Below are 71623 nucleotides of genomic sequence, written 5' to 3' on the forward strand. Positions count from 1 at the left end.
CGGAGCTCCAAGATCCTTGGCTTTATAAACACAGGCATAGAGTACAAAAGCAAGGAAGTTATGCTAAACCTTTATAAATCACTGGTTAGGCCTCAGCTGGAGTATTGTGTCCAATTCTGGGCACCACACTTTAGGAAGGATGTCAAGGCCTTGGAGAGGGTGCAGAGGAGATTTACTAGAATGGTTCCAGGGATGCGGGACTTCAGTTATAAACAATTTTACAACACCAAGTTATAGTCCAGCAATTTTATTTTAAATTCACAAGCTTTCGGAGATTTTCTCCTTCCTCAGGCAAATGTTTCAAGATCTCCTTGAAAATCTCCGAAAGCTTGTGAATTTAAAATAAAATTGCTGGACTATAACTTGGTGTTGTAAAATTGTTTACAATTGTCAACCCCAGTCCATCACCGGCATCTCCACATCAGGACTTCAGTTAGTGGAGAGGCTGGGATTGTTACCCTTAGAACAGAGAAGGTTAAGGGGAGCTTTGATTGAGGTGTTCAAAATCATGAAGCGTTTTGATGGAGTAAATAATGAGAAACTGTTTCCAGTGGCAGAAGGGTCGGTAACCAGAGGATACAGATTTAAGGCAATTGGCAAAAGAATACTTGAAGGGGAAACGTTTGCAGGATTATGAGGAAAGAGCAGGGGGAGTGGGACTAATTGGATAGCTCTTTCAAAGAGCCAGCACAGGCACAATGGGCTGAATGGCCTCCTGCTGTGCTATATGATTCTTTGCAGTGTTGTGGAGTGTGAGGTCGCCGATTTATGACCACAATTCCTTCTAGTCTCTGCAAGGCACTGAGTGCAAGTTGGGAGGCCGATAGTCCATGTGTTGGGATGGTGGGTGAGGGCAGGTTAAGCTTGGCTATGATGCTCCTGGAAATCTTAACCCGCTCACAATCATTGCCCAGGCTCTCGCACGAATAATGGTGACTTGGGCAAAGTACCGGAGGATGATTGGCACCCAGGATACTGTCTGTCAAAGCCTTGGAGAGAGTGCAGAGGAGGTCAAGGAGAAAAAAATATATAATTAAAAAGATTTCACTTTTAACATCTTGGGAAAAGCTATTGTTTTACCTCCAGGATATCTATTCTTTTATTTTGTGAATGGGCCTATTGTCTGATTGAGTGAACATATTACGTCACTGATGAAATCCAGTCAGAAACACAAGCCTGTTCCTATTTATGAGACCATTTTATTCTAGTTTCTTATCTTAATCTTGTTCAAGGTATTTTACGTGTATTTATCTGTCCAACACACCCAGACTAGGAATGACTGTTTTCCCTCGTGTAATGTGAGGCTTTATTACTCAATTGTGTTGCAGTTCCAGGGACTTTCTGGTCTGACCTGAACGTCAACCTTAAAATGGCACCCCCTGCTGCACAAACGTGAGATTTCCATTTCCCAAAAGCCTGAGAAACAAGCTTGCTTAATGGACATCAATTTAGTGTTTAACTGAGCTTCAGACCCCATGTCCTCTCCATCACGAAGACTGCTTACTTTCACTTATGTAGCATTGCCTGCCTCTACCCCTACCTCTGCAGCTGAAACCTTCAAAGATGTCCTTCACCTCCAGGGCTCATCTACTTCAGTGCTTTCCTTGCTGGACTCCCATCCTCCACCATCCATAAACTCCACCTTGTCCAAAAGTGCTGCACGTATACTGACTTGTTCGCCCATCACCACAGTCCTTGCTACTTTGGTTCCCCAATGCTCTATTGAAATTCTTGTCCTCATCTTTAAATCTCTCTATAGCCTTGCCTCACCCTATCTCTGAACGCTCCTCCAGCCTTATATCTTCCCCCAAGTTCTCAGCTCCTCTGATTCCAGCCCCTTATGTACCCCACCCCTTCCCTTGCCTCACCATTGAATGTAAGGAATCTTACACCACCAGGTTATAGTCCAACAGTTTTGGACTATAACCACAACCTGGTGTTGGACTATAACCACAACCTGGTGTTGGACTATAACCACAACCTGGTGTTGGACTATAACCACAACCTGGTGTTGGACTATAACCACAACCTGGTGTTGGACTATAACCACAACCTGGTGTTGTAAGATTCCTTACATTTGTCCACCCCAGTCCATCACCGGCATCTCCACATCCTCACCATTGAAGGCATAGCCTTCTACTGTATGGGTCCTGCTCTCTTCAATTCCCTCTCTAAACCTCTTCCCCCTCTATTTCCTTTTGAAAACTCCTCAAAACCAATCTCTTTGACCAAGCTTCAGGTCACCCCTCCTAATCTCTCCTTTCTTGGCTGAGTTTCCACTTTCTATACACCTTCTGTGAAGAGCCTTGGGAAATTTTTTTCACATTAAACGTACTATATAAATGGATGATATTACTGTTGTTTCAGAATAGTTTTAGACTCGTCTTGCAGGTTCATTGGCATTTATCTTGGCCAAACATATCTGACTGGGATTTCAAGGCATCCAAGAAGAGAGTCTCATCTCTTCCTGGCTTGGCTTTGGACATTGGGTCCATAAGTGTTAAAGACCTATCTTTGTAACTCATTTATTTCCCATATAATTCATTAGGTTTTTGGCTATCAGGACACAACAATGGAATTTGATTTTGATAGAAAGGATACTAGTTTACGGAACACATCAATTCCAATATTGGGCAGAATCTAAAACCGGGCAGCTAATATGGATGAGAGGTTGGGAGGCAATATGATTAAATCAGTTATTAGACGAGCTTTACTTGTGCATTTGGAGTCCTTGGTGATTCTTTATCGAGTTACATCGAAACTACAGCACAGAAACGGGCCATTCGGCCCAACTGGTCTATGCCGGTGTTTATACTCCTCACGAGCCTCCTTCCTCCCTACTTCATCTTACCCTATCAGGATATCCTTCTATTCCTTTCTCCCTCATGTGTTTATCCAGCTTCCCATTAAATGCATCTATGCTATTTGTCTCAACTACTCCTTGTGGTAGGGAGTTCCACATTCTCACCACTCTTTGAGTAAAGAAGTTTCTCCTGAATTCCCTACTTTTTATGTATATGGCCTCTAAATTTTGGACTCCCCCATGAATGGAGACATTTTCTCTCTGTCTACCCTATCAAACCCTGACATTATATTAAAGACCTCTATCAGGTCTCCCCTCAGCCTTTTCTTTTCTAGAGAAGAGGCCCGGCTCGTTTAGTCTTTCCTGACCAGGATGTCCTCTCAGTCCTGGTGTCTTCCTTGTGAATCTTTTTTTGCACCCTCTCCAATGCCTCTATATCCTTTCTATAATCTGGAGACCAGAACTGTGCACAATACTCCGTGTGTGGTCTAACCAAGGTTATATTGGGCAGATTGAACCGAGATGAGGAGACATTTCTTCACTCAGAGGGTGGTGAACCTGTGGAATTCTCTACGACAGAAGGCAGTGGAGGCCAAGTCATTAAATATATTCAAGAAGGAGATAGATATATTTCTTAATGCTCAAGGGATATGGGGAAAAAGCGGGAACAGGATACTGAGTTAGACAATCAGCCATGATCATTTTGAATGGCGGAGCAGGCCCGAATGGCCCACTCTTGCTCCTATTTTCTATGAAAATGTGGGGTCAGTTGAGACCGATTGCATTTGTCGATATTGAAAATGGTGCAGCTCAGACGCACTGTGACGGAGAATGCTCTGAGGCAGGTTCCTGCCCCAACCTTCTGCTTGCTAATAGCCGTACTGCTGTGGCACATAATGCAGAGAGAAAACAGTGCAGCTGCCCACGGGAAGAGAGGAAAGATCAGAGGAACTTCTGGCTGGGGCTTCTGGAGAAGACCATTGGGGGTGATCTGATGGCATGTTACCAGGAGTATAGAAGGTTAAGGAGTGATTTGATTGAGATTCTTAGGAGTTTTGAAAGGAATTGATGGGGTAGATGGAGAGAAACTTTTTCCGCTGGTGGGGGAGTCTAGGACAAGGGGACATAACCTTAAAATCAGAGCCAGGCCGTTCAGGAGAGAAATTAGGAAACACTTCTTCACGCAAAGGGTGGTAGAAATGTGGAACTCTTCCCCCAGAATAAGCAGTAGATGCTCATTAATAACTTTAAATCTGAGATTGATGGATTTTTGCTAGCCAAGGGTATTAAGGGATATGGAACCAAGACAGGTAAATGGAGTTAGGATACAGATCAGCCCCGATCTCATTGAATGGTAGAATAGGCTCGAGGGACTGAATGGCCTCCTCCTGTTCCTATGTACCCACTACCCTCATGCCTAGAATGGAGCAATAAAGTGGGAAAGTATCCTGTTTTTTTTTTAAAAATCAATCTTTATGTTGAACTTTAATCAATGGCAAAATGAAAATGGCGGCCATGGTGATGTATTTGTCTTGCAAGTCACCAGAGCTCGATCGTATGCAGAGAGGGTTGCAGTGTGTCGGTTGGCAGAGTTGATGATGGTTCTTTACCCGTTGTACCCAGTGTAAGAAACCTGAGAGGCAAAGATCAATAAAGCCCCCTGAAGTATGGACTTCCCCCGGGGAGGGGGTTGGAACAAGTTACTGCTTTGAAAATTCACCCGTGCCCTGAATACAGCCTTGTAATGGGAGTTTTAAACCCAAAATAACCCGATCGTGCTGTATCACTTACCCGTGATGCTGTTCAGGAAAAGATGTCATGGTAACTGAGGCTTAAGTAATGAAGTTGGCATATTCTGATCCGAGAAACCTGAGAATACAGTATTCCAATCGAGAGATGGGATAGGATTCGCCCAGCTAAAGGGGGGATTCTCCCCTGTCCCCACATCGTGTTTCCCTCTAGGGGGGGGGGCTCTTGTTTTTGCTGCCGTAGTCTTTGTATGTCCGCACGGCCGCCCCTTTCACTGACCCAGTTTTGTTCCTTGCAGCTCGCCGTGTCGGAGGATCTCAGTCACCTTCCACCAGAGCAGCGCAGAAAGAAACTTCAGCAGAAAATCGATAATCTCAACAAGGATCTACAGAAACAAGTCGACCAGAGGTAAATTCGATAAACTTATTGTACGTGGGTGGGGTGGGAAACTGGACCAAATGTTTGGTTTGTGGGCTTCAGGAACCTCAAGAGATAGCCCTGTGATCTCTCTGTTTTGTAATCGGATAGGGTATTGCAGTGCACAGTGACCTGTGGCCCCAATCCCAGTAGGGTTGGGGCAGTGTTCGAATTACTTGCTGTCTGGCCTACCTTCTCCCTTGCAGACTCAATAACCAGGTGTTTTATGCTTGCTTTTGTCTTGATGGTGACTGTCCCACTGTATCTAAAAGTGTCTCATTCCCTGATAAATAGCCTAGGGACGGGGAGACCAATTGGAATTGCCTCTGCTGCTGCCCTGGCTGAGATCAGCACAGATTAGTCGTTGAAACTGTGAACTTCATGGTGTTTTTGCCTCTTCTAAAATAACCAATAAGGAGACACTGGATTGCCCCAGTGCAATCAACCATAAACCAAAGCAAAATGCCCCCGCATTTTAGAGACGCACAACTAATAAAGAAATGAACCATAAAAAAAACGACGGAAACTTATAGACCTAAATATTAATGTTGTTACTAGTGTCCACTACAGTCTCCAGTCCCACAGGGCCCACCGGTCGCAGAAACAATGCTTCAGTTCCATTGAATAAGGCGCCTGGCATAAACGCCCCTCTTTCTCACTCTTTAAAAGTTCTTTTCCTTTTTTTATGCCCCCAACCTAAACGGGAAACATTGACCTGACACCCCCTTCCCCCCCCATCTCCAGTTTGGGTGGGGGCGGACTGACCCCCGCCTCCGGTTCGGGTGCAGAGGAGTGAATGTACTGACCGAACCACCAGGAGACCTCATGGGCAAGTTCAACTATTGGCCTTATAAGGAAACCATGTTGGAATGGCGATGGCTAACATTGCAGCTGTGAGATGTTTTAACTCTTCTCTCTCCAACTGATACTGTTACTGTAAGTTATTGTAAATAAGCATTTAGACTGCGGTGATTGGTTGGTGAACCACACGATGATGGTTTTAGTTACTTCTGGTCTGCTCCTGATCGAGGTGGGTGAATGAAGGGAACTGTTCTGATCAGTGTATGTGAAATAACTGGTTTATTTTATTTGTGCCTTTTTTATTTAAAGGGAGGAAATAAAACCAAACTCTGTGCTTGGCCAGTCATGTACGCTAGTGATTCATGTGTTCTTTGTATTTCGAGAACAAGCCGATTATCTCCATTGCCCAACCCCTATTAAATTACGTCCATAAAATTAAGCCTTTATTGTGCTCGTAGTTAGGCTTTTGACAGCGGCAAACTTGTATTTCTCATTTTATTGATTCTTGTATTAAATTCACTGAGCTCTTGTATCTTTGTATTGTGTCTTTGTATTTTATGATGGAATATCGACTGGACTAACCCCACTCGCGATTGTTGCTACGGTGATGCTATAGGCTAGAGGTGTGTGTGTCAAACCAAGGCTTATGGGTCACATGCCGTAATAATCAGGCCCACAAGACCTGGCCAACTCTGTCCTATTTTTGCTTATTTCTTATACGTCCCCCTTCACATTTAGTGGGTCCAGAGGTTTGGAAAGGACTGTTCTTTGCACTCTTGACTCACTGGTGGATAAATGTTAAATCAGAACACTCCGATCTGTTAGTATCACCAACTTAAGATCTATGAGAATTAATGGGGACATGGATTTAGGCTCCATCATATGAACCGACTTGACCCACAGAGATAAAACATTTGGACATTCCCATTATAGGCCGCTGCTTGTAACTAAGTTAATGTTGCAAAATCTTCCCAGTTTGAAATTGATGATGAAGCAGTGCTATTAGCCACAAAGAGCCTTGTACAAACAACCCTTTCTTTTTATTTCTTTCCCACTCTTTAAATGTTTGTTACCTTTTTTGTGCCCCCACCTAAAGAGGAAATATTAACCTGACCTCATCTCCATTAGAGACGCAAGCAGCCTGGGATCCCCTGTCTCCCGTTCAGATGCAGGCAGACTGGGACCCCCCCCCACCCAGCCTCCCGTGCAGATGCAGGCAGCCTGGGTCCCGCCCCCACCTCACGTGCAGAGTTAATTGATCTGAGTTGGAACGGCAGTGGGGGACACTGGATTAGGGAAGGAGATGAAAATCAGCTCGATTTCCCCTTCCTGGTAGCCTTGCACGTGTGGGTAACTGGAGAGGACAGCATTAGGCTTGGCAGTGACGCCCAACATGCTCAACAAGACTGCCCAACATTCACCGTTTAGGCACGTACATGAAGACTAGCATTTTGGGTGAGGTACTAGAGGGTAGCTGGAACCAGTGGATCTGAACCCCAGCACGAGTCAGCACCACCAGGAGAGGAGTGGATAGAATTGGTTTATATATATTTTTTTTAAACTGTAAATGAAGGGTTAATGTCCTGCCTTGTCTCACTCACAGGGAAGCTTTAGATAAAATGAAAGATGTTTATCAACGGAACCCACAAATGGGTGATCCAAACAGCCTTGAGCCCAGAATAACTGAGACTAATCAGCACATCGACAGACTACGTCAAGAGGTTCAGAAGTACGAGGTAAGATAGTAATATTGTTTACTGTTTGGGGGGCGGGGGGGAAGGAGGGGATGGGAGAGAGTTATATGTGAGTCAGTAGTGATTAAGAAACATCAACAGGAGTATGCCCTATGGGAGCTTTGTACGACTTGGCTGGGGTGTAGTGGTATTGACTGTTAAGAGACATGTTATTTGTACTTGGATAAAGGGCACGAAACTAACCCTCAATATAGGACACTGGCCCTCTGAGAATTGGTCTATTGGGCAACGTGTGTGGCAAAATACAGCTTTCTGACCGATCTCAGGGTTCCTATTCTCGGTTACACGTTGAGGAAGAGACTCCTCCCCGCACGGTGGACACCCCAGGGCAGCATTGGCCGAAGCCCTGGAGTCCGATGCCTTACGCAACCCCCCCTCGGTTGGGGAATGGAGCCGGGGGAGGAAGGGAGGGACAACTTTGAAGGATGAGAGAAAAATGTATTCCAAATTGGATGTAAAAGATGCTGCACCATTTGTCTTGTCGACAATGAACCTTTTCTCCCTCCCCTCCCAGTTCTGGCTGACCGATGCAGAAAGGAAAGTGGTTTCGCGAAGTGACAGCTGTGTGCAAAATAGGGTCCACAATGACCGTTCCCCCTCCATGAACAACAATGGGTCGCATGACAAGGAAAGGTAAGTGAAATGATTAGATCACTTCTCCAGATTCTCCCACTTTTCACTGGCAACGCTGACCACTTATTTTGCACCCTGTTCTCGTTAAGGCCAGCAAATGGAACGTGTTTCTGTTTTTTTCGCCCAGTGTTGCTGTAAACCACTGCCAGCTCAGACTCGCGCTAACCAAACTCTTTAACGCTTCTTCCAATCCAGCCCAGCAATGTACCTCAATCCCTCACTCGGTGGAGCGCTACTACTGCGCCAGTTGGTCCAATTTGGATTCAGGAATACTGGGGCTAATTTTGGTTCATTAGGATGATTTATTTACCTGGGACACTGGCTGCACGATAGGCCCAGAAATCTTGTACAGTAAGAAGCAGGAACAGGCATGGGTTTTTACCAGTAAAAAGAAAGCTTTGCATTTATATAGCATCTTTCCGGATGTCCCAAAGCGCTTTACAGCCAATGAAGTAATTTTGATGTGTAGTCACTGTTTTAACTTAGGGAAACGTGGCAGCCAATTTGTGCACAGCAAGGTCCCACAAACAGCAGTACGATACTAACCAGATAATCTGCTTTAGTGATGTTGGTTAAGGGATAAATATTAGCTAGAACACAGGAGAACTCCCCTGTTCTTCAAAATGGTGCCATGGAATCTTTTATGTCCACCTGAGTGGGCAGACGGGGGTCTCTGTTTAACGTCTCGTCTGAAAGACGGCACCTCCGACAGTGAAGCACTCCCTCAGTACTGCACTGGGAGTGTTAGCCTGGATTTTTGTGCTCGTGTCTCTGGAGTGGGACTTGAACCCACGAACTTCTGAGTCAGAGATGAGCGTGCCACAGCTAACACCTAAGTATCTAAATTCAATTCAGAATTGGTTTCAAAAGATTGAGCATTTGCAATAAATTTTTTTTCTTCTTGAACCAGCCCAGACACAACTTACTCTGACGATAGCGGCCAGGAACCATTGCCACAGCCTCCCGCCCTGTCAGAATTTGATGACTTTGATGAGGAAGATATCGTTCAACCAATAGGAAATGCAACTGCTCTGTATCCATTTGACGGTAAGAAGGGCGACCTTACTGAAAGACCCACGACTGCTGAAGCTTTAGAAAGTGGTGCTGCCGAGAATACCAACCTTTCAGTCTTGTCCTAGACCACAAAGTGCAAAATTGCTGGGTCACATCTGCATGTTATCCCTTCTCCCATTTTAAAAAATGGCAGCTCTATCGCAAGTGACCTAAAATATTTGAAACAAAATAAATAATAGGTTGTAAGAAAATCGGGAAGGTGGGAGAGACCAATTGGTTTGTGGATAACAAGTATGGTTTATTGAATTATAGAATACAAAGTATAATCTACTTGAGATTTAAGCAGTAGTTACAGGGAAAGCGATATTATCCTCTCGGAGGCATGCTCTTCTTTCTCCTCACGCCAAATCACTTGCTGTGTTCCTACTTATATACTCATCATCACCCACTGCTTCCCATATAAAGTGGTTTTCCTAACTTGCCATTAATTGCACCCAATTTCTAAGTTACCATGGTTATATTAGTTCCAACAGGATTACCTATATTTACAAGGTCCTACTGAAGATTTTTCATGTGCCAACACTAAGCCAGTACCAATGACAAAGTCACAGGGCACCAATCAATCACAGGTAGAACCTCTTATTTGATGTGCACCAAATGCAACCTTTGTGCATAGTTACTAGAATCCTATTCAGCTCCTGCCTCTTCACTGAGCCTAATCAATGGCTTGGTGGTTTGTGTTTGTTGCCCTATTGAGAACAGTTTTCCAGACTAGTCGAATACCTCTTATTTACCCAACTGTAGCAGCAAGTTCAGAAGCTCTTTGTGTGTTTCCTGTACTTTTTTTCTTCCTTGTATTGAGCTGTGGTTTAGTTGCAGTCAGCCCTCCGGTATCTCACTCAAGTCACTATTCTTTGTGTTTAAGCCTAGACGCTGCGTTTGGGTGGACTATCTAAATGCAGGGGCGCTGTAGCTGACTGCGATCTCGTTCTCGCTTAACGGTCACACGTGCTCTGTCCAGCAGGGGTCGCTGGATAGCAAGCTGGAGCAGAAATCATGACTTATCGCTTCCTTGTATGTGTCCCGCCCCACCCCACCAAATTCACGGACAATGAGGCCAACTGTAGCACTATCTGATTGAGATTTGCTAACTTGGCCGAGATCTGGGAATGAACTTTGAACCATCTTTGCATAGCTCAGTACCACACCACACGGTGCGATTCACCATTAAGCCATCGGGGGAGCCCTCACTTTTTTTAACATCACCCTTTGCACTTTGCCCCCTCCCATCTCCCTTTCTGTTTCAATAATGGTTGACCTGAGGAGAGAACGAGGCCTTGTGCTCGATGTCATCGGCTCTTGAGCACCGTAGAGGCCAGTGATGCGCCAATTGAAAGACAGTGCAGGCAAAACCATGAGTTACAGTCTGGTAACGGTTTGTCCCTTGCAGGCAACAGCGAAGGAACCATTGCGATGGCCGAAGGAGAGATGCTGCATCTGATTGAGGAGGACAAGGGTGATGGGTGGACACGGGTCCGGCGGAGTGATGGGGAGGAAGGCTATGTGCCAACGTCCTACGTGAAGACCATCCTCGGCAGGAAGTGAGCCAGGGTGCCGCCAGCGGCCATAGGACATGTACCCTCTGGTTCAGGGTGTCTTGTCTTCCTTCTTTGAACCAGTGCGGAGGAGACGGAACTTTCTATGGGACGGATAGCTCCGTGGAAAAGTGGGAGAGGGGACAAGGGGTTACCGACCTTTACTGGTGTTCACATTGGAAAACCTGAGAGTCACTTAGTTACATTTGTAATACCTTTGACACATAATTAGGACAGCATCTTTGATCTTTCAGTTCACTGTAGGAAGACTCTTTGCCCAGTTGGACATAATCGACGCAGTTCACGCTGGTACAGTAAATCCTGCTCTAATGTACATATTGTGTAGTAATAATTGTATTTAGGGGTGAGCTCCCAACTTTTAATTGCCGATCACTGATGCCATTTTATATAGATATTTTACATAGAATATACATTTCTTTTATGCACAATTGTGGAATCATTTGGATGGGAAAGAGGACGACACAGAGAGTGCACCTGGAGTCTGATTTAAGGGCATGTACCATCTAGATGATATTGCTCACAGGCAGAGAAAAAACTGGTTTTCCAAAGCATCTCATTGGTGTCATGGCACTGTTTGAAGTGTTTGCAAAGCCTACGAGGATTGGACTGCTGGCTGGATGAGCACCATCTGTTTCGAAAGCACTGGACATTGAGTCACAAAAGCCAGCCTGGTCATGGCACCGCCTGTGGCCTTCGACGAGTGAATGGATTGCTTGAAGTTGACACTGAGATGAGGCCTGCCCTTGAGTTTAGGCAATAGAATACAGGGTTCTTAAATGGATAGGTGCCAGAGGAGCAAAGATTTCCCCCAACACTGCTCAATGATGCTCCAGATGGTGCTGTTTATCAGCCTTGTGGGATTTTTGGGAATCGGAAGAGTAAGTATTGGGCTGCCTCCGGAAATTTAAATAAAAGGGGCGGGCGGCAGTCCCAGTTGAGACTGGCATACCTGTTCACACTTCAATCGTATAGTTTCAATGTGACTAAAATTGAATCTTTGCCGAATTTATTGGCGTTTTAAGTGTAAATTATTATTGTTTTTAAATGAGTTCTGTCCGAAGTCGGATGTGAGTCAAGCATGGCAGGAGGGCAGTTCCAGTCCTGATGCTAATCTGGGGAGTCCTAACTTGGACAATCATGATGATTCTTTGTGGAACCTTGTGAGCAATCCAGAATGTAGCCCATTTGTTGAATCGTGGTGAAAAACGATATGATAATGGACCATGTGATGCCGTAAATATATACAGCACTTCATGTTACAATAGGACAGTAACATGGTTGTTTTCCCACACAGTTTTAATTCTGTAATAAAATACTATTCCAACCAAGGACTCCATGTCTGTCACCTCTTCCTTGTAAATACACATCAGCTTTCGAAGGAATTCTCCAGAGGCCTTGGTTCCCCCCACAGGCTCAGTCCTTAATCAAGTCTATCGTGCAGCAAGCAGGCACAAAGCAGAAGATTGGAGGGAGTCATTCTGGGATCTGTTAGAGGGGCCAAGGAGTAAGGTACAGGGAGAAAATACCTCCTTTGCTCCATCTCTGGTGCCTTTCCCATTTCTCACACTGAAAGCTACTCAACTTTACACAATGCCTTTCAATGGCTATCTTTGGAAGCACGAAAAGCGTAAATAATGTTATTTTCAAACTTTTATTTCTCCCCTCCTCTGCAGAGGGCACTGACTCTCACCTGGGTACAGTTCCAGAGGCGCTGGGCACTCTGATACCTAGCCCAGGTCGCCATTCACCTGCGTGCCGTGATTCGGCTATTTGACTGCAGGAGACCTCACAGCCCAGCTCAATCCTGTCCTCACCTACTGTACACACAGCAGTGGATGGCAACCGAGAGCAGGAGACTTGGAACCTGTGCAGCAGTCTTATGAAGCACTTCTATTTGTAGTGCCCCAGTAAGAGGACAGGCTGTTCCAAGCCAACATACTGGGGTTTAGTTTTAGTGAACATTTAGACTATTTAATCATACTTGTGACCCATCCTGTACTCTGGCTTCAGCTAGCTTCCATGTGCTATGGCGATCAACCACTACTTGTATTTATATCATGTAGAGAAAAGAAACAGAGGAGAAGCAACAGGCAGTGAGCCTTTGAGAGGGAAGTTAGGAGACGTGACCAAATGCTTGGTTGAAGAAACGAGTTTTGAGAAGGACTTGAAAGGTGGGAAGGAGGTAGCAGAGCAGTTTGGGGAGGGGGTTGCCAGAGAGTACGGCCTGAGAGTCAGGCTGCAGCATTACAAGGCACCCGTCCTGTTGAAAAATGCACAATTATGCAGCATATTGAGCAGTAGTGACGTTGGAACGGGGAGCAGTAGTGGGTGGGACTGTGCTCTTGTCCGATGCTCAACGGGGCTCTGACCTGTGAGGAACATAGGAACAGGAGTAGGCCATTCAGCCCCTCTAGCCTGCTCTGCCATTTGATAAGATCATGGCTGATCTGTGATCTAACTCCATATACCTGCCTTTGGCCCATATCCCTTATTACCTTTGGTTGGCAAAATATACCAACAAACAAGGGCTAGGCTCTTTCCCACAGAGTTGGAAGGGAGCCATTCCTTTGGGTAATACCCCTCTCCGCCCTGCCCCCCCCCCCCCCCCCGGTAGCAGGTTTATGTATGGCATCGACTAAGTCTCTCAGGTCAAGTAGCTCAGCTGCTCTCTTGGCTGGTCAGCACAGGGTGACCCAGAGGGAAAGGGGGAATAAATAACCTTTAACAATGGGGAGAATTGCAGTTAGAGAAAAAACACCATTTCTTGAAGGTGTAACAGAACAGCATTGTTGATATGCACTCCAGTGGGGCACAGACAGGGTGCAGTGGGAGCTCATCCTTTGGTCAGTTGGGGTACGTCTTGCTGGTGTAATGCACATGTACACATCTCTCATTTCCTAGTGGGCGAACTCAGCTCCTGGAAGGGAAGAATTGTCTTGGTCCGTCTGTGTAGTGACACCGTGGACATATTCTTTTTGAAGGCACTGATAGTGTGGTTAAACAAAGTGGGGAGAGCAATTCTTTCACTCTTCCCTCCCCTCTTTACGATGTGGTATGTATACAGATGGAGGAGATCCCAGTTTAGAATCCCTGGTCTGTGTTGAGTCAGCAGATCTCAGCCAGGGCGTTGGTCGGGGAACTGTTAATCGCCCTTCGGTCCCCAAACCAAGTAGCGGAAAAATCAACCGGGCTCCTCCTCTTCCTGGTCACTACCAGGTGACCCTTCTGGACAACGAGTGTGTGTGTGTGCATGCGCATCAGGTGAGGGCTTGGCTGTGATGCCCTCCCGTCAGATAGTTACCAGGCGCTCGCCGTTCAGGCTCATTCACGGACGATGACAGCATAAGCAAGGTAGCTTAGGGATAAACCTTACCTTTAAAAAGAAAAGGTTCTTCTGTGGTTGTGATTTTCTTCCAATTGTCTGGTGCTGCGTTGATGCCATTTTGAACACGTGTCCTGTGCATTGATTGTGCCCCTTTCATACATGTCCAAAGACTCCAACATTTCTTTTAATGGTAACCTATTGGCTGTTTAACATTTCCTTATACGGAGTTAAGTTTCTCTCGCTGCTGTAACACCTCGCTTCACGACAACCACAAATGTTTAATATGATTCTGCCTTGGCAAAGTGGAATAAAACGCCTGTGATTCAGCAACTACTCACCGTACTAAATATGTACAGAGGATCATAAAGTGCATTAATCTGCGAGTCATTCCTGTTTAATTGAAAAGCTGGTGTATCACGGTGGTTTTCTCTCGGCCTGGAAAAGGTTGAATTGATTTTGCATCATGACATTTGGTGACCAATTAATGCAGTGACTCTGAAAAGGTTCCTTATTTTCAGTTCAGTGCTATCTGGGTTTGTCATTAAAAAGAGGAGGGGCAAGAAAACGTTATTGCCAAAAGTAGCTTGTGTGTAGCTGGGTTAATGAGTTACCATCCTATTTATATTCAACTTAAGTTTGAAAATTAATTTTTAATATATTTCATTAGTATACCGACCACAGGCTGCTGCTCTATTTTCAGTTTTTAACATTTTATCGGGTGGAAAATTTTACGGAATCTTTTGGTTAACCCTTTGTACAGATCCCCCTTTTCAATCCTTTTTATTCCCCTTACTAGGAACTATACGGTTATGTGGAGAGATGAGAGAAGCTGGAATTGTTCTCCTTTAGAGCAGAGAAGGTTAAGGGGAAATCTAGGATTGGACAATGTTTTTGCTTTCTGATGTAGCAAGGTCATTTTCTCCAACAAGGTTTTGGTGCCTGCCGGTAAAGAAGGCACATCATGGTGTCAGGTTTATTTTCTAGCTGTACTATCTGGTCTGTTTCCTGTGCTTACTCACTGGAACACCTCCTTCTGACACCAGGATGAAGCTTGCATGTTGTCTGAAGATCTGACATGTCAACTTCCCAATGTCTTGTATGTCACGGGATAGATTTTATCTCTTCCTCCTATAATCTCAACCTTACTGTATTCCCACCACAGCACCTAATTATTTCTGACATGAATCCAATGGCCTGGTGTTACATAGGAACAGGAGTAGGCCATTCAGCCCCTCGAGCCTGTTCCGCAATTCAATTAGATCATGGCTGATCTGTATCTTAACTCCAATTACCCGTCTTGGTTCTGTACCCCTTGCCTAACAAAAATCTATCACTCAGTTTTGAAATTTTCAACAGCTTTTAGGGGGAGAGAGTTCCAGATTTCCACTACCCTTTGTGTGAAGAAGTGCTTCCTGACGTCACCCCTGAACGGCCTGGCTCTAATTTTAAGGTTTCAATTTTAATTTTAATAATTTCTGACAGCCCTTTTCCAGGGTTTGTCCCAGCTTCAGACTGGGTGGTGCAGTAGATTCGGGCACTGTCCTTTCACCTCCCAGGTCCTGTGATCAAATCCAGCTCAGACGAATGGGACGGACGGCACCAACCAACATTCTGACACAGAGCAAAACCTGTGTCCACATCTCTCGTGTCAGGATGGACGAGTAGGAAACACAGGGGGGAGCCAGCATGTGGACACTGGTCTCTTGGATTCCAAGCTAAACAAATGGCAGTGTAACAGCACCTTTACTCTGCAGGTGGCTCTGATATACCTGGCACTGAGAGTCCCTGTTAGTGACACTGGGAGCCTGAAATAGGAAATATTGTTCCATTTCACCGCACAAAGGTCCATGGAATTCACCAAAAGGGAGGAGGTATTGAAGTTTTGAGCCCAGTTCGTTACCAAAATACAAGTGCCAATGCAATAGTTTGCTCTGAAGAAATTTAAAGCGTTGTTAGTAAGAAAAATGTGAATGGAGATTTGCCAATTTCCAGACTTTGCCTTCCAGCAGGATTGTTCATTTCATGATTTGAAGCCTAGTTGATGCTCCCAGTCTGCCCTGTGTATGATGCAATGTACGCATGGAGATTAAAAGTTCAAAATATTTTCTCTGTACTCGCTAGGGTAATGGGTTTCAGTCTGATGTGTAATGTTGCCTACTTTTAATATATAACTTCTTGCAAAAATACAAAATAAAACCTGAAACTCCAGGTATTTCCAGCGACTATCTCTTTTTTTCTTACCGTTTCTGTTTCTCTTGTGTGACAGAATATCCCTGGTGAAGGGCAGCCAGTCAGACCTCAGTTAATGTTGGTCTATAACTGACTGCTAGAAGGATTGAGTGTGTGACTGGGCAGTCCCAGATTAGAAGGCACTTTCCCCCATATGCTATGGCTGTGATTGAAACTCATTGTATAGGGATTCCTGGACGCACACTACCTGGCACCATTGATTGATGCACCATTGTTCACTACTGTGTTGTCCCTACGATGTATATCTATCTTTGTTAACGTTATAGAATGATTTGATTTTTCCACCCACAAAATATCTTGGCACTTGTTTAATGGGTGGTCCATTGACTTTGAGAATCAAACACTTTTTTTAACAGTTGCTCTCCGCCTATTTTTCTCTCTCTCTCTCGAAGGTGATGACCCTTTGTTGGGGTTTGGTTCTACAGGCATAGGTCACCCTCTGCTACCTCACCCAAGGAGCCACTGTTGATGTTTGAAAGCTAATGATAAGGGTTTTCACGAGATATTTGACTCTGGTAGCTTCACACCTCAGCTCAAGCCTGCCCTTGCCTCACTCACACTCACACTCGCTGTTCTGGCAGACAATCGAGAGAAGGGACTTAGGCTGATTTTCCTATCCCTTCCCCAACTCAGAGCACGGAGAGCAATTATAGTCATTCAATTCCTTCTCTGGGTAAAATTAGTCACAGATCAGGAGCCAATCCTGAGACCTTTCTATCATATGGCTTATCTAATTATGGCCAAACTTGGGCTATTGGAGGAATCTGATGTCCACTTTTTAAATTGTTTTGAATTAAAAGACGTAATATTGTCCCCGGGGGCCTGTAATGAGTTAACAGGTCTCTAGTTGAGGTAAGGTGAGAGGCATATACTGCAACTCTCTTCCGCAAACTGCAATTGATACTAGCTCAATTGCTAAATTTAAATCTGAGATAGATAGCTTTTTGGCAATCAAAGGTATTAAGGGATATCGGCCAAAAGTAGGTATATGGAGTTAGATCACAGATCAGCCATGACCTTATCAAATGGCGGAGCAGGCACGAGGGGCTGGATGGCTGCCTCCTGTTCCTAACTCCCCTCAACATCCTTGGCTACAGCAGGGAAGGTGATCAGCCAAAGTTCCTACTCTTGATCACCATCGAGTGACCTTTGTTGAAAGTGGATGTCAGATGAGGATCGGATCAGGCTGACTCGGCCCACAGCAGTCCAGGCTCCCGTGTGGGAACTCAGGCATGGTACTGGAGGTCAGTGAGTGCTCTTGGAACCACAGAGAGGTTATAACTAACCATACACGTAGCCAGTGAGTAACTGAGTCATGTACACCAGGAAGGCTCCTTGTACAATCCCCAGTCATTGCCGTTTATTAAAGTGCAAAGAGGAACCTGATTTTTTTTTTCAAAGTTATAACCTTCAATAGTTTATTCCCAAAGTTCCTTATTGAAAAACTCAGCGTGTGACATCGTAACTGTTCCCCACGGGGGTACTGATGTGTTGCCGGTCTGTTTTCCTGCTGACTTCATTGTGGAATGGTTCCCAGTAAAAATGGTCCCTGGTGAGGACATGTTACTGGAAGTGGTTGACTGTAACCTCATACTTGAATTACGGAACCCACCTGGGGCCTTGCTTGCTGGGAACAATGTGTGTCCTTATCTAATACCCTGGCCATGCTGCACTCCGGGACTCTCCTTTGAGATCTGATAGAATTTCTGTTCCAAAATAAAAACAGAAACCTGGTTTACAATTTATAACTTGATTCCAAGGAATATGTGAATCTAGAAATGTCCTTACTTCTTTTCCTCCTTACTCCAATTTCCCCTCCTGCTCATGATAGATTGTGGGGTACAGTTATACGAGCAGTGATGGCCCACCAGTATCAAGCCCGCCAGACCATTCCTGAGATGTGAGCCTGGCCAATAAGTTCATTCTCGGCCAGGAGGATATGGGATGTCCAGTGAGGACACGACTGGGTATAATCCCACGGTAAAATGGCCTTCCGACACTTGCTATTTAGATCCACACATAGAAAATGTCTCTTCAGGAGAGGAAGGGAACAAGAAACTGCGGCACAGGCACAGATTACTTTGTGGAAATTGTTCTGCAGGTTGAAGATTTTCACTTTGGCTGATGGACGTTCACTGTTTCAATTAGACCGTGTTCTATGTTTTGTGTGCGAGTGTATATTAATTTACAAATATTCTTATTGAGTTCTGCCATTACTTCATTCACTTAAATTTGTCTGGGTCCCTTTGAATGATGTTACTTGATTACATTGGTGGGTATAGCATATTCTTAAAAATAATAAGTACCACCCTCTTCAACCTTGTTCATGAACAGTTCAGGGATCCAGACTTCCATTAACCTCTGCTCCTGGGCAAAGCTTTTAAAAAATGTTTTCATAATTTTCAGCTTCCTATCATTGAGCCAGTTTTCAATCCAGCCAGCTATTTTAATTCCACGATCCTTAAAAGCCTCACCTGTGGAACTTTATCAAATGTCTTCTGCAAACGCAAGTAAATTACAGCCCCAGTTTTAACTCGGGGTGTGAGTGCACGTGTGGGGAGTGGGGGGTTGGAAAGTGCCCATGATGGCGCCAGCGCGAGGCCCAGGGCCATTTTGACTCCCGAGCCTCGTTACTAAGTAGGAGGAAGGACTCCCACCCGAACCCGACGGGAATGACAAGGTGGCCAGTGAGTGGGAGCGAGGTCTCACACAGCAGGGGGCCTTCGCCAGGGAACTGAAGGAACAGTCCCCAGCATAAGGTAAGTGGGGAGCTTAGGGGGCGTAGGGAGGTAGGCCAGGGCAGGTAGACCTAAGGTTCCCTTGCGGGGCTTGGAGCAGCAAGAAACCTTAATAAATGTAACGTTCTAACTTACCAGGGCCTCTTCTGCCCCGATGCTGCCTGCCTCCAGGTTTCATTGGTGGGTCTGGTACTGTGTGCAAATTGCATGACCCGAAGTTAAAATCACCACAGGGTCCAAATAACGTCATCGAACCCCAAATGTTAAATATTAACGAGGCCCCTGCTGACCACCATTTTAACCACCCGACCGCCATTTTAACTACCTGCCCGCCCCGCTCCCACCAGAAGGGCAGGGTTAAAATCAACCCGTATATCCTTTAGCGAGTTCTTGTTTGCTAATATAGTTACCTCCTCAAAGAAACCCCAGGTTTTTAAGAAATATCACGTCATTTATGAAACCATACTGAATGCTTTTATGGTATCTGTGCTCTTCAGGCGAGCATCAGTAACACCCCGTAATATGCTGTTGACCATTTTCCCCACCAGGAACAGGAAGAGGCCATTAAGCCCGTCGAGCCTGTTCTGCCATTCAATTAGATTATGGCTGACTTGTATCTTAACTCCATCTACCTGCCTTGGTTCCGTAACCCTCAATACCCTTACCCAACAAATATTAGCTTAACTGGTGTATAATTCCTGAGTTCATGTCTCACTCCTTTTCCTACATTACAACAGCGACGACACTTCAAAAGTACTTCGTTGGTGCTTTGGGACATACTGAGTTGGTGAAAGGCGGGAAAAGGCTGCGAGATCTTTCTTTTCTTTAGAAGGTAAGAATACTCAATACTGTGATGTTCTAATTAAGAAGGAATATTTGAGAGGTAAATACGGACATACAGAAAATCCTCCAGTCTTCAGGTACAGCTTCCTTTGTTTATGAAGCCCCTTAAATATAAACCCGAAGCTTTGACTATTTCCTTGCTCACTTCCCTCACGGTTCTAACACGCCTTCCATCTGGTGCCTTGTAGACATGAATTATTTGAGTTTCTTCATAACACATGCTTTATTCGTGTCCACATATGTTACAGATTCCCAAGACGATTCAAATGGATCTGAAATTTGGAATTAATTTAACACACCTGACATTTCCTGAACCTCTGTAAATATTTCAAAACATCTTATCCCTCAAGTCTTTGCTCCATCTGCATCTTCCATCGCTGAGAAAAAAAACCATGTTGTGTTTGACCACCTTCCCATGGCCCCTTTTTCCATCTTATTGAACCTTGTTTTAATTATTCACGACTGAATCCTTTTATGAGTCGCAGGCCTCACAAGTATTTGTTTCCTGGTGTCCTTACAATAATAATTCTTGGCCTTTTCTTTAACTTTTGGTGTCCAGCACGTCACTGAGGGACATGTGAAACTGCGGTCGTGTCTGCCCATTTTGATGGTTCAGGTGGATAACACTTGAAAGAAGAACGGATGTCCTGATGATAATGTGAAAGGGGGCAAGTGAAATATGATGCAGCCAGTGGTGGGTAAAAGATTCCACTGAGATTCCGTAGTATTTTTGATTTGCACAACATCAAACAGAAGTTTCCAATGAATCTCTTTATTCTGTTGGTGAAACCTTTCATTACAGGGATATTCTTGTCTGGTCACGAAACAAGAGCACAGTGCAATGGTGGCAGCGACATATGCTGTGTGAGGAGGACAGGACATGCCATGTCTGTGATGACTCCTATGGTTGAATAGCCTCCCACACCCAGAGGTGGGTTGGGGGGGGGGGGAAAGGTCAGATTTTGAATAAAAATTATTTCAAATAAAAACTCTGTGCAACTCAATAGTTGAGACCTTAATGTTAAGACCTTGTGCTTACTTTGGATTCAGTCTTGTATTCTGTACAATTGGTTAATCTTCTTGCTGACTTAAATCAACAGCAAGATTCACTGTATAGCCCAGACTACCCATTGTAGGACCCCCTACTGCAGCTAACTCAGCATAATCCTGGGGTCAAACCTGGGATCTTCTCCAGCTACTCCCAGGATAACCCCCCTTGGGGGAGCTGAGGCCTGTGTTTTTGTCATGTTCCCACATCCATGTGAGTACAATAGTTTCTTTAATCGGCCCCGATTCAAATGCCTGGTCAAACTGGTTCAGCTGTAGAAAGGCAGGAAGGGTTTCTAATTTATCAGCTGCTTCCCTTTTATCTGAGATTTCTTTTTATGAATTAAGATCTTTAAGGTCTATTTTGGTGTTAATGAGAACTTTGAGGTTTAAGGCAACGAAAAGTCTATAAAAAGAAACATCCCTTCCCGCTGTCGAATTGTCCTATGGGCTCGGGAAATGACAAACCCTGTGAGAAGCAGTCTGAAAATGGCAGAAACCAAATTTGCCCGGTGATCCAAAAGCTGGTATAGTTTAATTCTAAAGGGTAAGCTCTTGCCAGCCGATGGGACAATCTAACTGGCACTAGTCTCGGTTTCTTAGAATGATCTCATGTTATAATGACTAAAGCCAATTTAACGCACACTGAAACTGTAAATGTGTTTGAGGAGACATCGACGTCAGGTTGAGGCAGAGTCCAACTGTCCACTGGTCTGTTGCTCCAAGGCCTCTGAAATAGGCAGCCTCTCAACGTGATCAATGGTGTCGTATTAATCTTCCAGCGTATTTAGTAACCGTCGCGGTATTTACAAAGCCTGCTGAAGGTCTCGAGCGGGTGACATTCCCGCTATAGAAAATCTTGACGAGAGAGTCGATGAGTGGGAAGAATAGAGGCAATCTTTTCAGTGAATCACCATTAGAATATGAAAGGCTTTAGCGCGGAAAGTGAAGGTGGACTCCCGACAAGATGAGGGGAGGGAGGGAGGGGGAACTTGGCTACATTGCGTTCGATGGTGTGACCTGATGCATCTGGACCATTTTCACCTCATTGGTGAAACATTTTGTTCTCGCCAGAATATCGTAGATTCCCATTCGTTTCATTCCATATATATAGTGCCTTTAACGTAGCAAAACGTCCCAAAGCGATTATCAAACAAAATTTGACACCGAGGTATTAGGACAGGTGACCGAAAGCTTGGTCAAAGAGGTAGGTTTTAAGGAGCGTCTCTGAAAGAGAGGTTTAGGGAGGGAATTCTAGAACTTAGAGCCTCGGAAGCTGAAGGCACGGCCGCCAATGGCGGAGCGATGAAATCGGGGATGCGCAAGTGGCCAGAATTGGAGGAGCGCAGAGATCTCGGAGGGTTGTAGGGCTGGAAGAGGTTACAGAGATAGGAGTGGTTATTCAAAATGTCTACACGCAGGTACAAAGATCTGAATGACCTCCATCTATGCTGAGATTCCTACGATTCTATGCTTACAAAGCTAAATTTCCTGATTTGTACTTAACTTTTTGATAAAAGTATTGAGAGGAATTTTGCCCCCTAGGGACAGACTGTTATAGCACTAACTAGCTTTCCACCAGTAACATTGGGCATTGGAGCCTGAGTGAACTTTTAAACAAGTTAATTCTTGGGATATGGGCGTCACTAGCAAGGCCATTTATTGCCCATCCCATTGCCCCTTGAGAAGGTGGTGGTGAGCCGCCTTCTTGAACCGCTGCAGTCCGTGTGGTGAAGGTTCTCCCACAGTGCTGTTAGGAAGGGAGTTCCAGGATTTTGACCCAGCGACGATGAAGGAACGGCCGATATATGTCCAAGTTGGGATTGTGTGTGACTTGGAGGGGAACGTGCAGGTGATGGTGTTCCCATGCGCCTGCTGCCCTTGTCCTCCTAGGCGGTGGAGGAGGCAGGTATGGGAGGTGCCGTTGAAGAAGCAAGGTTTCCATGGTCTCCAAGTCATTTTTTGCACGTTGAAGAAGGAGATAAATGTACATTTCCTACATGGCACTAGTGAGGTTAAGCATTCACTCACTATTTGCATTTTGTTAAATCACGTGACGACGACTATTAGCAGTTCTTTACTTGCCTTGGTCTTTTCTCCTGGGCCCAAGCCTCTTCATGAGTGTCCGCCATGTCCACCTATGGCTCCGATAGGCCCAGAGGCTCCAGCTTCCGTGACAAGGCAGTCAGAATTTTATCAAATTTCTCGTATCTCTCATTCCGAGTAACTCCAGCTGCGTTGGCGCCCCAGAACAATCTCAAAGCAAATTCGGTCTTGAAGGCTTCTAACAACTCTTCTTTAGCCTGAAAATCTGGAAAAGAAAGATTGACGTTAGCCTTTTCACCCATGTTAGCTGAAATGAGGGAAACTTCACAAATCTTTGAAGGTGGCAGGGCAAGTTTATAAGGCGGTTAAGAAAGCGTATGGGATATTTGGCTTTATAAATAGAGGCACAGAGTGCAAAAAAGAGGAAATCAAAATACCTTTACAAATCACTGGTTAGGCCTCAGCTGGAGTATTGTGTACAATTCTGGGCACCGCCACACTTTAGGAAGGACTTCAAGGCCTTGGAGAGGGTACCGAGGAAGTTTACCAGGATGATACCAGGGATGAGGGACTTCAGTTATGTGGAGAGATTGGAGAAGCTGGGATTGTTCTCCTTGGAGCAGAGAAGGTTAAGGGGAGACCTGATAGAGGTGTTCAAAATCATGAGGGGTTTTGATAGAGCAAGTAGGGAAAAACTATTTCCTCTGGCAAGTGAGTTGGTAACTAGGTGCCATAGATTTAAAATAATTACCAAAGAACTCGAGGGGAAATGAGGAGAAAGTTTTTCACACATAGTGCCTTCCGGATCCTAACAGCCCTATCTGAAAGGATGGTGCAATCGGATTCCATAGGAACTTTCAAAAGGCAATTGGACATGTACTTGAAGAGGACTCATTTGCAGGGTAATGGGGAAAAAGCTGGGGAGTGGGACTAAATTGGACAGCTCTTTCAAAGAGCCAGCACAGGCACGACGGGCCAAATGGCCTCCTTCTGTGCTGTAAGATTCAATGATTCGACAGATGAATGCATACTCAATCCAATGGATTATAAATGGATTTTTTTTATATAATACCCAAGTTGCCCATTCTTTATTTGCAAGCTTAGTCAATGAGTGTGAACAAGCTATTGAATTAAGGTTGGTTATAACCGCCCAACCCAATCCTATACCCATCTGATATTCTCGCATACTGACACATTTTTGCAGCAGGATTTGCTGCGTTGAGATCAGAAACAGAAATCCTGGCTGGTTGTGGGTTTTTTTCGCTCCTTCCTGCCCCCAGGGGCACTGAGCCCAATTTTAGTGCCTCTAAAAACCCCACCCAGCACAGAGCAGGTAACCCAGCACAGAGCAGATAACCCAGCACAGAGCAGGTAACCCAGCACAGAGCAGGTACCCCAGCACAGAGCAGGTAACCCAGCACAGAGCAGGTAACCCAGCACAGAGCAGGTAACCCAGCACAGAGCAGGTAACCCAGCACAGAGCAGGTACCCCAGCACAGAGCAGGTACCCCAGCACAGAGCAGGTACCCCAGCACAGAGCAGGTACCCCAGCACAGAGCAGATAACCCAGCACAGAGCAGGTAACCCAGCACAGAGCAGGTACCCCAGCACAGAGCAGATAACCCAGCACAGAGCAGGTAACCCAGCACAGAGCAGATAACCCAGCACAGAGCAGGTACCGCAGCACAGAGCAGATAACCCAGCACAGAGCAGGTAACTCAGCACAGAGCAGGTAACCCAGCACAGAGCAGGTAACCCAGCACAGAGCAGATAACCCAGCACAGAGCAGGTAACTCAGCACAGAGCAGGTAACCCAGCACAGAGCAGATAACCCAGCACAGAGCAGGTACCCCAGCACAGAGCAGGTACCCCAGCACAGAGCAGGTACCCCAGCACAGAGCAGGTAACCCAGCACAGAGCAGGTAACCCAGCACAGAGCAGGTACCCCAGCACAGAGCAGATAACCCAGCACAGAGCAGGTAACCCAGCACAGAGCAGATAACCCAGCACAGAGCAGGTACCCCGCACAGAGCAGGTAACTCAGCACAGAGCAGGTAACCCAGCACAGAGCAGGTACCCCAGCACAGAGCAGATAACCCAGCACAGAGCAGATAACCCAGCACAGAGCAGGTAACCCAGCACAGAGCAGATAACCCAGCACAGAGCAGGTACCCCAGCACAGAGCAGATAACCCAGCACAGAGCAGATAACCCAGCACAGAGCAGGTAACCCAGCACAGACTAGGTAACCCAGCACAGAGCAGGTAACCCAGCACAGAGCAGGTAACCCAGCACAGAGCAGGTAACCCAGCACAGAGCAGGTAACCCAGCACAGAGCAGCAACTATACTGGGAATTCCTTCCCTACCCAGTTCAGTCCTACACTGAGGGGAGAAAATGGAAACAAAGCCTTGGCAAGTGGCTCGTGTTTTTATTTTAATCCTAGAGTTAGTCATGGCCACTGCCTTTATCACATTGTCTGCCCCGTTCAGAATGAGTGGGACAAGTTGGGACACACTCCAAAAAGCTGCTTCTAGCCAAAGCAATCACTGCCCGATTCCGAGGCATTGTTTCCGAAATGTGCTCATTTGGATCGACTTGCAGTGCTACCTGGGAGAGGTCTGACTAAAAGCAAGTCATTCTCAGCGATGTGCTGAGCTCCCATGGGCTTTCCCAGCTTCTGCTCAATATCATTGATGATGAGGAGGAAAAGAAGCAACGAGACAAATGAAATCTTTGTGGTTTGTTTCTGATCAAAGGAGACTGTTACTGTGGTGGGAGTTGCTGTGTTCAATGTTCAGTGTGACGTACTCCTGTCTTTTAAGCTATCCCATGGCAGTTTATTTTATTATTAACCCTCTCACTCCTGTCTGGCCAAAGAAATGGTGCTTTTTAAAAAAAATTTCCGACTTTCTCTTCTCCTCTCCCAGAGATGGTGACTTGTGCTGTTCCAGAGGCAGCAAGCAGCCCCTCCGTACCTTGCATAAGTCCCCTAATCTGTGAGCCTAGGCCGTAAGTGCTGGCAGGCAATTCGACTATGGGGACTTCGCAGCCGTGTGCCACACAGTGTCTAATCATGCATTTTCCAGTCAGACTCGCTGAATAATGACGAGGAGCAGAACCCTGGACTGTTTCTCCCCCCACCCCCCCCCCCCCCGCCTTCCTAGTCCAGGTCCTTTGAGACTAAATATTTGGAGCAATGTTCTGTCCTCACACTGATGGTGTGGAGATTCACCCACTGGGAGCGGGGATTTCAAATTTGGTTATGCGCAGTTTCCTGCCCGAATTTCCCATGTGCGTTTTTAGTGGGCAAAAGTTCCTGCCAGTGGCACAAAGCTGCAGAAATGACCTCTCCAGTGCCCCCGTCCCCCTCGCTGCCGGCCCACCTGAGATCAGCGCAGAGTGGGGATCACACCTGGGCTCTTCCTGGGCTGTGTGTGCCTCAGTACCATCCCAGCTGGTGGAATTACCCAAAGCCGTCGACTGAGCACGGAGGAGAAGTTTTATCTTTACTTCACGGAGGCGGGGCATTTTGGGGCTGTAGGTCACCGGAGAGCTATTCAGCTACAGGGTGCATCAGGTCATTCTATGGGTACTCGACTCGTACTATTTCTACCTGTTGCATTCAGCGGTATGTCCATTCAGAACTGCACACGGTAGCACCCGGTCATAATCACCGATACAAGCAGTAGGGAAGCTATTTGACCCTGAGATGAGCTACCAACCCCATATCTGCTCCATCACCAAGACCGTCCACTTCCACCTCCGTAACATTGTCCGTCTCCGCCCCTGCCTCAGCCCATCTGCTGCTGAAATCCTCATCCGTGCTATTGTTACCTCCGGTCTCGACTTTTTTTTTTATTCGTTCATGGGATGTGGGCGTCGCTGGCGAGGCCAGCATTTATTGCCCAACCCTAATTGCCCTCGAGAAGGTGGTGGTGAGCCGCCTTCTTGAACCGCTGCAGTCCGTGTGGTGACGGTTCTCCCACAGTGCTGTTAGGAAGAGAGTTCCAGGATTTTGACCCAGCGACAATGAAGGAACGGCGATATATTTCCAAGTCGGGATGGTGTGTGACTTGGAGGGGAACGTGCAGGTGGTGTTGTTCCCATGTGCCTACTGCTCTTGTCCTTCTAGGTGGTAGAGGTCACGGGTTTGGGAGGTGCTGTCGAAGAAGCCTTGGCGAGTTGCTGCAGTGCATCCTGTGGATGGTACACACTGCAACCACAGTGCGCCGGTGGTGAAGGGAGTGAATGTTTAGGGTAGTGGATGGGGTGCCAATCAAGCGGGCTGCTTTATCTTGGATGGTGTCGAGCTTCTTGAGTGTTATTGGAGCTGCACTCATCCAAGCAAGTGGAGAATATTCCATCACACTCCTGACTTGTGCCTTGTAGATGGTGGAAAGGCTTTGGGGAGTCAATGCTCTCTTCACCGGCCTCCCGTCTTCCGCCCTCTATAAAGTTGAGCTCATCCAAAACTCAGCTGCTCCTTTCTTGACTCGCACCAAGTCCCGTTCACCCATCACCCCTGTGCTCGCTGACCTCGGTTTTAAAATTCTCATTCTTGTTTTGAAATCCCGCCATGGCCTCGCCCCTCCCTATCTCTGTAACCTCCTCTGGCCCTCCGAGATCTCTGCACTTCTCCAACTCTGGTCTCGCGCAACTCCCACTTCCTTCGCTCCACCATCTGGCAGCCGTGCCTCCAGCCGTCCAGGCCCTAAGCTCTGGAATTCCCTCCATAAACTTCTCCGCCTCCCTCTCCTCCTTTACAAACTCTTTAAAACCCACCTCTTTGACCAAGCTTTTGTTCACTTGTTCTAATATTTCCTTCTTTGGCTCGGTGTAAATCTTTGATTACACTCCTGTGAAGGGCCTTGGGGCGTTTTTCTACATTAAAGGCGCTATATAAATGCAAGTTGTTTTTGTTGTTGTTGAGCCCCACTCAATCAGGACAGTCCCTCGCCAATGGAACGCAATATTTTTGTGCGGCATCCCTTCCCTTGAAGGATAATATCCCATTTATACCACAGCGGTAGCTTTGGACACAGTGCAGGAAACTTCACCTGAGTTAGGCTTTCCCTGGCTCATCCTGTGAGTAGCTGAGGAATGTAGACCAGGGAGGGGTGGGGGGGGTCTGTGCTGAACTGGCTGATCTCCCGTGCGGCAGGTCTGAGGGGCACGAAACTTGGCCTCAGCACCCCCCGAACTAGCAATGGGGAGAAAACGGCCAAGAACAGCTAGCATTTATGGAACCCCTTTGTGCCACTTCACAGGGGAGTCAGTGGAGGTGACCAAAGGTACAGTCAACGGGGTAGGTTTTGAAGGTGGGGGAGGGGGCGGGGTCAGAGGTGACAAGGTGGAGTAGGTTTAGGAAGAGAGTCCCAGAGAGTAGGCCCCAAGGCAAGTGAAGACTCTGCTGCCGATGGGGAGGGGAGGAGAGGAGGAGCCAATACTCCCCGCTCTTGCTCAAAGACAGGTTTGCATTCAGCCGCGATGCCCCCTGCAGTCGAATAGCTGGCCGACACACATTGTCGAGGCTCTCGCCTGAATAATGGCCAAGGTGATGGAGAGCCACCAGTCCTCATGGAACTGGTCAACACCTTCCAGAGAAGGGGATACAGGTGGGAAAATTAGCAAGAATTTTTTTTAAATGGAGAACAAATGAACCTCGTCAGCACAAAGCTATTTCACTACTGGATTATTTTTTCTTTGGACATTCCTGGGATTCAAACCCAATCACTCTGCGATCGTCAGGGGGCTGTGCGTGTATGTGTGTGTGCGTGTGCGTACATGTGTGTGTTAGGAAACAGATTTGTTTTTGTTACTTCACTTTACACCCAGTCACCAGAGCGAGCATCTGCGAACGGGAGGCCCACGAGTTGGAATGTAGCACGCAGCTCCTCCTACATAATCCAAACAATTCCCCTCAATCCCAGCCCCACAAGAATGCAACCTACTGACCCACTGTCACACTTCCATTTCCTCCACTGTATCCTTATGGCTTTGAACGATTACGGGAGATGGTCTTGACAGGCAGACAGAAGGGAATTCTAGGATGTGATATACAGAGGAAGCATTGTAATGTCTTGCTCCTAACAAGCAAATCATAAGCAGCCCTTATTATATGGGAGGATGTGTCATAGTTATAAGGGGCCAGAGTCCCACAAGCAGTTCTCTTTTTAAAGTATTTTGTCAATAATGTGATACGTATATAACCAAAGCAACTTTAATCTCTGTAACCTCCTCCAGCCCTACAACCCTCTGAGATCTCTGCGTTCCTCCAATTCTGGCCTCTTATGCATCCCCGATTTTTACCGCAATGTGATAATGATTAGATCATCTGTTTAGTGATGTTGGTCGAGGGATAAATATTGCCCAGGACACCGGAGGGAACTCCCCTGCTCTTCATCCAAATAGTGCGGTGAGATTTTTTTACATCCACCTGAGAGGGTAGACGGAGCCTTAGTTTAACGTCTCATCAGAAAGACGGCATCTCCGACAGTGAAGCACCCCCTCGGTACTGCGCTGGCAGCCTAGATTTTGTGCGCAAGTCTCTGGAGTGGGACTTGAACCCACGACCGTCTGACCTCAAGAGGTGAGAGTGCTACCCACTGAGCCACAACTCAACATGGATCAGGGAGCAACCCTGTGACCGACTGGAAACATTGGATTTGATGACTGTTGGAGGAAATACTGCGTCGTAAGAAACCTACCTTTCAGTTTAGCCTCAGCGTTGGCTCTGTACGTCGCAGCGTTCCACGTCACGGTGCGAGCTGCCTCCAGCGTCTTCAGCAGCATTTCGCAGCTCTGGTCTACGTTATCCCACGTTTCCGTAATATCAGACACCGATTGGCGCTCCATTAATGTGATGATGGGCAAAATGTGTGGGACGGTGGTGTTTTGAAGAGGAAGCTCACCTGCGACGGAGAAGAAAAAACTTTGTGAGAACAGGTGGTACATGCCAATTCATGTACCTACAATATATTGAAATGCAAAAGAAAGAAAGAACTTGCATTTATATCGTGTCTTTCGGATAATTTGTTTTAGTGGTAAATATTGGCCAGGGAGTAAATATTGCTCCTTGATGCAGGAGGAGATGATTTATCTCCATGATTCCCTATGTTGCGAGCCTCCAATTTCAGATGGTAGGTCGATGGGTTATCTCCAGAGTGGCAAGGATGGAAGAGCAGTGACTCCACCTCACTCTTCGATAGGTGGTCCAGGAGTTGCGTTGGCAGAGATCTGCTTAGAGGTGGCTTGCCCTTCCTTTTAATTAGGGAATCATGCGGGCAATGGATTTCGGAAGATGGACTAGAAGCTTATTTGGCCTTCTACAGGCTGCCAGTCATTGGAATTCACCTTCTTGAGTTAAAGAAAGGAAAGAAAGACTTGCATTTATGTAGCGCCTTTCACGACCTCAGGACGGCACAAAGCGCTTTACAGCCAATAAAGTACTTTTTTATTTGCAGTGTAGTCACTGTAGTAATGAAGAGTTGGGATTGATCTTTGTCCCTTCTCGGTTTGGGTATCGGAAGGAGGATTGTCCAGAAGTGACTTTTCCAAATTCGGCATCAAACTTTCCCCGACTCCGTGACGCCTCATCCTGCATCTGCAGTTGTGGCCACAGAGAAGTCAAAGGTTCTGTCAGCACAATCAAAGGAAAATGTGAGATGGGGAGTAGGTGGGAAGGAAAGAAAATTAAGGCCAGATAAGCACTGCAAAGTGCACTCCTGAAGTAAAGACTCTACTTTCCAACTTGACCAAATTGTCAACAACATTAATAATGAACTATTCTTTAAAGGGATTAGCCAAGATTGATTCATCGCCAGAACTGGTGATGTTACTACTGATAGAAAATGGAGATCAATCGTAGGGCGTGGTTAGATTGGGCACGGAATCATATATAGAGGCTTATTTCTAAATCTAGCATAGGAACATTTAAGGGGACGCTAGATAAGTATATGAGGGAGAAAGGAATCGAAGGATATGTTGATAGGGTGAGATGAAGTAAGATGGGAGTGGGCACGTGCGAGCATAAAGACCAGCATGGACCAGTTGGGCCGAATGGCCTGTTTCTGTGGTGTAACTTCAATGTAATTCGATGTAAGTCTTCAACAGACTCTGAATGTATTTAAATCATCGTCATGAGTTTGCAGTAGGGGGAGGGGCGTGATCTCCTCAAATTACCCCAATTATCCCAACTGATAGGCTTCAACCAGTTGATAACGACACCCAGTTAACTATTTTCATCTTTCCAAAGGCACGCCCCAGTCCTTTCGTCTGCAGAAATGATTAATAGTCTCCGCAGAACTGTATAATTACAGAAGTGCGCAGATACCAAGGACCTGTGATGCGTTTGAAGTTAACTTCAAAAAGAAGACCTAATCTTGTTACTTTATGGGGATTTTCGGTTCTGCTAACATATTTCTGCCCTTGTTAAAAAAAGGGGTTCATTTCTAGAGGGATAGAATAGAAAAGCAGAGAAGTTATGTTAAACTTGTATAGAACCTTGGTTAGACCACACTTGGAGCACTGTGCACAGTTCTGGTCTCCATATTATAAAAAGGATATAAAGGAAAAGGTGCAAGAAAGATTCACAAGGATGATACCAGAACTGAGAGGATACTCTTATTGGGAAAAGCTGAAAATGCTGGGGCTCAGAAGGCTGAGGGGTGATCTGATAGAGGTTTTTAAGATATTGAAGGGGTTTGAAAGGGTAGAGGTAGAGAAAATGTTTCCATTTGTGGGGGAGACCAAAACTAGAGGTCATCAATTTAAATTGTCACGAATAAATCCAATAGGGAATTCAGGAGAAACTTCATTACCCATAGAATGTGGAACATGCTACCACAGGGAGTAGTTGAGGCGAGTCGATGTATTTAAGGGGAAGCTAGATAAACACATGAAGGAGAAAGGAATAGAAGGATATGCTGATAGGATTAGATGAAGTAGGGAGGGAGGAGGCTCGTGTGGAGCATAAACACCGGCATAGACCAGTTGGGCTGAATGGCCTGTTTCTGTGCTGTAGGCTCGATGTAACCCGTTCAGTCAAAGCTTCATGTCACCTCACTGGACACGGAATACCTGCCTTTTCCCTCATTCAAGGATTTTGCGAATGGTTTGAGCTCCTTCTCGAACTTGATGGCACTATCCGTGTGATTCCGGCGCAGAGTCCTCCACGTGTGTTCCAGGCGCATGATCTGTAAGGGACGGGAAGAAGCTGCATAAAGGGTGGGATTCAGCGAGCCCCCCCCACCATCAGCCCCTTGCCCATTCACAGGGCTGAACGGTGTTGGATTAACAGTCTGGAAGTTTATCTCCCAGTTGCCTTTCTGGTTGGGAAGGATGTCCTAGAGTCATCACTTCTTTGATCCGGTGTGGTGCCCTCCACAGTCGAATAGCCTCCTGACACTTGCCAGGCTCACACATGAAGAATGGTCAGGCGTGACCAGAGGGAGCGAAACTGTACCCAAGTTCAAGTAAGTGCCTTCAGAAATAAAGGGGCAAGAAAAGAAGGCATGTCCCAAAAATTATATCTCCAAACCCCAACGAAAATCACGTCAAAAAAATTTGTTCATTGAAAAATATATTTAAATGTCATCTCAAGAAAGGTAAATAGTTACCTGTAAGGTGAGTGAGACCCTTCAGTTGATGCTGTGGTTGTGCAAGGCATTAGCAACACCCGACAATGATAAACCACAGGCCTGTGAATTCTGCACAGCTGTGTTACCTGAGAGAGCAGGAGGTAAAGGTCTCCAGGTGTGCACCCGACTCATAGAAGCTTACAGCATAGGCTGAGGCCATTCGGCCCATCCTGCCTGTGCTGGCTCTTTGAAAGAGCCATCCAATCAGTCCTTCCCTGCTCTTTCCCCATAGCCCTGCAATTTTCTCCCCTTCGACTATTCATCCAATTCCCTTTTGAAAGTTATTATTGAATCTGCTTCCATCGCCCTTTCAGACAGCGCATTCCAGATCATAACAACCCGCTGCGTAAAAAAAAACTGTCCTCATCTCACCTCTGGCTCTTTTGCCAATTACCTTAAACTAATTTAAAATGGACTCCACAGAGCCCGCACTGCAGGGGCCTTTCTACCATCCTGGATATCATCTTTGTGGTATCCCCAATAATCAAATCTGCTCAACTTAATAATGATTAAAAATGATCAAAACTGGCAGGAGGATCGGTAACCAGAGGACACAGATTTAAGACAATTTGCAAAAGAACCAGGGGGGAGATGAGGAGAATTTTTTTTCAACGCAGCGAGTTGTTATGATCTGGAATTCACTGCCTGAAAGGGTGGTGGAAGCAGATTCAATAATAACTTTCAAAAAGAAATTGGATAAATACTTGAAAAGGAAACATTTGCAGGGCTGTGGGGAAAGAGCAGGGGAGTGGGACTAATCGGATAGTTCTTTCAAAGAGCCGGCACAGATACAATGGGCCGAACGGCCTTCTCCTGTGCTGTATGATTCTACGATTATTAAGTTTTTACACGTCCCTCAGCTTTCAGCTCAAGAGAAGCACTGGCCGAGGCCTGGGAGTGGCTCTCAAGTCCGGTATTGAGGAACAAGATACAGCCTGGGGAGATGTGAAGTGAAAAGAATAGCAACTCAAAAGAAACAGGAGACCGGGGGAGGGGGGAAGGCCTGAGAACCCATCTAAATACCTGAGGCAGCTCCAATGCTTTCATCACTGCTGAAAGTCCAAAGAGATCCCCCATGGAGTCTTTCAGCTCGACTGCCAGTTGGACAACTTTATGAAGTACTGCGGACCTTTGTCCAACACTTCCTGTGCAGCCCAAGATGTCCACAGCAACGCCCAGGGCTATTAAGTGATGTCTGGAAAAAAGAAACCGGGAGAGACAATGGAAAAAAATATATAATGAGTTTTCGGCTACTTTACGGTGAGATTGTGTTAAAATACAGTCTCGGTCACCTCTCCAGCTGAGTTGGAATCCACAACAGATAAATAGGCACCTCCCTCTAATGCTGCTGACTGCTGAAGCAGCTCTATTGTTTTGTCAAAGTATCTACAAGACAAAAACTCCATAGGATCCAATTGAGAATATCCACTGGCCATTGCTCTTTGAGTCCATTGTAGATTCATAATAATTATTTTTATGAATGTATTTTGTTCTTGCCTTTTTGTTTCTGTGTGTCACACCTCTCCCCTTGACTTAGATAGAATCACAGAATCGTTACAGCACAGAAGGAGGCTACTTGGCCCATCGAACCCATGCTGGCTCTTTGTAAGAGTAATCCAGTTAGTCCCATTCCCTGGCTCTCTCCCTGACTTCCCTGACCAAGCTTGTGGTCACCTGTCCTAGTATCTCCTTATGTGGCCCGGTGTCAAATTTTGTTTGATAATTGCTCCTGTGAAAGTGCCTTGGGACGTTTTACTACATTCAAGGCGCTATATAAATGCAAGTTGCTGTCGTTGTAGACTGCCCAGTTACCTGCTCCATGGCCTGCCCTACACGCACTTTTATGCCTGCCCTTGACACTGCGTTCAACTTTGGGAGAGTGACACATTTCCTCTTGTACATTCAGGACTTGGGAATCGGTCTCCTTAGGCAAGGGGTTGTGGAGCTCGTTGGGTTTTGTTTTCATGAAGACCCACAGAGAGACGTGCTTTTGAAGTGTAGTCACGGTTGTAATGTAGGAAACACAGCAAGATCCCACAAACAACAATGTGATAATGACTTGATAATCTGTTATTAGTGATGTTGGTTGAGGGATAAATATTGGCCAGGACACCCCACCCTGCTGTTCTTCGAAATGGTGGAGTTGGATCTTTTACATCCACCTAACAGGGTAGATGGGGCCTCATTTTAATGGCTCATCTGAAAGACGGCATGTCTGAGAGTGCAGCACTCCCTCAGTTACTGGCACTGGGAGCGTCAGCCTAGATTTTGTGCTGAAGTTCCTGGAGTGGGACTTGAACCCACGACCCTCTGACTCAGAGGCGAGAGTGCTGCCCACTGAGCCAAAGTTGACAAAGCCATTGCTCTTGTCCCAACAGCGGAAATGCAGGCACACGTTTTCACTGGGGCATCGGAGCCAGGCTTGTTTACACCGTGGGATGTACCCAACACAGGGAGACCCGCATAGCTGCAGTCATTCAGGGAAAAATTACCCGATAGGCGTGGAAGTATGAGCCATGGTCACTGACCTTGGGGGTCCCCCTTCCTCCCTGTTGAAGAAGCACATGAGCCTCCATTAGTGCATCCCACACCAGTCCGGTTGCGATCGGAAAGCCGCCCCATGGGTGTGGATGAGCTTCCAATTGCCGTGGGTCTGCAACACGTGGATCAGACCGTCCACAAAGGCGGTGGAAGTGATGGCAGACACGATCGCCACTGCCCTAATCCTACACACAGGAAATATTCAGACCCTGAGCAGGGATTCAGAGGTTTGGGGAGGTGATTGAAAGTGAAGTCGACATCGCCGGCCGCCATCTGCAATGTGGAGTGTTTACTTTCCAAGCTGGTGTTGGAAGATAAACCGCCCCATTAAATGTCCCAAGTAAAGCCATTCGTGCTCAGATCGATTAACAGCTGATCTGAGCGAGCTCCACGACCACAAAGACCAGGCAGGTCATAGTTCAATCTCTGGTCCGCGGGCGTACCGGGGAATGAGGCTGGTTTGAGAGGGGCGCTTGTGTGGATGGCAGACGAGGATAGATGTGGGCTCAGCTGTGAGGCTCCGTCTCCATCACTCTCACGGTCAAACAGCCTGCCGATACTCTCAACCGAGGCTCATACGTGAAGAATGGGCAGTGGATTACTAGAGGCAGCCAGCAAGCCTGAGGCCCGCAAGTACGATGGCGGCATACCCACTGATACTTGCCAATAGGGAATTTCTGCACGTGACATCCCGAGTTTCTGCCCTCCCACCTCTGGATCTTGATCTCGGACTGATGGAGGACCCCGTTTCCTTGAAGCCTTTGCTGCTGCTGTGAATTCCGGATGGTGAGATTCAGACTGGATATGTAGGAGGGGGAGGAGAGCGAAGGAGGGGGAGGAGAGGGAAGGAGGGGAGAGGGGGAGGAGGGGAGAGAGGGACAGGAGGGGGAGGGGTTGCTGCAATTTCCTCCTCATTGAACTTCATGCCAATTTAGTTTTTATTTTTCGCTGGGATTACTGACTCACAGTGTGTCAAATTTTGTTTGATAATGCTCCTGTGAAGCGCCCTGGAACGTTTTATTACGTTAAAGGCGCTGTATAAACTCAAGTTGTTATTGTATTTCTGGTTGCCAGGCGGCCTGATGACATCATGCGCATGCGCCCATGCATCTGGTGACGTCACGCGCAGTCGGTGTTTTGCAGTTGACGTCACTTCTGACGACGTCATCTGCATCTCACTTCACCTCCCCCCAACCCCCCACCACAAAATTCCCAAAGCATCAAACAGCGGGTGTTCTAAGTGGATCAGTGGCGGGAGGTGTTTCAGAGTCTACGGTGAGAAAGACACATCGGCCATCTGTTGGCGTCGCCGGGCATTACCTGTCCAGGAGGTCTATTCGCAACTGGTGCCCATGGGGCAACATGATCAGATCCAGCCCCGAGCTCACGCCCATCATCCTCTTCTGTTCCAGGGTCACGTCAATGATTCGAGTAACCTACAAAGACCAAAAAGCACATCGGTCTTTTCCTCAGATTGAAACAGGCCGTTCCTCCTGCCCCACCGTGTTCTTAAACGGTGCTATACCTTTCCGGTGATAAGATGTGCCTTATCCTTTGAGCGATCTTACAAACGGAGGCATGCTTTTACCTCAGGGCGCGGCTTCCTGCGGTGCTAGTTTGTAGTTACGCCGAGATCTTCCTCACAGAGTCCATCTGGGGCCCTCTGAAGACAAAGCTTCACTGACAGCAATCATACATGGGTTTACCGCTATGGATTTTGTGGGCCGCATGTGTGTTGGCTGCCCAAATCCAATCGCCCAATATTCATGCGTCATGGGAGTGATGGGAGGTGAGTACCACAGCAGATTCTATCCTCACCTCCTGTCCACACAAGCACACTTGCAAACCAGGGTCATTGGTAAGCAAGTAGATGGTTGATTTATCCCTGCCCTACCCCAAGGACAGAGGCCAAATGTCCCATCCCGTACCCCCCACCCCCAACTGGAGCCTTAACCTAGTTCCTGTAATCAAGTGAATTATTGATAATGAAATATTACCATAGATATACAGAGTCTATAGCACATAAACAGGCCATTTGGCCCAACTGGTGTTTATGCTCCACACAAATCTCCACTCCTCTTCATCTCACCTTATCTAAGGAATCTTACAACACCAGGTTATAGTCCAACTGTTTTATTTGAAAATCACAAGCTTTCAGAGGCTTTCTCCTTCGTCAGGTGAGCGAGTGCTCACTCGCTCACCTGACGAAGGAGAAAGCCTCCGAAAGCTTGTGATTTTCAAATAAAGCAGTTGGACTATAACCTGGTGTTGTAAGATTCCTTACATTTGTCAACCCCAGTCCATCACCGGCATCTCCACATCATCTCACCTTATCAGCATACCCTTCTATTCCTTTCTCCGTCATGTGTTAGTCTAGTTTCCCCCAAAATGCATCTACACTATTCACCTCAACTACTCCTTGTGGTAGCAAGTTCCACATTGTAACCGCTATCTGGGTAAAGAAGTTTCTCCTGAATTGTCCATTGGATTTATTAGTGACTATCTTATATTTATGACCCCAAGTTTTGGTCTCCCCCACAATCTTCTCTACGTCTACCCTATCAAACCCTTTCATAATCTTAAAGACCTCTATCAGGTCTCTCTTAGTTTTCTAGAGAAAACTATTACATTTACTGCAATACATTCACTAAGTCAACCTCCTACTCAAATAAATGACTGACAAGCTGAGCAATGCTTCTAAAGGCCCTGACTAATTGGGTCAAGGTACTGAACGAGTTATGTAGGTATCAGGTTAATCGCTAGTTATTGCCCATGTACCTGACAGTCCACTTTCAAAATGTGTTGTGCTGTAGTCTTTGCATCATTTTCACCAAATATTTCTTTGAGACGTTTAAGCACCGATGGTTCGAGAGGCTTGTTGTCATTAGGAAGTAAAGTGGAAGCAAAGGTGTCAAGTTTAAACGAGCTTGTGGTCTCAAATTTGGGCCTTACGAATGACCAGTCGTCCTCCTCCTCATTAGTCTCTTCCTGGCAGGTCTTCATGGAGGCTGCGTACGCGTCCAAATCCAGGAGGCAAAAATTAGTGTCCGTCGTACGGGTTCGGCTCTTCATGCGCTCCGCAGCTCGCAATCTCTCCACGTGAGTCTTTGCCGCTGAGGGTTTCTGAATGTTCTGAGGCACGTGTGGAACTAGCTCACAGTAGACACTTCCATCCAAGGCTGGATCCAGGGGAGTGTCCGTCATCATGATGGATGGAATTCTGAGGGGCTTCGGGGGCGCCTTGGAGTGTAACTGTCCATCGGAGCCTCTCAACACCATGCTACATTGAGAGCCAAAATGTTTTGAGGGCACTTTGGGGTTGATTAGTGGGTCACTTCCCGTTCTATACATTAGGGATGAAGGACGAATTGATTTATATGCTCCATTTGCTTGAATAACTTCTCTGGATCCTGTTGCACACAAACACAAAAATCTAACTGTTAATGTAATAAGTGAGCACTGTTCATCTCTACAGTTATTTTCTCTTCCTTCCCCTTTTTTATGGTCTCCCCTGTCAGATGGGCAGATCCCAGGCCTCATACTGATGTAAGTTGGCCATTAGAACCTCAATTTACCCTCATTCCACAATCCTTCACTCAGCAATTCCCCACAGCAACGTGACTGAGATCAGCAACTCAATAGCATGTGGAATTGTGGACGTAAACCCCACATCAGATGCAGCCACAACCTTTATCTTTCTCCTCTTCATCTATTTATACCCACACATGACTTACCCTGACCGAGAGAGCACGGCCAAAGGCTTCTTTCCTCTTGCCTGGAAAGAGGCACCGAGCGAGGTAGTCATTATTTCCTCCCCTTGCTCTTGCGGAGTGTCCCCACGCTCACCTCAGTTAGTAGCATTGTTCCTTCTTGGCCAGAACGCTGTGGGTTGGAGAACCCCACAGTACTTCACCTCGCAAGGCTGGCCGACACTCCAGTGCAGTACTGAGGGAGTGCTGCATTGTCAGAGGTGCCATTCCTTGTTGAGATGTTAAGCAGAGGTCCTATCAGACTGTTTGAGTGGATGCTTTAAACCATAATTGGAGAAGATAGCAGGTTTGGTATTCCGAATGGATGAAATCAAAATGGGCCAAAGGGCTTTCTTCACCCCAACTTATTATGTGTAACCTGTTCCCAGGTCAAAGAGGATGGGGTACAGCCATTGAAGGTATTAAAGTCTAGAAATGTTACCTTGCACCATTTTTAGCTTCAATCACTAGGTGCAATAAGGAGCATTCTCAGACTGAATGAGAATATACACGTCACGCAAGACTTCAGACTTAAATTGTCCTCACCTCCAGAAAGGTAGCTGTCGGACTGGGCAGACTGCAATGGCTTTTTGTTGTTCCCGTAGTCCAGAATATTTGGGTGACTGCCACTCTTGTCCTTATTCCTGCAGTAAAAACATGTCAGTAAACACAGAAGTGGCTTTGATAATTAATCCTTCACCCACTCCCCACCTCCCCCACAATGTTCATATGTGTTAACGTCACCTTACTGAAAATACTGCAATATCAGTCAATCCACCAGGTAAAGTGCTAACTGGCATTGTAAAAGAAATATTTGCATTTATATAGTGCCTTTCATGACCTCACGACATCCCAATTTTACAGCCAATTAAGTACTTTTTTTGAAGTGCAGTCATTGTTGTAATATAGGAAACATTAATTAAGTAGAGTTTGGAGTGGGTTCTCGTGGGGCTAAACTTACTTCTCCATTCCAGCAAACTCCTGCTGTAACACCGGTGGGAGTCTGGCAGAACGACACGGAAGTGGGCCGAGATCTGGACATGCCAGGTCGCGACCTAGGCTAGGAGAACTGCAGTGTGCTTCGGAGCCAAATCCAATCCTGTCCTCGCCCAGTATCCAATGTTCCAGCAGGGCTCACTGGCCTGGGAGTGGAATCCCTGGCTGATTTGTCCCTTTCTTACTCCAGGGTTGCTGAGGCCAATGAGCTACCCCGGCCTTTGCCCCTGCTGGGCTCAGCACAAACCAGGTCTGGTCTGTATGACCTCTACTAAGCCTGGCACTAGGCCATCAGGGAGCTAAGACCACGTACTTAACCAGATGGCAGGACGTTAATTAATTACCTTAAAAGATTGCCGTCTGCTGCAAGCTGGTCTAAAGACACTCCTTCGGACAGATTTAAGCTGAATCTCTTATTCTGATCAGAGCTTCTTGCTGCCAGTTGTCCATCCTGTGGTCTTTGGCCAGATGCTCCTCCATATTTCTCCTCAATGCACCTCAAGGGGACGGTGCGGTTCACGGGATGAAAGATTATCGCTCCGCTGTTCTCCGAAATTGGCTTGCGGTTTCCGACGTAGAATCGCACCAGCGCCGGGAGGTTGTCGAAGCTCTCCTGCTCAAACTGGAACAGCACTCTGGTGTAGGACTCCTTGCGCCTGAGGACCACACGGATGATCTTGAAGTGGAGAGGCTCGTGTTTCCAGGTGCAGCTCAGCACGTAATCTCCTGGGCTGGAGCGTGACTCTCTAATGAGGAAATCGCCATCTCGCTCTATTAGTACCTCTGCCTCCTGAGTGGTTAAAAGAGAGAATCAGCATCCATCGCACGCTCGTCAGCTGGTGCTAAATAATTCATTGCTTTCTCTGGCATTTTTTATCTTTTGAGCCGAGAGGTTTTGGCCAGGGATTGGAACGCTTTCCCCAAAATCAAGCACCCGGTGTCAACTTCAAGCTGTCCCAGGTCAATTCTCGACCCTGTTGCTACTTGTGGCTGTGAATGGATGGGATGTATTGCTTGGCCTGAGACACTCCCACAGAGGCCAGGGAAATAGGCTCATTGCAGCATTCCTGAGGGGCAGGACGAAGATAACTAGGTGTGAAAGGACGGCACTGGATTACAAACCACCGATCAGATCTCCAAGCTCTGATCTCCAGGCTTTGACCACAGGATGGTGCCAGACTTCAATCTCCTGGCAACCCCAAGAGCACAATTCCCAGGTAGGCCAAGGACCATGACCTCCAAGTACATCCTACACCATGGCCTCGGGACAGGCCATGGTCCCTGAAACTGATCTTCAGGCAGACTCTGAAATCCAACCTCGAAAAGCCTTGAATCAGCCCCCAGATAGGACCGAATACTGAAGCAAGGTCTGACTGACTGAAGTGTTCTCAACTTCCCCATTATATGTCCATTCACATGAGCATATTGGCTATTGCTCTGGATCTAAGCCCCTCAGTCTTTCATCCTATTTCCTTTCTGCCCTGTTTCACTCCACAGCCTCATTTCATGCCTTACCTCTCTCCTTCCTTCTCTCTGTCGCACTGTATCATGCCAATGTCAATCTCTTACCCCACCCATCCATCCACTGAAGTCATATAATGCTGCCTTCTCAGGCTTTTGCTTCTCCTAGATAGGTCTATGGCCTCTCTCTACTCTAACTTGAACATCAATATCACAGCTGGACATGCCAATGGCTCTCACTGTCGATGTGTTCACCTCTCGCACCATTCCTGTTCGAGTACCTCAAATCCAGTTTCCATTTGGCCCACAGCAACAAGACCTGCTTTGATCGAAGTTACCGGTGTCATTTTGTACAACTGCAATCTACGCCTTCATTTCCACTTCTCTTCCACCTTCAATACTGTTGGCCGTCCCACTTGCCTTCATAGTCTATCTCCGCATCACCATGGTTCCACTCATATACAGTCACTACATCTCCTCAAATAGTTTCTCCTCCCATGCCCACATGGTCACCTCCAGTGTACCGCAGGGCTCAATCCTTCATCCACTGCTACCTCAGTGACATCAGCCACAAGCACAAAGTCAGCTTCTATAGATAGGCCAAAGACAGCCAGCTGTACCTTTCTGCCTCAACCATCAACTCCTAAGCTGTTTCATTTCATTCCTTGTCTGACACCAACTTTTGGTTCAACAGTGACAAGATGGAAGGCAGTCTTTTCACCTCCTGCCAACATCTATGTGCCTCTGACCGAAATTCAGCTGCCTCTGCCTAAACGTGGAGCTTCGCAGCCTCAGCATCCTGTTCGACTCCAAGCAGAGCTTCTTACACCACATCCAGTCTGTTGCTTATAACCCCTTTCTTCCACCTCTGGATTATTGCTTACTTATTCCCTACCTCTTTACCACTTCCTGAAAACCTAATGTACACCTCCCTCACCGGAAGGATTGACTTCTCCAACACCTGTTCATTGCCCCATCTCAAAACCCCTCATAATTTTGAACACTATTAAATATCCCCTTAGTGTTCTCTGCTCTAAAGAGAACACTCCCAGCTTCTCTGGTCTCTCCACATAACTGAAGTCCCTCATCCCCGGTACCATTCTGGTAAATCTCCTCTGCACCCTCTCCAAGGCCTTGACATCCTTCCTGAAGTGTCTCCAATAATAGACTACTGTTTGTCCCCTATTCCGTCTACCACTCCCACCATCTGAGGCCCATCAGTTACAACACTGCCTCTGGAATTCCCTTCTAAAATTTTGCTTTGCTATCTCCCTCCCTTTCATTAAAAAGTCTTTGAAAACCTTTCTCTGTGCCTCCAATCTCGTTCCAGGGAATTTTCCTCCCTTGTGTGACTCTTCCACCGTGTTAAGGCTCTGAGGCATTTTCTCTTGCTTTAAGAGTGCTATAAGTTGTTTTTAAAATATTACTCAATAATATTTTTTAAAGAAGTAAACAAAGCACTGGGGTTCATTTCTAGAGGCTTAGAATTGAAAAGCAGAGAAGTTACTTTAAACTTGTATCAAACCTTGGTTAGACCACACTTTTGGAGTACTGTGCATAGTTCTGGCCCCCATGTTACAAAAAAGGATATAAAGGCACTGGAGAAGGTGCAAAAAAGATTCACAAGGATGATACTAGAACTGAGAAGGCATGCTTATCAGGAAAGGCTGAACAGCTGGGGCTCTTTTCAATAGGGAATTCAGGAGAAAATTCTTTACTCAGTGAGTGGTAAGAATGTGGAACTCGCAACCACAAGGAGTAGTTGAGGCGAATAGCAGAGATGCATTTAAGGGAAAGTTAGATAAGCACATGAGGGAGAAAGGAATAGAAGGATATGCTGATAGGGTTGGATGAAGAGGGGTGGGAGGAGGCTCGTGTGGAGCATAAACCCCGGCATAAATCAGTTGGGCCGAATGGCCTGTTTCTGTGCTGTAGATTCTACGCAATTCTATGTAATACTAGTCAAGTTATTGGGGTTGAGGTGTAAAATATTAACCACTTAAGCTTTGACCTCACGGTTCGCAGATATAAAGAGAAATGGCCAGAGATGTCCAACCTGTCGTGGGATGGGACCGTGGTACCAGGCATGGCCTCGTAGATCATCGGTGCTCAATTTTAGTTCCTCCTCCAGCTCCTTCGTCAATGGATCTTTCATGGAGGCCATTATGAGTTGATCAATAACCAACTGAAAAGAACAGATTAAAGAGGTCAGTGCACAGTATTTCTAGCGTGAATCCAGTGCGGCTATCTGAGTCAGACTGTCCATTATCACAGATTTGTGTTGAATTATAAGCAGTTTTGTGTTAGCACTCGCGCCTCTGAGTCAAAAGGTTGTGACTTCAAGTCCTACCCCAGAGACTTGAGCACATAATCCAATGCCGTACAGGGGGAGTGCTGCACTGTCAGAGGTGCCGCCTTTTGCATGAGACGTAAAACCGAGGCCCCATCTGCCCTCTCAGGTGGGCGTAAAAGATCCCATGTCACTATTTCTAAGATGTGGAGATGCCGGTGATGGACTGGGGTTGACAATTGTAAACAATTTTACAACACCAAGTTATAGTCCAGCAATTTTATTTTAAATTCACAAGCTTTCGGAGGCTTCCTCCTTCCTCAGGTGAACGTTTGTTGGAAATGTTCGTTGGAACGTTCGTTTCCAACAAACGTTCACCTGAGGAAGGAGGAAGCCTCCGAAAGCTTGTGAATTTAAAATAAAATTGCTGGACTATAACTTGGTGTTGTAAAATTGTTTACAACTATTTCTAAGAGCAAGGGAGTTCTCCCTGGTGTCCTGGCCGATATTTATCCCTCAACCAACACCACTAAAAAACAGATGATCTGGTCATTTTCTCACTGCTGTTTGTGGGAGCTTGCTGTGTGCAAATTGGCTGCCGCGTTTCCTACATTTCAACAGTGACTACATTTCAAAAGTACTTCTTTGGCTGTAAAGCACTTTGGGATGTCCTGAGGTTGTGAAAGGCGCTATATAAATGCAAGTTCTTTCTTTCTACTTTCTTTTCTAGTTGGGCTGCACGGTTTACAGTGTGTTTATTCTGCAAGGCCCCTGCAGCTCTGCAAAGCTATAGGGCCCTGATATTTCACAATCTATACAGAAGGCCCCAATGAAAAACATTGGGTCTCACCAACTTCATGGAGCCTCAGTGACTCTTTGGAAAAAGTGCACCCCAATTGCAAAATTGCATAGCACGGCTTACTAGGAGCTAGTAATTAGGAGATCTAGCTTCCCTCGTTTATAGTCATGCCTACCTTTCTTCTTAAAATTAATGAAGAAAGAAAAACGAGCCCTAGACTGGGTCAGCCAAACTTATCGTCACAGAACACAACGTACTTCCAGTACAAATAGAACATGCGACAGAGGGTGTGTTTGTTCAGTTTTGTTTTAACTGCATGACTCATTTTTGGTTCTGTTGCTTTCTCAACTAAGTTCAGCCTCTCTCACAGGATAAAAAAATACTTCCCCCATCAGCAACCCTTCCTGATGCTCATCAGTCTGGCCGACAGGATGATGCCATCGGGAATGCATTGCGACACTTTGCTCTCGGTGATGGTAATGGAGCCTTTAACACGACTGTAGACCCTTTTCGTGGCTGCAGCGCAAACTCTCCCCCCAAACAAAATGACAACACGGCCTCTTTAAAGGACAGGGCGCGAATGGATATTGGATAAATAAGTGACCTGTAACAATTCACTCACAGGAAATTATAAAGCACATTCGCTGAGCCAAGCTTGAGCGACTGTTAAAGAAGACTGATAAAGAAGGTCGATCAAAAGTTAACGTTCCTTTGCACAAAATTCCCTCGGCTTAAGAAAAAAAAATTACATTTTCCACGTGTCTGCAGAAGGGCCTGAACACGTTGTTACTGGTTCCTACAAGTTTGCCACAAATTCTCCTCACTGTAACAAAATAAAACCTCACAGGAACTTCATCAACAACATTCCACACATTTTTCACTAAGTCTCAGTTTAAAGGCTTTTTTTGTGCCACCAAGAGCTGTCATTTAGCAGCTTTGGATATTGTAGCCTACCTTTTAAGCTCATTGCTTCTCTGTTGACCCTTCAACCATGAGATACAGCCATTTAGTTTGGTGGTTTGATCGCATTTGGAAGAATACCTCAATTTAGCCCAGGGGTGCTGCACCTTCAGATGAAACTATTTGCTAGAAAGGTACAAGGGGCACGTAGAGTACCGGGAGGTTAGCTCCTACAGACAAAGAGTCACCTCAATGGCATAGCAACGCCAGGCTCTTTCTCACACTGCTGCGTACCAACAAAGTGGCAAATTTGATTCTGCCGTGTGCTACTGCTTTGTTGAGCTTGTGAGACGATTGGCACAGCAGACAGGACACCCCTTCAGAGTGTGGAATATTCCACTGCTTGTACTCCACCCTTTATTGCACAGTACAGGACACTTGACAGCAAACCTGTGCGATTTTATTGCTTATCATTCAGGCCTGCAGCTGGCGAGATTATGTGAACTGTACTCCTCCCCTCTTCCAGCCGTTCAAACTAGGGTCGCCAACTCTCCAGGGATTGCCCTGGGGTCTCGAGGAATTAAAGATTAATCTCCAGGACACTGCTGCGAGTAAAATCCTAGGAGGCCATTAAAAAAATATTGTGTGTACTTTTTCATTTTCTTTGAGGACACTTTTGTTTGTTAGTTATAAAAATATTGGCAAAGGATTTAAAAGAAAAGGGCTGTTTGACAGGGCGGGCGGTTGGAGGCTGGAGGTCATGTGATGAGGCCTCCAGGAATACGTCCAACCAGAGTTGGCAACCCCTGGTGCAATCTGGCAGACGATGGTGAATGTTAGAGATTGTGCTTTTTTTCCCCCGAAGTTCCTCTCACCCATTGCTGCCGTTTAGTTCGACAGGTGGCAGTGGCCCACCTCTTCCAAGCAACCATTTTTCATGTGTGAGCGTCAGCAGATAATTCAACTATTAGAATCGTCACAACTGATCCCAATCCTGAACTCCCCAGACGCGGTTAATAAGGCCATTAAAAAAAAGCAAAAAAAAGCACCGGGGTTCATTTCTAGCGGGATAGAATTGAAAAGCAGAGAAGTTTTGTTAAATGTAGAAAATCTTGGTTGGACCCAGGAGTATTGTGAACAGTTCTGGTCTCCATATTACAAAAAGGATATAGAGGCACTGGAGAAGGTGCAAGAACGATTTACAAGGGTGATATCAGAACTGAGAGGTTATCCCTATCAGGAAAGGCTGAACAGGCTGTGGCTCTTTTCTTTAGAAAAGAGAAGGTTGAGGGGTGACCTGATAGAGGTTTTTAAGATTATGAAGGGGTTCGATAGGGCAGATGTAGAGAAGATGTTTCCACTTGCGGGGGAGACCAAAACTAGGTTCCATAAATATAAGATTGTCACTAATAAATCCAATAGGGAATTCAGGAGAAACTTCTTTACCCAGAGAGTGATTAGAATGTGGAACTCGCTACCACAAGGAGTAAATGAGGTGACAAACAAAGATGCATTTAATGGGGAGCTAGGTAAGTATATGAGAGAGAATAGAAGGATATGTTGATTGGGTTAGATGAAGTAGGGTGGGAGGAGGCTTGTGTGTAGCATTAACACTGGCATAGACCTGATGGGCCGAATGGCCTGTTTCTGTGCTGTACATTCTATGTAATTCTGTGTAACTTAAGCGACTTCTGGGAGGGGAGGAGTCACATGACAGTGATCAGGATTTGGAACCCTGACTCAAATTTCCCCCTGCAACCCACACTGAGGTCATCTAACTCGGCATAGGTCAAAGATCGAACCCTAAACGTTGCTGGTCTGGGCAGCTCAGTTCCACACTGGAGAGAGTGCCTTTAGCAGCTGATCCATTAGACGGGGAGCAGCAGTCAAATTTTAAAAACTTACTGATGATCAAGTTTACTTCTCGAAATCAGTCTCTTTGAACTATTCGATTGAATCACTTAATGTTTTAAAACCCTTGAGCAAAAAAAGAAAGAAAGGAAGGCGGGGAGACTGGAGAAGCTGGGGTTGTTCTCCTTAGATCAGAGAAGGTTAAGGCGAGATTTGATAGAGATGTTCAAAATTATGAAGGGTTTTGATAGGGAGAAACTGTTTCCACTGGCAGGAGGATCGGTAACCAGAGGGCACAGATTTAAGATAATTGGCAAAAGAACCAGAGGCGAGATGAGGTTAGAAATTGTTTTACGCAGTGAGTTGTTATGATCTGGAATGCGCTGCCTGAAAGGGCGGTGGAAGCAGATTCAATTGTAACTTTCAAAAGGGAATTGGATAAATACTTGAAAAGAAAGACTTGCATTTATATAGCGCCTTTCACGACCTCAGGACGTTCCAAAGATCTTCACGTCGAATGAAGTACTTCTGAAATGTAACCACCGTTGTAAAAGGAAAATTTGCAGGGATTTGGGGAAAGAGTGGAGGAGTGGGATTAATTGAATAGCTCCTTCAAAGAGCTGGCTCAGCATGATGGGCCGAATGGCCTCCTTCTGTGCTGCATGAATCTATGAGACAGTTTACAGTTAATTTCAACCCCGTTTTGTGAGGCTGTGTCCGTTTGATAATGTGACGTGTGGTTGTAACAGGTATTAGATGGTACTAAGATTGAATTGAGAGTGGAGTAGGAATTCAGTGTTCTGGCAGTGGATCTGCCAGCTAAAAAAGATTTTTCACATCGTTCACCTGACGAAGGAGGTAGCCTCCGAAAGCTTGTGAATTTAAAATAAAATTGCTGGACTATAACTTGGTGTTGTAAAATTGTTTACAATTGTCAACCCCAGTCCATCACCGGCATCTCCACATCATGACTACCATCGACAGCTAAAAAAGAGACAAGTCTGAATCAGATAGACTGGGAACGGCAGCTTTACAACAGGCTCTATTACATTCACCTGGTTGCATCACCTCAGCCTACAGCCCTGCCTTTTTTTAACGTGTTGTTACATTGTTAGAATTTTTTATTTGTTACTCATTTTTGGGACGTGGGCGTCACTGGCAAGGCCGGCATTTATTACCCATGCCTGGTTGCCCTGAGAAGGTGGTGGTGGGCCACCTTCTGTTTGATACAGCTGAGTGGCTCACTGGGCCACACCAGAGGGCAGTTAAGAGTCAATCACGTTTTGTGTGGGGACTGGGGTCACATGTAGGCCAGGCCAGGTAAGAACGGCAGGCTTCCTTCCCTAAAGAACAGTAGTAAAGAAGTTGGGTTTTTAACGACAATCCTACAGCTTCATGGTTACTGATACCAGCTTTTTATTTCCAAAGAGCCATGGTGGGATGTGAACTCTGGATTATTAGTCCAGGACTCTGGATTGCTAGTCCAGTAATGTAACCACTACATTATTGTACTCATGCAGCCAACAACAATTGCCCAGTTTTCCCTGACAATAACTATACTTGGGAATATAGAGGCCCCAACCTTGGTTGTCCTGGTGGCAGTAGAGGTCCATCTTTTGTTGGTCTTATGAGCTGCCATCAGGTCCACTGGTTCCTCCCTCTGTCCCACTGAGCACATTGATCTGACATAGTCAGATATCAGTTGCTGCTCAATGAAACAGAGACCCTTAATACCATCATTACATTGAACAAATAGGCAGAAAATGGACTTACACATTCCCAAATGGCGTCTGAGGAGAAAACGAACAGCGGAGATCGGTACCAGGAGGTTGGTTTAGTGCTGTGTGCCTCTCAAACCGGTTGTTCTAGCAACAACCTGAAACGTCCTTTACAGCCACAGCACACTCGGGACTGTGTAACTCAGAGGCACAAGGGAAGAACACAATAATGCCATATCAAATCAATGGGCCCACCTTTTCCTGGCAATTCTGGAAATATATCAGGATATGACAGCATATGTTGCCTAATAATATTTGCAAAGATTTACTGTGTCTCACCTTCCAAAACTCCACTGAAATCAACATCGAGCAAGTGATTTGTGGGGACAGCAATAACCACAGCGGCAATAACTTGCATTTTTATAGTGCCTTTAATGTAGTAAAACGTCCCAAAGTATTCACAGGAGCGATTATCAAACAATATTTGACACCGAACAACATAAGGAGATATTAGGACAGGTGACCAAAAGCTTGGTCAAAGAGAGGGGTTTTAAGGAGCGTCTTAAAGGAGGAGAGGCGGAGAGGTTTAGGGAGGAAATTCAGAGCTTAGAGCCCAGGCAGCTGAAGGCACGGCCGCCAATGGTGGAGCGAAGAATATCGAGGATGCACAAGAGGCCAGAATTGGAGGAGCGCAGAGATCTCGGGGGATCGTAGGGCTGGAGGAGGTTACAGAGATAGGGAGGGGTGAGGCCATGGATGGATTTGAAAACAAGGATGAGAGTTTCAAAAGCCTCTAACGGCAGCAGCATCAGCAGAGTAGAGCTGTGCAGCTCAGATGAGAACAGGAAAAGTGGTGGAAGTTCATCCAAGTGTCATCCTTTCACGCTGACCTTAATTTATCCTCACAGTCACTCAGCCAGGCTTAAATATAACTCAGCAGTGTTCCCCCGATGATTAAGTAGGGATGTTCTTTTCGAGGTGTACGTCACAAATTTGATACCCCTGTTCTGACTTAGCTTATCCGAGTTGGAGTGGTGGTGAAGGTGCATGTAATTCAACCTAGTGTCCCTAGGCTAGGGAGGGAATAAAATCAGGGAGAGTTGCTGCTTCTGACTACCGTCTTACTGTAAATATATAATCCATGGGTGAAACCGGATTGGGCTTGTCGTGATGCCCCCAGTAGTTGAATAGCCAGCAACATTTACTGTCCAGGCTCACAAATGGAGAACAATTGCTTCTCTGTGATAGGAAAATAGGAATAGGAGTAAGCCATTCAGCCCCTCAAGCCCATTCCAATAGTGAAGGCTATGTGTGCTAGTGGAATCACAGTCCTACAGGAGCTGCCCCCTTTGGGTGGGTAATGGGAGAACGTCTAGAGGAGGAAAAAGACAGCTGCTCTCAAATCCACTGCTAAAGGCACTCAAGTGATTACTTGCTTTTCAATACCACTATTCCAGAATAAACTCAAGGAGACCACATTACAATGAGACTGGAAACTTTGTAAAGTGCAGGACATCTTAGTAAGACATAGATGGTTTTGAAACACTATGAAAGCCACAAGTTCTTTGAAATTGCATAGCATACGTTGCAGGATAGGTGAAATCTGATGTCTAAGAGTTTCCAGAACATGGTCCAAATACCATCGGGCTCACAGTTACATAAAAGGATGATCTATGTGTGTATATGTGTGTGTGTGTGTGTGTGTGTGTGTCTGAAAAGGCCACACCGCCACCTTGGTAGTTTGGGCTGGGCGGGCCAGGCAAGGCAGGGAGGCTTCATTAAGGGTCAAAGTGTCACCAGCCATGAGCCAAGTTTCAGTCAAAGCCAAGATGTCAATGCAATCATTCACAATAAGGTTGTGGATGGCTCAGACTACTTATGGAAGTGACTAACACCATTGAACCTGAGAAGGTATCTACGATAGACCCGAACTTATAACACCCACCACCATGAGCATCACCACAGAAGATCTGCCAGTAAAAACGTAGAAGTCTTATATTCAGCACATGTACATCACACTCCAGATGTCACACTCCATATATCAGCATTGTGCTTTCTTACAGATACAAAACAATATTTTTAAAGAAAGACAGTCGTTGATCTGGAGTCTGAAATCTACAAGTGGTTACCATTGCCCTGCGAATGATCTCAGCTCAGTTTGCTACCAACTGTTTGGATTTGCCATTTTGAAGCAGTGGCCATAAGGGACAGGCTGAGTTATCAACAAACATCATCACTATGTTGCAGAGCTCAAACTACCCATAAAGAAAGAACATGAATTTATATAGTGCCTGTCATGACCTCAGGACGTCCCAAAGCACTTTACAGCCAATGAAGTACAATTGAAGTGTAGTCACTGTAGTAATGTAGGCAGCCAATTTGTGCACAGCAAGGTCCAACAAATAGTAATGAGATAATGACCAGATAATCTGCTTTTAATTATGTTGGTTGCTGGATAAATATTGGCCAGGACTCCGGGGAGAATTCCCCTGCTCTTCTTCGAAATAGTGCCATGGGATCTTTTACGTCCACCTGAGGTGACTTCAAGATATGACTGTTTACAGCAATTAGACATTGTGGCCACAATGGGACTGGCCAGATTGGCACAGATCTAAGTTAGCAGCAGAATGATACATTGTCCATTGGATGGCATAATGCTCCTGTTCCTACAAGACAAGCTCATCCTCCAACTTACCGTGACCAATTCCACGGGAGGCCCACCACCAGTATTAATAGAACACGATTGGTGGTGTTATTTTTTATTACCCATTTCACTTTTTTATTTTGATGATAATTGTTTGAATCAAAATGATGGCAAGCGTGCACCTCCCAGCTAGCTGGGAGTGTGGGAAAGTTTGTGTTGTGGGAGTCTCTGTAGAATATGTGTCAGATTATCCCTCAACCCCTCCACCCCCTACTGATGGGAACACTGATACTCATCATGACGTCTGAGCAACTATATTTTGGCTTTGGAAAAGCAAGAGTTACATAATAATCAGCATGTTCTAAAAAAAAAATCAGTGTACAATTTACAGAGTTTCTATTTTTCAGAAAATCCATTAGGACAAAAATTCTTGGAAAAAGGAAACTTTTGGGGGAAAATAGTTAGACATATTAAAGTAGTAATGACATTTACTGGGTCTTTTGAAGGGCATCTCATTTCACAGAAGACTGTTTGCAAGCCCTTTTCTCATTTAGAGAAACAAGCCATGTGTCCTTTTTATTTTTGTTGAATGCAAGAGTTGCAATTTTGATGAAATTGCATCTTGCTTTAGTAAACAAATAAGATACTACTTCCAGAGATACTTTAAAGATAGTTCGAGGCTGAAATTGATGCTCTGGTGTCTAAAAACAGTTTTAAGTGTCATGCGCAGACGACATGTTAATACATTACCCCACATACCATTCATAGTTGGCTCACAGCAATGACAGGAAAAGACCCAAATTGATCAAAGCTGAGCTACCTGCAAGTCTAAACTAGGCAAGAATGAGCCAGCCTTGGTTAAAAGGCTCCTGGCCTTAGTTAAAGGGCTTTGATTGTAGGTGGCAGGACCTTCTGGACGGATTCTGGACTCACAACTGATTAGGGACCTCTTAACTTTGTCACTTGTTCACCAGTTACTGAGGGAAAGGTAACAGCATGGATTCTGGAAAGTTATTTGAACGGAATTGGGAGCCAGAAGCCAGTAGATGTGAGTATAAAATAAGGAAGCCACACAGTAAATGTTAGCAAAGGCGCAACTTCTTTGCCCTAATGTATTGATTATTCAACGGGGCAGAGGACCCCAGGATAGGAAGGAAATGGATTTGAATGCTTCAGTTGGTGTAGTAACAATCACATTACCTTATTTACCCTTGGTTTGCTTCAAAAAATGTCAGCTATTAGTGTTTAAAAGTCTATATGTAAAAAGAAAACCTTTTGCCCCACTAGATAGTAGCTCAACAAATAAAAAATAGTTTAATCTATAACAAGTAAAGAGGAAGATGCCAGGTTTAATCCCTCTACTATGCTGAGTTGGTTGATTTAAACTAGAGCAGCAGTAGGGGGCGCTACAGTTGGCACTAGCACTTTCTTGAGTTTGTGATTGGAAAACTGGTCAATTTCCCACGCCTGAGGCCTGATTTGGCCAACATCCCACCCATTCCGGGCTGGAAGTGAGGACAAATTGCGCGGCCCAGAGGCTGCCCGAGAACCACAGGCTGCTGGGGCTATCCCTTGGTGGGAGGGGGGGGGGTGGAGTAGGGTCTCGCGATTGGGTAGGGTGGTTGAGTCCGTGACAGGGGAGGCCCTAAACCTTCCTTGTGGGGCCCGGAGGAGCACACTACTGCTTCCACAAGAAAAAATTACCTGTGCGGGGCTCTTTTGGCCCCGATCCTCTTCCCCTCCGTCTTCACCTGGCGGGAAAGTCATTGCTGCTCCCCGCTCAGGCCGGCGTGTTAAAATTTTCATCAGGAACCGACATACATATGTAATCAAGGACCATGCCCGCTTTGAGCGGGTGTCCTTACCGCCTGCTCAAGTAGACCCAATTAAAATCGGCAAACGTCAGCTCCCTGAGGCTCCAGGGCAGGTAAATAACCTGAGCAATTTTGTCTACTTACTCGCCGAGTTTCCGCCAGTCGGGTAGAAACGCTTGAAAGAAGAAAGACTTGCATTTATATAGCGCCTTTCATGACCTAAGGCGTCTCAAAGCACTTTACAGTTATTTTACACATTTTTTACGTGTAGTCACCGTTGTAAAGTAGGAAATGTGGCAGCCAATTTACACATAGCAAGGCCCCACAATCAGCAATGAGGTAATGACCAGATAATCTGTTTTAGTGATGCTTGTTAAGGGATAAATATTGGTCAGGACACCGGGGAGAACTCCCTTGCTCTTTTTCGACATCGTGCCATGGGATCTTTTACGTCCATGTGAGAGGGCAGACGGGCCTTGGTTTAACATCTCATCCAAAAGATGGCACCACCGACAGTGCAGCACTCCCTCAGTATTGCACTGGGGAGTGTTAGCCTAGATTATGTGCTCAAGTCTCTGGAATGGGACTTGATCCCACAACTTTCTGACTCAGTGGCAAGAGTGCTACCCACTGAGCTCTCCTGTATCTGGTGTCACTGCATGGATGTGGGGTGCAAACAGAATTAGGGTCACCTGTAATGCTACCCACAGCTGAATAACCTCACACATGAATGGCCACTCGAGTGAGATATAGGAGGGTATCTAACCCTCAGTATCCCAGCAAGGAGTCAATGGCTTCAGGAGATGGTGAGTGAGGAAAAAGCAAGAGTAACAAAGTTAAGAAAATGCTTTCAATGAAATCAGTTTTGTAAAGTTGATTTGCATTTAACATTATAATTAGCTTAATTTGCTATTAATGAAATACAAATCCATTGTTTACTGATCCCGAATAAACTACAATTCCCAGTGTACTTATAATAGAACCAAAACATAATTAGTGGGAAGATTGTGCAATTCCATTCTAATGAGTCACTTGGGCTCAGTTGGTGGCATTGTGACCTCTAAGTCAGAAAGTTGTAGGTTCAAAGTGCAAAGTGGAACCCGAGCAGGTAATCCAGGGTACCGAATTACTTTGACCGCAGGTCCACTTACCAAAAATATTATTGAGCCTGGCGTCCAAATTTCGAGTATTTAACCTTGTACCCTTAAGGCTTAAAATAACTGTTGGTGATAATGCTTAAGTATAAATGACATTCCTGCATCAGCTATTTTATCTGCCATTGGGAGTGGAACAAACTCAGATTGCTTTAATATTAGCTTGTTTTTTTTTCTCCAGAAAATATATATTTTAGATTTTGTGTTCTTTCCCTCTCCCTAAACAAATAATTTGCCTCTTCGTCCTGTCAGGGGGTCCTGTCTTCTGAACTCCAAATGTAGGAACTGATGTTCTGTTTTCTGTGTTACGCCCCTTACTGTACGAACCCACCTGATGGACCCCTTGTGGAAATGTTACCCACCCCATAGACCAGAGGTGATCACTGGCTGTTTATCGGGTGATTTAAGCGACCAGCGTTTCTGCCAGATACAGGCGGGGGCCTCATTAAAATACGGAAATGGGAGTCAAATGATACAGCTAAGTCGCCAACGTGATTTTTCACGTCAATCTGCTACATCCTCGCCGCGCCCACAAAAAATGGGCCGTACAGGTCGGAAGGCGGCCATTTCCAGCGCTACTTAAAGGGATCCTCACCTGCTCTCACTTAAAACGCTGCAAAGGTTTGGGAGACATTTTGCTGGTCGCTTATTTTGGCAAATTAATTGATTTTAAAGTGCTTGAATCATATAATGATACAGCATAGGAGGAGGCCATTTGGCCCATCGTGCCTGTGCCAGCTCTTTGAAAGAGCTATCCAATTAGTCCCACTCCCCCTCCTCTTTCCCCATAGCCCGGCACATTTTTCTCCTTCAAGTATTTATCCAATTCCCTTTTGAAAGTATTATTGAATCTGCTGCCACCACCCTTTCAGGCTTTTTGTTTTAGTGGCTGGACAACCTTCCTGAAATCTTAAGGGGATACTGGCAACTCATTTTTTTCAAAATGGTCATCCTTCTAGCTATTCCATTCTGGCTAGAGGAAGTGGAGCAGCAACAACAGGTGGAGGAGCACATGGAGTTGTAGCTGCAGGAAGACCAGCTAGAAAAGGCTAACTTGTAGCAGTGTTTTACCCTCCTAACAAGAGTTTATAGGTTCTGGTCAACATACCTGCACTTCTCTGTGGAGCAATGCATAAGGGTGACTGTCACAGATCTGTGTCACCTCCTGCAACAAGACATGAAACTCACTGCCACAGATGACACATTGCAGTTAAAGTCACTATGGCCCTGAACTTCTTTGTCTCTGGCAAATTCAAGGCTGCAACAGGGGACCATCGGTTAGGCTACAGTTCATGCCTGCATCAAGCAGGCGACTGATGTCGTGTTTGCTCACACTTTCGGCACGTTCCCTGTGGACAAACGAAAACAGGATTGGGTTCTGGGATTCGTGCAGACAGCAAGCTTCCCCCAAGTCCAGGGCCTCTTTGACTGCACTCGCAGGCTCCTTCTGATGGGCCCGCTGTTTTCATACTTGAAGGGGAAAAATTTGCAGGGCTGTGGGGAAAGAGCAGGGGAGTGGGACTAATTGGACAACTCTTTCAAAGAGCCAGCACAAGCATGATGGGCCAAACGGCCTCCTTCTTTGCTGATTCATGAATCTCAAGGGTTTAAACTCCATCAATGTACAACCAGTTTGTGATTACCATTCGTGCATCATGCAGATCTGTACCTGCTTTCCTAGCAGGATAAATAAGGATTGTTGCTATGCCAACTGAAACATTCAAATCCATTTCCTTCCTACCCTGGGGTCCTCTGCCCCCTTGCAGAGAGGTTAACAACGCACTGAGGACTTGCTTCCACTCAGCTGCTGCTGTGCTACAGCTTCTGGAAAGTTCTTTTGGTCATGTGCACCACCTGGTGGAATGGTCCCGTCTGCCTACTCAAAACAAAATTTTCACACAGTGCAGAGCATGCAAGAAAGGTAATTTTTCTGTGCTGTGCTAAGCTGTGGGAATATAAAAGCTCTACATAGACAAGAGATTCACACGCTCGAGAAAAGTATCAGACTCTGATCTTGTGTCTGACTACCACAGGCTTGAAGGTCCTTGCCAAGTATGGCCCCCCCATAATATCTTATCTGAATGTCCATACCCCTTTCTTTCTTACTTTCTGTTCTTGGCCCTTTAAAGGAAGTTGCCTTGTTCCAGATGTTAGGTGGTTTAAATAACAGTTTTCCGGTGATTTTGGCAATGACGTTACTAGATTTTAATTAGCTTTTTAAAATATAGCAGCTAAAAAAAACTGTAACACAAAACTGTACACGCAAAGAAAAAAGTGTGCAATTGAGGGATTTGTAAAACTGGGATTATTGAGGGACCTGTGACAATCTCCTCTCTCCCCCAAAAACTGAGTTTAACGAGTCACTGAGCCCGAACACTTCCCTAAACTTGATAGCTCTAAAATTTTCAGATAGTTAATCTGTTGGTTTTGGAAATATCAAATTTAGGGAAATGTTGGGATTTAGCGAGATAAAAACAAGACAGGTTGTTCTGATTAGTTTTCCATGTGGGATCCAGGTTATATTTTTGCACCAAATGAATGAGATGTAAAGGGGAAGGAATTCTAGGGCGAGCCCCTTTTGCAAAGACGGCAACATGTCAAAATGCTGAGATTTACATCCTTCCAAAAATGGGGGTCCAGAAAATGATATTCGGAAGGTCCTACAGACCCTGGTCACTGAGGATCCACAAGGAGACAATATGTGGGGCCTGGGGTGAAACCCTGAACGACTTGGGTTATTTTAGTTGATGTCTAGACATGGAAACAAGAGAAAGAGCAGGTAACTGAAAGCCTAGTCAGAAAGATGGGTTTTGAGAAGGTTTTTAAAGGTAGAGAAATAAATAGAAAGGTGGAGGGGTTTAGGGAGGGAATTTTAGAGAATTTGGTTGAGGCAGCTGAAGTTTCTGCTACCAAACGTGGGGTGAAAGAGTGGGGATGGATGCACAAAGGCGGAGGATACAGTGAGAGGTATAAGGCTGGAGGAGGTTGGAGAGGCTGGGTGGGATGAGACCATGGTGGACTTTAAATTCAATACATTGGAGAAGAGACAGTCAAAGTAGGTGAACAAAGACAGAGGTGACAAGTGAGTGGGTTTGTGGAAGGTGTGAGACTGGCAAGGAAGTCATTAGAGGAATCAAGACTAGAAATGTCAAAAATGTGGAGAAATAAGATAGGGGTGGAAGTGAGTGATGTTGTGGAGATGGAAAGAAGTGGTCGTGGTAATGGATTGGATATTAAGTTTGAAGCTTAGCTCTGGGTTGAATAGGACACCATAGCTTTGCACGGTCTGGTTCAGCCTGAGCAAGTGACTGGGGAGGAGGGTGAAATGTAGTAAGGGAATGGAATTTATGACAAAGGCTGAAAACAATGGCTACATTTTGGAGGAAACTTGGCGTCATCCGTGATTTGATATCAGACAGTCATGGTGTGGTTGGAAGTGGTGAAAAGGTGTCAGCTGTATCATAAATTCATTGTATATGAAGTACTTTGACATGTTTCTGAGAGGTGTAGTCTTCCTGCCTCCTTATTAACAGGTAGATACTCACCAACAAATCCAATAGAGAATTCAGGAGAAACTTCTTTATCCAAAGAGTGGTTAGAAAGTGGAACTCGTTACCACAAGGACTAGTTGAGGCGAAAAGCCTACTTGCATTTAAGGAGAAGGTAGATAAGTACATGAGGAAGAAAGGAATAGAAGAATATGCTTTAATAAAAGCAGAAAATGCTGGAAACATTCAGCAGGTCAGGCAGCATCTGTTGAGAGAGAAAGAGTTAACGTTTAAGGTCGATGACCTTTCATCAGAACTGGAAGAAGTTAGAGATTGAACAGTTTATAAGCAAGTACGGAACCAGGGAAAATGGAGAGGGAGGGGAGGAGGGGGAAGAACAAAGGTATGTGATATGGTGGAGGGCAGAAGTGACTAAATGGCAAAAGGGATGATGGTACAAGGTAAAAGGGGGGTGGTAATGGGACAGTAAAGTAACAAAAAAGAAACACGAGAGAGGTCCAGAAGTTGTTGAACTCAATGTTGAGGCCGGAAGGCTGTAAAGTGCCTAATCGAAAGATGAGGTGTGTTCCTCGAGCTTACGTTGAGTTTCATTGGAACAGTGTAGGTGGCCGAGGACAGAGAAGTCAGAGTGGGAGTGGGATGGAGAATTGAAGTGGCAAGCGACCGGAAACTCAGGGACATGCTTGCGGACTGAACGGAGGTGTTCAACAGCAACAAGAGCTTGCATTTATATAGCTCCTTTAACGTAACGTCTCCAAGATGCTTCGCGGGAGCTTTATCAAACACAATTTGACAGCGAGCCACATAAGGAGATATTAGCACAGGTGACCAAAAGCTTGGTCAAAGAAGTAGGTTTTAAGGAGCGTCATAATGGAGGAGAGGCGGAGAGGTTTAAGGAGGGAATTCCAGAGCTTGACTTCCAACTCCAGACTGAAGGCACGGCCGCCAATGGCGGAGCGAAGAAAATCGGGGATGGGCAAGAGACCAGAATTGGAGGAGCGCAGAGATCTCGGAGGGTTGTTAAGGATATGCTGATGGGGTTAGATGAAGTGGGGGGGGGGGGGGGGAGGAAGTTGGAGCATAAACCCCTGGCATAGACCAGTTGGGCCGAATGGCCTGTTCCTGTGCTGTAAATTGGACCTTACCCGCCCAGGCTCTGGACGCCATTTTGAACCCCCGAGCGTTCCAACGGCCGCGGCGCGCGCTCCCCATTTTGAACGAGGAGCGAGCCGTTGGCATCAACGGACGCGTTGCCCACAGCAACGGCTCGCGGCCCCGCCCCCCTCCCTGCCTCCAAGAAAGCGGCCGGCCGGCATCTCCTAGCGGCTGGAGCGAGTAGGGCGCCGGCCTCAATCCCTCACGTGTAACCGGGGGGGGGGGGGGGGGAAAAAAAACAGCATTTGTTACAGAAAAGCGAGGCGGACGAGAAGCACAACCGAAGGTAAAATTAAAATCCCACAGGTACCAGAAATGGAGTTTTAAATGTGATGTTAAAGCTTACAAGCAACAAACCAAAAATGGATGTTGAGTATGAGTATGGTATTTCCAGCTTGGCTCCAACAGGTGGCTCCGTGGCGCAATGGATAGCGCATTGGACTTCTAGCGGGTGAAGCGATTCAAAGGTTCCGGGTTCGAGTCCCGGCGGAGTCGATATCTTTTGCCTCATTATTCTGTGCGAAAATATTTGAATTCAAATTATTTTATATAAATTAAATATATACTTTTTAAAATTGATTAGGTTCACAAAAAGAGAAAAATAATTAATCCCAGTGTTTTATTCCTTGTTAAGGTTATTTTTATTGGATGGGCGAGTGGAATATTAAATCTTATTTTAATAATAATTCTAAAAATCCAAACAATAATGAGAAACAAAATAATATAATTTTTAATTGTCTGTCTTAATGCTATTTGAAACCACTGCAAGAAATTGCTGTCAAGTTGCACTCATTTTTGTAAAAATAAATAGCAATTAATATTGCACATTCTTAAAAACATACATCACCATTGTTATTTTTCTAATTTATTGGTGAAAATAACCGTGTGGCCTCTAAGTTCTGCCTCTGGTAGAGGTACAGTAGGAGCATCTCAGAAACACTCCTACTGATGCTGCCGAGCCATTGCAGAAGGTATTTGATAAGACTCCACACAAAAGACTATTGGCAAAAATGAGAGTGCACAAAATTGGAGGAAGCCTTTTGACTTGGGTTGGAAATTGGCCGGAAGGTAGGAGTCAGAGAATGGGGGATAAAGGTACTCAGATTGGCAGGATGTGACAAGTGGTGTTCCCCAGGGTTCTGTTCTGAGGCCTCCACTTTTCACCATATTTATTAATGACTTGGATGGAGGAAGAGAGAGTCATTTCTCCAAGTTTGCAGGTGACATTAAGTTAGCTGGGACAGTAAGTAGTGCAGATGGGAGCAGGAAATTGCAAAGGGACAATGTCAGATTAAGTGAGTGGGCAAAACTGTGACAGATGGAGTATAATGTTGGCAAGTGTGAAGTCATCCACTTTGGACCTAAAAAAGATAAATTGGAGTATTTTCTAAATGGTGAAAAACTAGGAACTGTAGAGGAGCAAAGAGATTTGGGAATCCAAGTACACAAATCGTTTAAAGCTTGTAGACAGGAACAAAAAGCAATCAAAATAGCTATTAGAATGTTGGCCTTTATCTCAAAGGGGCTGGAATACAATGCTTCAGTTATATAGAGCCTTGGTCAGACCCCATCTGGAGAACTGCTTTCAGTTTTGGGGACAGCATCTCAGGAAGGATGTATTGGCCTTGGAGGCGCAGATTCATCAGAATGATACCGAGGCTTAGAGGGTTAAATTATGAGCACAGGTTGCATAGACTTGGCTTGCATTCCCTTGAGTATAGAAGATTGAGTGGTGATCTGAACAAGGTGTTTAAGATGATTAAAGGATTTGATACATTAGATAAAGAGAAACTATTTCCTTTGGTGGGGGAATGAAGAACGAGGGGACATATTCCAAAAATTAGAGCTAGGCCATTTAGACGGAAATCAGGAAGCACCTTTTCACACAAAGGAACTCTCCCTCCAAAGGCTGTGGATGCTGGGCTAATTGGAGCTTTCAAGACTAAGATCAATAGATTTTTGTTAGGTAAGGGGATCAAGGCAGATAAATGGAACTGAAGTACAGATCAGCCATGATCTAACTGAATGGCGGAGCAGGCTCGTGGGGCTGAATGGCCTACTCTTGTTCCTATGTTCCTAAGCAGAAGCACAGGAATGGGCAGGTAGCTCTCAATCCTCACACCTGCCTCTGTTGAAGTTACTATGGTAACACACAGGCTCCCGCAGCTGGGTTAGGTTAGGACAAGGCTCCTTCTGGCATACAAGCAAGGCCATTAGGGTCTGTAAAACAGAGAGAGACAGCCGAGCAACTGAATCACAAGGATGTCCTCAACAGACCACATTCTCACTTATGAGTTAGCTGATTGGTTGGCTGTGAGTGTCGCTTTCTATCAAGCTCATTGGTTGTCGCTCATAGTCAACTAATCAACTCGTGGAAACAAGTATTGTGTTACCATGGATGGCATCACAGAACAGCTTTAAAGTGACCCTTTTTCTGAATAGAACAATGAAACTTTACAGCACAGAAGGAGGCCATTCAGCCCATCATGCCTGTGCCGGCTTTCTGAAAGAGCACTCCACCTAATCCCATTCCTCCGCTCTCCAGCCTTCCCAAATTGGGCAGTGTGCCAGAAACCCTTAACGAATACTGTCCTTTTTTTTTGATGTGGGCGTCGCTGGCAAGGCCAGCATTTATTGCCCATCCCTAATTGCCCTTGAGAAGGTGGTGCTGAGCCGCCTTCTTGAACCGCTGCAGTCCATGTGGTGACGGTTCTCCCACAGTGCTGTTAGGAAGGGAGTTCCAGGATTTTGACCCAGTGACGATGAAGGAACGGCATATATTTCCAAGTCGGGATGGTGTGTGACTTGGAGGGGAACGTGCAGGTGGTGTTGTTCCCATGTGCCTGCTGCTCTTGTCCTTCTAGGTGGTAGAGGTCACGGGTTTGGGAGGTGCTGTCGAAGAAGCCTTGGCGAGTTTCTGCAGTGCATCCTGTGGATGGTACACACTGCAGCTACTGTGCGCCGATGGTGAAGGGAGTGAATGTTTAGGGTAGTGGATGGGGTGCCAATCAAGCGGGCTGCTTTATCTTGGATGGTGTCGAGCTTCTTGAGTGTTGTTGTATTTGTGGCAAGCTTCTCAAAAGAGTTCATTCTTGGTCAAAATAGGGAGCGCAGAGAAAGACATATTGCAAGGCTGATATAAAGATTTTATACCAATTTTTCTTTTTATTCCAGAAAGATTTAATTTTCATCGTATTTTTTTTAATCATTGTTCCCTTGAATGAGCTTTGATTGGTGAGATTCAACTGAACTCCAGCTTCAGCACAAGTGTCTTTAAAGCTGAAGGGTAGATATGATAAAGCACACCAAACCAGCGCTTTTCTCTGTGAGTGATGTCAAGCAGATTAACGAGTACTATTTTATATCAGCAAGTATTTCTTACAGGAATTTGATAAGTACTGAAAATCTAGATATCGTCACAACAAAGTATTTACCACATCACCTCTGAAATTGATTCTCTCCTTTCATATTCATGCAAAAAATTACCTTGCTAATTATTATGTAGAATTACATAGAATTTACACAGAATTACAAATTAGCGATGGCCGTTCTCACCTGGTGAGGTAATGTAGCTCGTTCTTACATGGATCGTTTTCAAATCACATTTTTAAGCAATGAAATAATCAGAAAACTATTCGGAGATGCATCCTTTAATTAATTATTAATTATTGTCTTCTTATTATTCACATAGTTCATGCATGAGTGCGTCTGTGCTAAAGGATTAATGATTGTGCTAACTGCTTCTTAATTTATCTTCTCTCCTACTCCTTTCAACCGTGGCGTTATCCTGCACTGTGGGCTTTGGCCTTCACGAAACCTGTTGCTGGCAAAAAAAAATAAATTGAATGTGAGTGTGTATCCATCCCTTGGCTGCCTGGCTGTCAAATTTGGTTGCTTTTGGCCAGACAAAGTTTGTTTGTTCTCAGTCAGGCCACTGGGAGGAGCCCCATCCCTGTCTCAGAGGGTGGAAATTGCTCACTATTTTTCTGGCTGGTCTCCTGCATGATCACCAACACATGGCAGGACAAGCTCTTGACTGCTTTTATTTGAGAATGCTTGTGTACGTTCCCAAATGGCTTTAGATTCCAAAAACTGAACATGGCCTGGAACTGTTTTGCTGAATAATAAAATTAATTCTCTAATGTTGTCCAGCTTATTAATATTCATAGCTCTTTTATACTGAAAATTCACTGCCCTCCAGGACCACGTGGAGCCCAGCGGTTGCCAACTCTGGTTAGACGTGTTTCTGGAGATTTCATCGCATGACCTCCTGGCTTCATCTCCCCTTTTTAGCCTTTTTTCTGATCTCCAACATTTTTATAACTAATAAACAAAAATGTTCAAAGAATTAAAAAAAAAATACCTCTACGATTTTTCTCTCAGGTTGCTCGCAGCAGCATCCAGGAGTTTAATCGTTACTTCATGGAGACTCCAGGACAATCCTGGAGGGTTGGTAACCCTAGTGGAGCCCGTAGCTCTTGAGTTGGAGACAGGACTGACACAGGCTGACAGTTGGTTGGGGAATGTAAAGAGCAAATTTTAAAATGCATTTCTTTAAATATTCTCGTTCCTCTAATTTTCTTTTACCTCCTTACTCCCGTCCTCTCCTGAAGGCACTGACTGTTGCTGGCTTCAGTGGGTATGCAGAGCTTTCTGATATGTTGCTCAAGTGGCAATTTTTCATGTGTGAGCCTAGTGTTGGTAGACTAATCAACTGTGTGTGTGGGGCGGGAGGGGGAGGAAAGTATCGGGGCAAAGCCCAGTCCTGTCCTCACATGCACCATTATCAGCAGGGGTCACTGGATGATGATCAGAAGCAGAAGTCACCCTCCTCAGTCCCAGTAGCTGAGGGCAATTGTAGTATCCCTAAAACTGCCTGGCTTAGATCAGCTCACTCAACGCAGATCAGGAATCAATCAGAGGACCTACCAGCTTGTATAGTTTGGGTACTCACTGCAGTTACCAACAGAATCAAGGCGGGAGCTGTAGGAATTATTTCTTGACACAGCACACAAAAATACGTGTTCAGTTCAGCTGAAGTTTCACTCATTCTCAAATGCAACATCTCACCATTGAATCGTAATCTCCATATGATTCAGTCAGTAAATGCAGATCAAGAAGCTCCCAAGTTTAATTCCCAGTCCGTGCCGAGTTACTGACCTCGGCCAGGATGATGCTGCTGGATACAATTAGCCTTGACGTCCCTGGCCTAGGGAGGGAAAATTAAACCATGGCTCCTGCTCCTGATCTCTATCTCGCAATCTGTGCCGGAAAGTGCACGTTTTTAGATATTGGCTGAGGACAAGATCATTTGTGACATCTCGCACCGTCGAACGGCCTGCAGATTCTGGCATCATACATAAAAAAAACTACCCAGCCCATCAGAGTAACTTTCAAGAGGGTAGAAATTCTGCGTACTGCTCCTGGTCTCTCAGCATAACTTTGGCAGGAGGTCAGCAGCAATCCCAGGTGAACAGCATAAATGGCCATTATTAGCCATTTATCTGGGGGCTCTGCTGATCTGCTAGAGCCCCCACCCCCGTAGAATTTCTAGGTGTACGTGTTTAACAAATTATTCAGTGGGCGGATTATTAGCATTTAATGAATGCCAGTGGGAAGGCTATATTGTGTTCACACACTGGGACCGATAACGCGGCTGCAGTGCCTGAACGCTATAGTGCTTTGGGAGGCAGGGCCCTGTACTACTGGGCGCAGAGCCTGAGGCCTGCCCTGCGCCTAATGCACTCACCGCAGGGAAATGTGGCTGGGAAACGCCCAGGGTGCTAGGAGCCTGCGCGTCAACTATGTGCAAGGTTCATTGAGGACCCATTCACAAGGCAAATGAGTCCTTCTCTCCATAATGTCCACACCAGCTGCTCAGCACACATTGCAAACAAGCGCTGCAAGGAGGGGACTGCAGGTGGCCCTGACTTACTAGGGCCACTCAGCTTAATGGCAACTACAAAGTTGGGCCTGAGAAAAGATGATTTTGTGCAGGCATCATTCTGCTTCCCCCTCAGTGAAGACCTGAAACCGTTTACATGCTGCTGCTGCTGCTGGAAATCTGTGATGTCACTGCTCGTCCAACACATCATGAGCAACATTAAAATAATCATTATCTTGCGAGGTCAGCATCCTTTTGCACTGGTGGTTCTGGTGTCACTGTGCCGGCGCTCATTTTGCGGCCTTCTGTCTGTCTGTTTCTATGCAGTCCTCTAAACTTTCCTTCCCCTGTGAAGCCCTCTCGTACCTCTCCTGCCTCTGTGAAACTCTCTCATACCTCTCCTGCCCCACCTTTCAATGTGTAGTACCATTAAACCCCCACTGGTTGGTAATAATTTCACCATTACTGCTGTGTCCTGTTTGGACAAGAAATATTTGCCAGGTTTGCAAGGCACTGAGCACCGCCATAATGCCAGACTGAAGTTCAGACCAAAGCGATAGGCCACATTGTAAACAGTGACCGTGAGAATTTATCAACAAAATGAACAATACTAACCATATGCCAGATTAATACAGCATAAGTCAGAGTGGTTCTACTAACACCGTATCATGCCCTGATCAGACAAATTTTAAGTACTATGTCTAGTTTTGGTCACCAAGGCACAATGAAACATTTAAGTCCTGGAGACAATGCAGAAAAGAGCCACGAGGCTGATCCTTAGCAACAAAGGACTGAGCTATGAGAGAAGACTAGAGGAAGCGGATATCTTTATCTACCACATTCCCGTTATCTGTGCGCTCTGGGATTTCCACAAAAAAATCAATCAAAGTCGTCAAGCATGACCAGCCCTTTACAATCCACGCTGACCATCCCTGATTAGCCCGTAGCTTTCTAAGTGCTCACTAATTTCATCCTGTATTATGGACTCCAGAAGGTTATCCATAACTGTGGTGAGATTAACCGGCCTATGACGTCCTGGCTCGTCCCTTTTCCCTTTATTGAATAAGGGTGTAACATTTGCCACCTTTCAGTCATTTCCTGTCTCTAAACATTTTCATGCCTCTACTATCTCCTCCCCAATGCTGCCCCCAGCAACCCCCCCCCCCGTCCTCCCTCACTGTTCTGGGAAGCATACAATCTGGGCCTCTAAACTTTTTTACTTTCAATCCAATTAACTTTTTAATACAGTTTTCTTTTGTAATTAAGTTTGAAGCTGGGGCTATTAGTGGGAGATTAAAATATGTTATCACATAGCTAAATGATACAAACTCCTTGGCTCATTCTGCTTGCATATTGACCTAGAAATTCTACCGTGGGGAAATCAGGGTAGAGGCAATGAATTCCATATTCCAAGATTTCACCAGAAGGATATTTTTGAGCCTATTTAAAAATGTGCTCTAAGTGTCCCGGTGGCTCAGGGTGTAAATGCACCCCCAATGTGGCATTGAAAGATACAGACCTGGATGGTCCCAGGTTCCATCTACCACCAGTCTGTGCTGTTATCTGATTTCATCCAAGGTGACAATGGGGGTCCTCCAGCTGGTCAGTAGGCTAAGGACGGGACAAATACCCAGCGTTCGTGACTGCTATCCAGTGACCTCTGCTGGAAAGTCCACGGGGGAGGGAGGGGGCATAATTTTGACTTTGTGTAATAGTGTAAAACGGGCAATAGCGAATCGGCAGCCCGTTTTACATCTCTCCCCACCTTTATTTCCGTTGACTTCGATGGATAGAAAAACCGGGAGAGATTTGAAACGGGTGTGCCATCTTGCTATCACTCGTCTTACACTATCGAACAAAGTCAAAATTACCCCCCATATGTGTAAATGGCGAGTCAGAATTGGACTGGGTTCAGCTGTGATTCTCCTCAAAGTGGAATTCTCTAGCTCACACTTGAAAAATGGTCAGTAGATGAGGAGCCAAAGGCCATGGAACTGTACCCCCAGCAAGAACCAGCACCTTTGGGAGAAGGAGAGAGAAACCATTTTAAAGATAAGCTGTAAATTATAGCTTTGAAACTCAAAACAAAGTTGTCAGTAAAATCATAAGAGCTGCTGCATTGTATTGCCCTGAATTTGTTTATTTAAGAGTAACTTTGAGAAGTTTCGCTCCATGGAGCCTTGCTAGAGCGCAATATGGATGGAGAACTACAGCACTTTAGGGCCAAATCTGCGACCTACACCCCTGTCTTCTGAGTACACCCTTGCAAAATTACTATGGAATAATAATACTGTGTCTGCATTCATCAGCTTGCGATTTTGCATCCAAAGAGCTGATGATTATAGAAACTGAATTTTTACCTCTTTATCTTGTTTCCTTTCTAGATAATTCGGGCCCTAGTATTTGAGCTCCCACTGCAAGTGCAAATTTGTTTCTATGCAGGACATGTTGGTGGCAAAATGAATTGCGCTGGGAGCATTAAAGTAATCTGAGTGAACAGGAAAATTGCAATTGGTGGGGTGGGTGGAGAGGGGATGAAGTGGAGGGAGACTATCAGTGATGTAATATGGACAGTCTGGTGGCATATTGTGAGACAATTGATGCAGTGTGCAACTCCGGCACCTTGGCAAATATTTTCAGACTGGCTTCTGGAAACAGGCCTGTTTATTATCTTAATAAGGTTCGTGTGACAGTGCTCCACCACAGTGACCTGATTCCCATCCAAGACAGCCATGCTCCTGTGTGAAGCAGCACAATCACTGCCAGTGAAGGCGATGCCTTTGCAGCGCCGTGCCTCCATCAAATCCCCGCATTTTCCTACTTTCGCTCATTGTCTGGGACAGAATGAAGACAGTGCTCGACCCCCCCTCAAAAAAAACAACAGCACAGCCTGAGCTGTCAAAACCAATCACCTTTATGAAGACCATTTGACTGTTTGTCAGACCACATTAAGATGGGTCACTGCCCGTTGGTTCCCAACCCAGAACATATACTCATTTCAATTTGACATCGCATCGCTAGGTAACATGGTCCTGTCAGGATTGCAAATCAGTAACAGAAATTGGTATGAATCTTGATAAATTCCTTTATACCCAGAATGGGTTTTTTATCACTAACTGTGTAGTAAACAATTTGGAACGTGACTTCATCGGGTTATTCATCCTGGTACCTAAATAATAATTACAGCAACACAAAGCACTACTTTTAGAATGAATACTTGTTTAAAAGAAAAACTTTTACCAGAGGGCATTCCATTTACTGCTGATTCCCCTTAACAGCCAGTGAAATTTCCCAACAGAAAACATCCCATTGTTGGGAATTCTCATTCCCACTGCCGACGCAAATCTGTAATTTTGTACACAGCCTTTTAAGTCATTTGCTTCTGCAGAACACAGTGAAGTAAATCTTATAAAATAAGTGTTTATTAGACGACCATTCCAGCCCCATTATGTGTGTAACTTGCAAGGCAAAATTCTGCAGGGGTAAATTTGAGGGTGGGGAGGAGATCTGAAATGGTAGTGATCGTCAACTTCATCTTAATTCTAGTGGTAATGATACTAAATAGCTTCACATCTGATCACCTCATTTTGATCACCAAATCAAAATTATATTGCTGTGAGAATTAAGGCAACTCCAGTGAGGAACACCATATTGGGTATTTCATCCCCCCCTTCCCCAAGCCTGTGAAACTTTTGACTCGAAAGAGACTTTTGTGAGGGCTTGATGTTTCTTAGGCCTCTGTGTAGGGTTGCCAACTCTGGTCAGACGTATTCCTGGAGGTTTCATCACATGACTTCCCGTCTCCATCCACCCTGCCCAGTCAAACAGTCTGTTCTTCCCAACTCCAATTTTTTTATAACTGATCAACTAAAGTTTAAAAAAAAATGAAAAGAAAACCTCATAATTTTTTTAATTCCCCTATGATTTTTCTCCCGGGTTTGCTCGGATCAGTGTCCAGGAGATTAATCTTTAATTCCTGGAGACTCCAAGACAATCCTGGAGGGTTGGCGACCCTACTTCGGTGACACACAGGACAAAATGGAGGGAGATCACCTCAGTTGACTGGGATGCACTTCAGCTAAAGAAAAAGTACTCCTTTATGAGAGAGCTACCCACGGTTATTGATAAGGAAATAATAAGGAAAATAAAATCTGTTCACGGAGCTATTAAATGGGACCGGCACCCAAAAGATTCTTTTTCTCTCTGTCATTCTCCTTGAAATACCAGCAATGAAGCTTCACACACCACTTTTACTGCCTGTGGGACTCTCTTCCAGGTAGTGTTCTTACATGGAACTCTCGTATACAGAAGCTTAAATGTTTAGTGACCCCGTCCCTTCCAAATAAACAGAGCCATTGCAATTGAAAAGATTGTAAGGTGTGAATGCTGTTTTGCCCTGACTTTCCCCAAGTGCCTATTAAATCCTTTAGGGTTATATTGGTTCGACCTCTGTGTGTTCCCTCCTTACCTGGTCTTTATGTTTGCTTTGGAATCTGTAACTGTGCATCTTAAGTTATTATCTCAATGTGTCACCCTCTATACTTAAATCTCTGAGGCCTTGTGCCAGCCTAGGTTGGAGGTGGGGTTGTATCATGATGATCTCAGGTAGTTAGTGGGTAGGGGATTGTTTTAAAATATAATTTTATTTATTTTGTACAAGAAGTTTACACACTTTCTCACAGGACATAGTTTAAATGGAGAGTTGAAGTAAATCTGAGGGGCAGTTCTAATAGGGTCAGTTGCATTGGATTTTACAGAGCACAGTGGGGTCCAGGTTGAAGTGGCAGGCCTGGAGATACTGGAAGTAATCATGCTGCGGGATATGGAATTTGTCAACTGGTTGCTGAGAGGAGAGAATCTACACACAATATGAACAGAAATGTCCTACCTGTGTATTAGTCCTAAATTTCCTCTCTTTACAACTCCTATTTGTATCATTCTTATCTTCACCAGATTGACCAAACTTCTTGAGGATGTCCAGATTAAAAATCTGAAACTGGCTCACTGGTAAATCCCGAGATGTGCTCTCTAGATGCTCAAGTGTCTGCCAGGTTGGAACGCAGGTATGTGATCCACATCGCATGCACATCGTTGCTGGTTGGTATTAATGCAGGGACAGGTGGACTCTCTCTCTCCCTCTCTCTCTCTCTCTCTCAGCTTGTCAACAGGGATGAACTTCACAGGGAAGGAGAGAAAACTAGTAGATGAATCCCTTTGGGATCACGAAGGCCCCAGGTTTAATCGCCAGCCTGTGCTGAGTTGGCTGATTTTAGACAGGGCATCACTTGGCGGTTGCAATTAGGCTCAGTGGTGCCTGGACTAAGGGGAAGAAAAATCAGCTTGGATCCCCAATTCTGATGGCTACCCAGTGACCCCTGTTAGAAGATGCACGTGTCTTAATATCAGTGAAGACGGGAGAGGAGGTAAGAAAATTGGACGAAAAGAAACAGACCCGAAAGAGAACGTAGCAGACAGTTCAACATCATGGGATAAAACTTTGTGGTTGTGTGTGGTTGGGGAAGAGGTCGAAACACGGGGTAACGGGGGCAATGTCCTTGGTTCCATTGGTTTGTGCTGGTTTTGTTTTTTTTCTGATGTGGAAGAGCTCAGGAATGTTCGAAGCTTGCTACACGAAACATTTGGACAGGATTTTAGCAGATGCTGGAGCTGTTCCAGACCTGGAAGTGAGGGTATACCCTCACTTCACCAATGTAACTACAGCCCATTGTTTCTTACAGAACTGTCAGCGCTAACTCAAACATCACTGCAGCTGACCTCTGCTGCAAAGGTCAAAGAGTGCACTTCTCCCGTCCACTCAGGCTGTCACTCTAAACTCAATGAGTGTCAACAGAGTCATCAGGAGTCACTGGTATTTTTAATCCTTGTAAAAGCCACTGAAGTGAAGTAGCTCTGTTCTGCCCTGATAACTGCTTCACATTGCAGCCTGGCAGAGATTCTATAGAATCACCATAGAATCGTAGAATGATACAGCAGAAAAGGAGGCCATTCAGCCCATCTTGCCTGTGCTGGCACTTTGAAAGAGCTATCCAATTAGTCCCACTCCCCCACTCTCTCCCCACAGTCCTGCAAATGTTTCCTCTTCATGTATTTATCCAATTCCCTTTCAAAAGTTATTATTGAGTCTGCCTCCACCACCCTTTCAGGCAGCTCCTTTCCAGGATTGCTGCCAGTGCCACGTGCTAGTCAGAGTAGAAATAGGGGGATATTTCAAATGAATACGTGGCTAGAGGAATGGTGCAAGGGGGAGGGATTCAAATTCCTGGGACACTGGAAACGGTTCTGGGGGAGGTGGGACCAGTACAAACCGGATGGTCTGCACCTGGGCAGGGCCGGGACTGCTGTCCTAGGAGGAGTGTTTGCTAGTGCTGTTGGGGAGGGTTTAAACTAAAGTGGCAGGGGGTTGGGAACCTGAGCAGGGAGAGAGAGGAAAGCGTAACAGGAAGGGACAGAAGGTATGGAGTA

The 71623-nt window shown here is 45.6% G+C and overlaps 2 protein-coding genes and 1 non-coding gene across 4 annotated transcripts in view; 2 read left to right on the plus strand and 1 right to left on the minus strand.

Moving 5' to 3' along the window:
* trip10a (thyroid hormone receptor interactor 10a) overlaps positions 1-12118 on the plus strand; it is a 100232-nt gene extending 88114 nt beyond the window's left edge. For both annotated transcript variants that reach the window (XM_067973022.1, XM_067973023.1), the window contains 5 exons: positions 4851-4960; positions 7374-7506; positions 8039-8157; positions 9068-9204; positions 10622-12118. In XM_067973022.1, the coding sequence (XP_067829123.1) occupies positions 4851-4960; positions 7374-7506; positions 8039-8157; positions 9068-9204; positions 10622-10776 (654 nt within the window). In that variant the 3' untranslated portion in view covers positions 10777-12118. The remainder of the gene's footprint in view (positions 1-4850; positions 4961-7373; positions 7507-8038; positions 8158-9067; positions 9205-10621) is intronic.
* An 8581-nt stretch (positions 12119-20699) lies between these two features.
* LOC137304431 (breast cancer anti-estrogen resistance protein 3 homolog) lies at positions 20700-45665 on the minus strand. Its single transcript, XM_067973024.1, has 10 exons — positions 45466-45665; positions 43479-43607; positions 40306-40751; positions 39512-39609; positions 37995-38626; positions 36537-36652; positions 33699-33870; positions 32120-32231; positions 29745-29948; positions 20700-23301 (listed from the first exon to the last, which is right to left on the minus strand). Exons 2-10 carry the CDS (start codon positions 43584-43586, stop codon positions 23129-23131), a joined length of 2061 nt encoding a protein of 686 aa, XP_067829125.1. The 5' UTR covers positions 43587-43607; positions 45466-45665; the 3' UTR covers positions 20700-23128.
* A 14001-nt stretch (positions 45666-59666) lies between these two features.
* trnar-ucu (transfer RNA arginine (anticodon UCU)) lies at positions 59667-59751 on the plus strand. The gene is given in 2 exon segments: positions 59667-59703; positions 59716-59751. It is a non-coding gene; the product is annotated as a tRNA-Arg (tRNA).
* Positions 59752-71623: the final 11872 nt, after the last annotated feature.

This window comes from Heptranchias perlo, chromosome 37, assembly GCF_035084215.1.
Source record: "Heptranchias perlo isolate sHepPer1 chromosome 37, sHepPer1.hap1, whole genome shotgun sequence".
In the NCBI taxonomy this organism is placed as follows: Eukaryota; Metazoa; Chordata; class Chondrichthyes; order Hexanchiformes; family Hexanchidae; genus Heptranchias; species Heptranchias perlo.

Excerpts from the sequence above, each read along its gene's own strand:
- LOC137304431 (XM_067973024.1), bottom strand. The coding sequence starts at position 43,586 with ATGGCCTCCATGAAAGATCCATTGACGAAGGAGCTGGAGGAGGAACTA. Across the intron at positions 36,653-37,994 it reads TTTTGAAAGTGGACTGTCAG|GTTACTCGAATCATTGACGT; the intron begins GTACATGGGCAA and ends TGGTCTTTGTAG. Across the intron at positions 29,949-32,119 it reads ATCCTTGAATGAGGGAAAAG|GTGAGCTTCCTCTTCAAAAC; the intron begins GCAGGTATTCCG and ends TCTCCGTCGCAG.